At 36.5% G+C, this 72,089-nt stretch overlaps 1 protein-coding gene across 2 annotated transcripts; it reads left to right on the forward strand.

Annotated features, from left to right (window-relative positions):
• The first annotated feature begins 1,834 nt into the window (after window positions 1–1,834).
• Window positions 1,835–55,013, forward strand: LOC145667541 (caspase drICE-like). Of its 2 annotated transcripts, XM_081735015.1 has the most exons (5): window positions 1,835–2,023; window positions 10,129–10,370; window positions 50,895–51,073; window positions 54,062–54,200; window positions 54,728–55,013. In XM_081735015.1, the coding sequence occupies exons 1-5, from the start codon at window positions 1,881–1,883 to the stop codon at window positions 54,946–54,948; spliced, it is 924 nt and encodes a 307-aa protein (XP_081591141.1). In that variant the 5' UTR covers window positions 1,835–1,880; the 3' UTR covers window positions 54,949–55,013. The 2 variants fall into 2 exon arrangements, with proteins under 2 accessions (XP_081591141.1, XP_081591144.1); XM_081735018.1 differs by lacking the exon at window positions 54,062–54,200.
• The last annotated feature ends 17,076 nt before the right edge of the window (window positions 55,014–72,089 follow it).

Raw genomic sequence — 72,089 nt, forward strand, 5'->3', positions numbered from 1 at the left:
AAGGAACCAATAAACAAAATTGTTAGTTTTAAGATGAGAGGATTCAAAATGACGCATTTTTGTTCTGAGAGGATACTCATGTATTTTGAAGGTTGATGCTGTGATATTTCAATTGCTTAAAAACTTGTTCTCTGCTGAAGGGAGCCAAACTTGTTCGATATTTTTAAACTAAGGTATGCGTATTTTCAATATTATGCAAATGTTAATACGTAACTTTGTGCAATACAAAACATATTAATTGAAAAAAAAAATCAGATCTTAACGATTTTATAGAGTTAAAGGGCAAAATTTTCTTGATCGGATCGGATCTTCACATCGGACGCGATTTTTTGCTCTTTCAAGGAGTGAGTTGGTTCCTTCCCCATGCCTACGCCTATTTATGTTATTAATTCTGTTATTTAAGTAAGAAGTGTCATCAAGAAAACAACATGAAATACTTTTAGGCTATAAAACAGTAATGTATCATTTATATTTTAATTGTATTAATTAATACATGCGTTTTACTTTGTTAATTAAAAATGATTTCTATGTTTTTTATAGCAATTATAGATAATCACAAAACAGCGTATACCCTCTGAAAATTTTAGGACTACAGCACCGGATAATGATGATAATAATTTTAGTAATACAAATATAGCTGTTACCGTTGGAATTAGCTACGTTCGTAACATTATTGCAACTAGTTACTGCATCGTCGCAATTTCGTGTGGTGGTGGCGAATTTCAGAACTAAAGCAGGTGAATGAAAAAGACACAATCCCTAAACGGCATGAGACCTAAACGGCACATGACCTAAAAATCATTTCGCGGCACGTCCTAAACGGCACAAGTCCTAAAATTTAGGTCCAGTGCCTATATTTTTAGGTCTTATGCTGTTTAGAACTTATGAATGTTACCCTTCTGAGGACCTGGACCTAATAGATTCCCCTTGGCTACATCTCGTTCATTTCTGCAAGGAAACAATAAATCGTGTCATTGTATTTCCAGCATTTGTATACGAGCACGTAACGTTTCTGTTTTCTTTACATACAACGATAAACATGAAATGGGGTAAGTATTTCCCTAGCAACTGAGAAATTCGTCTTTGACGAAGGAAATTAGTTAACAAGAGTGGGAAAATGCCCCCGTTGATTCGAACCCTGGTTAGTTACTTTCAATGTATGCTACTGAGTAACAAAGTACTCTATTCCAACTGCTGATTGAGCAATGGTCACTAGGGATCTAGAAATATTCTCTCTGGAAGATGTATGATACAATTCATACGAATGGTAAAAGTGTCCATGTGCCCTTGAAACATTCACATCAAAGCTGGGATACAAACAAATACAGACTAAATATCCCAGCTTTCAAGTAATTTTTCTGAAGACCTCATGCACAGATATGTTTAAAAATAATTGCACAGATGCATTAGATTCCAAATCTTGAAATTAGTTAAAAAAAAAAGAAAAAAAGCGTGTGCACTTTTACGATTGGCATAAGTGGCATTTCCTTAATGTGTATTTGCCTAAGACACTTTGTGGGCGTTGAGTGGGAGTTAAAACAAACAACAGTCTGCAGCATTGATTAGTAATATTTAAGAGATAAGATTTTCTTTTCTTTTTTTTCTTTAATTTTTAGAACTGTCTGCAGGAAACCGAATGGGCAAAAATAAACAAAAATCATTTTCCAAAGATTGACAAACTAGTTATCTTAAAACTCCTCAAGATAAGATATAAGACATTATTACCTTTGTGTTGTAGCCTTAACATAAGTGTATAAATTGTTTTTAAAATATCAGTTTATATTTTCATATAGACGACTCAAGAGATGCAACTTACACTGCATAGGCCTATAGTTTAATAGACGTAAGTAGTGGAATATCGCTGAAATTTTTGGTCTAAGATGGATTCTGAACAACCAGGAAAACCATCAGCCAAGTCTCTGACTGATGGCGCCGAGGCTGTTATTGAAGAAGACTTTACAACAGAAAGTCGATGGGGTCGTTGTGAAGTTGATTCTAAGCCCTTTAACACTTCCGGTTTAAGGTAAGAAAACTATCTTCAGATATATTTAGAAAACAATTACAACTATGTCACTATTAGCTTTTGTTTATTTAATCTACTCAAGCATATTAGATAATTGTAATAAATGCAGCAAGCAGGAAAAAATAGACTAAAGTGGAGATTGGTGAACGATCTAAATGGTTTAATATTTTGTGGAGATTCAGTGCTAGATTTTTATTTATGTGTTTGTCCCCTTGCTCTATGTCCGAGCATTTACATATATTTTTCTTCCAACTCAGATAGCAAATTAACAAGCATGCTATTTTCTCTTTCCGATTCCGTGCAATTTCGCACGGTCCAGTTTCACACGGTGCTTATTATCCGAGCAGTGTCGTACTATCTTCCTCATCGGATTAATCATTCTGCAGGTGTAGTGCATTTTCGCACGGTCCACCTGTCAATCATGTGATTCATCCTGAAACCACTTTCACTATAAGGAGTAGGAGGATAGAACAAATGCCAACTATGTAAGAACAGAAACAGAGCGAACACAAGTTAAAATAAATACGAACAATTCAATTCATACTAGCTTCAAGTATTTTTTTTTTTTCAATTGCACACCATACACGCAGATATGGGAACCAAACATGATAAAGACATTGGTTATACCAGTCGCGTATTCATTGATGCCAGATGAAATAATACGAACATACATTTCTTAAAATGTGGTCTGACCAGAACGAATCTCGAGTCCGGGATGTGAATTTTGAGCTTGCTGCAATCAATGCATTGCGTGCGGTGTTTCCTAATTCACTGGTTTCTCGCTGCTATCACCATTTTAACCACAGCTTCTGGCGGATGTTTTTAAAGTCTCGTCGAAGGATACCTCTACAGTGAAGAGGTACGTCATCATTTTCGTATGCATAGTGCCTTAGCATTAATATCATCAAGCAGGATCGATGAAGGTTGGCTCATCGTTATGGAGGACCGTATGTCTGACCAGAAAATCGAATAGTTAAACGATTATTTCATTGAACAATGGATGGACATTTCAAACATTCATAGAAATATAAAACTGCAATGGTTAAAGACACAGAACAAACAATCCAGTGGAGGGTTGGCGCAATACGTTAAATTTCAGCATATTTTAGAGTACACCATGTATCTTAAAGCTTGCGAGTGTACTAAAATCAGAAACCACGCTTAGTTTTCATGTTTTTGCGAGACAGGGCTTAAAAGTTACAATCCGGAGAAGCGTAGAAAATCAACTTACATCCATCTTGACCACAGATTGCAATTAGTCCTGGAGAAACTAGGAAATGGCGTAGACTTTAACCAAATACTTGAGAAGCTTGAGCTTAAGTATGGGCACGAGTCTCGCTAAAACTCTACTCAAATTCAAGTCGAGTTTCGGGTCGAGTCAAAGGTAATTATGTCGGGTCGAGTTTGATAAATAGCTCGCTCGGTCAGCTCGTTCTAACTCGTTTTGAAATTATAACTTGACTAGTGGAAAGAGAAACCATGAGATTTGAAGCAGTAATGTCGAATACTTTCGGAATTGCTCACGAGAAAAGACACTGCTCGCATCTCGACTCGTCGCGATAACGAAACGACTATACATTTTTATAACGAGACAGGCTCAAATGTCGTGAGCACCAATATAAGTATATAGTGTAGTTCTTACCATCAAAGCTGAGACCCCCACGGTCGAATTGATGAGCCCAACCTGGGTCGTGATGTCAAGCGGCTCTGCCCGGTTCAACTCAGAAAACAACTGGAGTCGACTCGGTTGCATCAACCATCGGCTCGGGTCAATTGAGCCGATGGCTTGAGCAGACTGGGTTGAAACGAGTCTATCGGCTCGGTTTGATTTGGCTCAACTGAGCCCATGGTTCGGTTCGGTTCGGTTTTGCTCAGGTAAACCATCGACTGAGTTCGGCTCAAGCTTGGTTGGATGAGTTGTTAGCTCGGCTAACTTTGGGTTCAGCTCGATAGTGAATGAGCTGTGATCCGAGCCGCTCGAGCCGTTGACAACCCTCAACCCGGGCCGAAAGTTTTGAACATGTTTGCCCGGCGCCCTATAACTTTTAGCTCAAGCCCAAATACTTGCTCCTCCCGAAGTCAAACCGAGAACCTCGTGAGAAGTTGTAGCCTATGCCTATGTAGGATACTTGAAAAAAGTATTTGAAACTATACACAGTATTTGGCTCGATTTGGCTCAACTTGACTCGAAACTTGACCTGAATTCGGGTCGAGTTGGAGGAAATTTTTCGAGCCGAGTTCTCGACTCGAGCTCAAATATGTCTGTTTCGAGTCGAGTCTCAAGAAAAAAACCTCCCTCGAACTTCCTCCTGTCCATCTCCAAAAGCTGGAATAATGAATTATGAATTGTACAAAATGGATTGATGATGTACAAAAATATGAAAGTTTCAGCTTAACGATGTGTTGTTCGCTCGGAAAATAACAAGACGACAAGGTTCTTCTTCAAATCACCTTGGAGTATGGAGCTAATGTTTTTTGTTTTACAAATCACAATTTTTTTCTATGCTCTGGGGCGGACACATCTTTTTTTGTTTCGATTTTTGAACTTACTGACTGAATTATCTGATGTGCTGCTTATTTTATTATTTGTTTATTTGAATTTGTGATTTTTCTATCTTCTATTCCTAATGATTACAATATTTGATTGATCCTTTTCTGTTCTTATTTATTTTCATTTGTTATTCTTTTTTGTTTTCACCTATTTTAATTTGCAATAGTTTTTATTATTATTTTTCTTATTTATTTCAATTTCATATTGTTTATGTTATTATTTTCTCTCCTTCTTTACTATAACTTTCGTTTGCTTATCTTTTGTTCTCTCTTGTTCGCAGTTATTTTAATTTCCGGTTATTTTGATTATTCGTTTTGTGATAGTGAATAATCAAAGCTCTCCTCCTCTAGCATTAATTGCAATTGTTCGTATTTATTTTAATTTGTATTTGCTATTATTCTGTTCTTAATTAGTTGACATTTGTTTTGTGTCCTCCCTCCCCCTATAGTGAAAGCGTTTTCAGGATGAATCAAATGAATGACAGATGGACCGTATGAAAGTGCACGACACCTGCAGAATGATTAATCTGATAAACAGGACCGTGTGAAATTGCACCGTGAGAAACTGCACGTCACCCTCTTTCCTATATTGCAGCAAAAATAATAGGTTTCTGTTTGATTACTATAGGTCCACTTATTTGTGAAATACACGTTTTCAAAGAAACTCGAAAATACGTGTTTCTAAGGGAGAAAACGAATAACCAATAAAAACACTCAGGCCTATTACTTGAATGCTATCTTAGGTTGTACAGGGTGGCAAAAAGTATCTTTACACTTGCACTTACTTCATTCATCCCTACATTAACAATACGTATTTGATAATGCACTATCTGATCGACTTGTAGGGTGAACTCCTCGCTGACACACCAACTTCTGCACACGATTCCTTTCGGGTTGGTAGACGACCGAAACGAGGGGCACCCGGAATGTTTCCCAGGCGAAAAACTTACTTCTCAAACGTGATCAAGTCTGACGACTTGATGGCTCCTAATCACCGAAGCGACCAAACAAGGAAAGACTAGACAATGAACTGCCCAACGGGAGACTTTATTTTCTAATCTCCGAGGGCAGTCACGTGGCAGTTGCGCGTCAATCATGTGGCAATTCACGTGGGGAACACTGCTGCCATATCAATGATCAAGATGGAAGGTTCAAAATCTTAGATATCTTAACATCTTACATTCTTACACGCATATAGTTCGGGTTTGAAGAAAATTTCTGGCCACCCTGTAGGGTGTCACTACTATACTATGTAGCATATATAAAATGCATGCAAATTGTTCTTATTTAACTCTGGAATGCATAGAGCAATTTCAACTAAACTTGGCACCCATCTAACTTACAATTTAGAGAAGGCTACTTAGCAGGTAGACGCTCCTAGCACTCCTAGGATAGGAAGGGGGCGACATGTAACAATAATCGAGAACGACCAATGTTACCTCGCAACTCATAGTTTTCGGTATGTTGAGATAATAATGACACTTCCGACGTCGTTTAAAGTCCAAATTCAGTCATTATTGGTATGGGGAAGCAAAAAAAGGTGGAAAAATAAAACGTCCAAAATCCATATTATCTATTGTTTGAGATTACATCACGGGAAAAAGGCTGAGCCGTTTGAGAAGAAATTTTGGAATATGATTAGCTAGATTCTTAAAATGACACTTTGGATAAAAGACGTATCCTAAAGGGGTTCAAATATTTTCCATGAACCTGTTTTATGTGTGTATGCGTGTGTATGCACAGGCGCGGATCCAAGGGGAGGGCTATAGGGGCTATAGCTCCTCTCCCTTAAAGCTCAGGTATACACTGGATAAAATGGGGTTCAATCCTACTTTCCTTACATTGGATAGAACGGCAAAATATGATTTAGCCCCTCCCTTGACCATATTCTGGATTTGCGGCTGTGTCTGCATATTTGAATACCACCAAGAACATAATTTTTTAAAAAAATATATATAACCAAATTCTCGTACACTTATCACTTCGTACGACAGAAAAAGAATAGAGATCTGAAATTATGCCAAGTTTTATTGATATCCGAAAATTGGAAAATTAAATTATTGTAACTTTCGTGCTGAGAGAATAACTTGACAACCGAAATCCTTACGAGGTGATACTGTACAAAACTTGTTCTCAGTATTAAAGCTGCAAATGTGATTATTCCAACTTTCGAATTTCAATAGAGCTTGGCTTCATATCAGATTTTTAAACTGCAAATTTTCCTTTCCATGGGTGTAAAATTAGGGAAACAAGGGGAAATCACGTTTTTATTTATACTGTTTACATAGTCATGTTAAAATGAGATCGATGGGTCTGGATTTTTTATTTTTATACTGAATAATCCACACCAATGTAAAAAATCTATACAAAAATCTGAAAGATAATTATTATTTATTTATACATATTTCTCGCCATTACCAGCATCTATGGCCTTAGGCCCGCCACGTATAGGGATGACGTTCCTTGGCGAACGCAGTGTCAGTAGAAGGGGGAGAAAGGAAGCGGCCTGGGATCTGTGTATTAGATACCATCCCAGCACTTGCATGACGAGAATGAAAAAATTCACGAAAAATCTCACTCAGGATGGCTGGCTTGAGAAAGCTGTTTCACATTTAACACCGAGTGTTCCCGCTGGAAATCGAACGCGGAACTGCCCCAAAAGATAAACAATACGTAAGGCTAATTTTTTACTTTATTATATAAATATTAAAAAAAAAAAGACAATTCTGTATCGAGGAAATGTACAAGATATTGGTTGAGTTAATGCGTGAATGTTTGAGTTAATGCGTGAAGGTATTTACCAATTGTAACTCATATGTACTGATCCAGAGTTTACATAACATTCACAGCCGCTCCATCGTTCTGTCAAACGTCCCATCCTCTACGTACTAAGCAAACGTTTACAACGGAAGTTTTACCTTTGTAAAATTCTTATTCTGATTTATAGCTAAGGGTAAATATAGATAAAAGCACTTAGTCATAAAGACTAAAACATATTTTCAAAGAAAACTATTTCAGATTTAAAGAGCAATTCCCTAAACTTTGAATCAATATTGCACTTCTGATGCTGCTGCTACTGCTTTGAAAGTTTTTTACACACACACAAACAAATGATAATCTCGGAACACCATTCAACAATAAAAATTAGAATAGTTGCAACCTAATGATTATCATTAGTGTTGATATGCAAATTAGACAGTTCTTTATTTGATTTGATTCTACCCTCGCGTATGAGGTTTCGAACAACAACGTCTATATAGTATTGCTAGAGCTACTGCATTTGCTTTAGTGAAATAGTAGTTCTGGGGAATAGTGACACATATGAAAATTTTGATGGGATATATGTCGCGTTATCGGTGTAAATCACATCGAATATTGGTGGCGACATTCACGAAAGCTTGGAAGTGTTATTTCGATTATGAACAAATCTTATTCCAATATCTTACTTGCACCGTTTAGTAAGACTATCCATTGGTTTGGATTGATTATTTTAACAAAAGAAACACTGACCAAAGCTTCAAACCCACTGTATTTTAAACTATAATATGTAACGGTTTCGGATATCTAACATATCCTTCTTCAGACACTATAGAACATAAAGGAAAATACAGACATATATATAGTCTTTGTTGTGACAAAGTTTAAATTCTTTTAACAGACATATATAGTCATTGTTATATTAAAAAAGTTTAATTTCTATTTGCTGAGGCCTCCAGCCAATCCCTTAAGTCTCCATGTTTACTTTCCAACCAATCACGTTCCGCCATTTTTGGTTCTTATACAAAGTTTAGATCAGTCATTTCCAACTAATGTTCTGTTACGTCAGTTTGTTTGTAAGCTTCTTTGTTTGAGTGCAAGAAGTTCGCAGGTTGCCATACATTGATAGAAGTTAGTGATACCAGACAATATAATATACATATCCCATACCCAGTGGCGTATTTAGGGGGATATCGGGCTCAAACCCTCGCGGAATGTTTTTTTTTTCACATTCCACGTACAACAATAATCCTTCCTACCATTTCTAAGAATTTCATTGAATTTCCATTTTCTTATGTTCTTTGTTCAGAAATAATACCTTATTTGTCAAATTTAATTCCACGTAAGAACTGCGTTGTTTTATTCTTTCTTTCGTAGATTCTACTCTTCTGTTTCTTTTTCTTAGTTGTTACTTTCTTTCGTTTCTCCTCTCATATTTTAGAACTTCGTTAGTTGTGATTCAAGTCGGCCGTAGTCAGTAACACCAAAACTAAGAGGAGCTGATAAGGGAAACTGGTGTTCGTGTTCCATACCAACTTGGACCGGTATCAACATAACGGGACTTTAGTTATTATAGCAAAGGAATATTTACATCGTTTAGTTATAAAGAAAGTTAAATGTTTGAATTAAAGAAATCAAAAGAAATAGCCCAGGAAATTAGGTAAGCCAAGAAGATGCTTCCTTTTTCTTCTATGAATAGAATAAAAGTTTAGATTCACTGCTAAAATTTTGTGTGTATCATATCACATAAGATTCACGAGCCTCCATTTCTTAACATTAAAACTGCAAATCATTATATTTCAGCTTCGACTTGTTTCAACATTTTCTTTCAGGTAAAAACTGAATATTTCATTTTTTTCTACAATGAAGTAAGTTAAGTTGAAATGAGATTACAAATATTCAACATGTGTTTGTGGGGTCGCGGTGGCTCAGTGGTAGAGCGTTCACCTCTGCTGCTTGGAGTCTCGGGTTCGATCCCAGCCCCCGCTCAGTTAACTTTGTGGTGGACAAACACCGTGTGCGTGGGTTTCCTCGGGGTTCTCCCGTTTCCTCCCACTTTTTTCATTCCACCATTTAATTCATTACTCACCATCACCGTCTCCTTTAGCCTCACCGGCATAACCGTGGGACCTAAAACACAAAGATTTCATTTCATTTTCAACATGTGTTTGCAGAAACGTCATTTCCGATTTGCCTGAGGGATAGTAAGATACTCCACCGACATACGAGTTTCACTTTTATTTCTAGTATATTAGTAGATAATCGATTAAAAAAATATTTAATTATCAAACTCAGGTGGACAATTACCCCCTGCTTCCCCGTGTTGTGCATAGCCGCGCCGAAACAAAATCCTAAATACGCCACTGCCCATATTCTATACATGTAAGCGGAATTTTGAGTACTGGTTTTTGCATTCGATATTAAAATGCTTTATCCTGACAGAGTTCGTTAATGGAATCAATTCGTCATCATGAGTGGCTATCTATATTCCATAGATGTAAGTTTCGGTTGATCCCTTTCATTGTCTTTACCAGAGTTTATTTTTGCTAATTATTCATACTGTAAAGGCATAACGTAACTAGGAGATCAATTTTTAACGAATTAAATCATTTTGACCTGATTTCATTCTTTGGATTGAAGAAAGGAAACATTAATTTCACATCTCCACTTTTGAATTCATACTACTCCAATTAATATTTTTTTTAAAAAATATCTAGTTGTATAAATTTAGTATTATTTAGTAATATTCCTTTGATTGTGAGTGAATACAATTCAAACATGTTACATTTTAATTTTAGCTCTCCGGATAATGTATTGCCATCGACCTCTATTCCAATGGATGCCGAAAGTTACCCAATGAATCGTAGAAAAAGAGGTCAAGCAATCATCTTCAATCACGAAAACTTTAAGAGGATATCTGCCCGTTCTGGAACGAATGCAGATTGTAATATGTTAGAAGAAACTTTCAAGAAACTTAAATTTGATGTTTCTATTTACAAGGATAAGAAGCGAAGAGAAATGCTTTCTGTTATCAAACAAGGTAAATATATTATAGGTTCCTCGTATTTTTAACCTTTTATGTATGAATGAATAAACTAAGTTCTTATTAACTGTAGCATCAGAGAGAAAGAGAAACAGGATATATATATGAACACTGTTCCAACTATCAAATAAACAAACTGACTACTGTTACTATGTCAACCAGTGCAAACAGTAATTCAGTACCATTTCGTACTTTTTCGTTTTGTCTCCCACTAAATTTTGACAGTTGAACGAAGCATCTCGTACCTTAACACTTCCTGCAGTATCATCTCATACTCTGCATAAATATTGATCCTTCATCGTAATAGTCCTGGCACTAGACAGGAAAACTTCCTTTGTGGTATGGCAAAGGTTTTATGATTAAATTTGATAGTTTACTATGTGTCGATTTCGAAACCGTTTAATGCTACTTTGTTATCATTGGGCAAATTTAAAATTTCAAGATGGCGTCCAATATGGCGGATCAAATATACATATTGTAAATGTAAAGCGATTTCTATAAACAAGGTGTCATTTTCTATGTTCTCTGGATCGAGGAATTCAAAAATGAAGTCTTTTTCTTAAACGAAGCTACAGAAATCTAAATATTCAAGATGGCGTCCAATATGGCAGATCAAATATGGATATTGTAAATGTAAAGTGATTTATGTCATCAAGGTGTCATTTTCTGTGTTTTTAAGGTCTAGAATTAAAAATGAAGTCTATTCAGTGTTAAAATGTAACTTTTATTCTCCAAATATCTCTTAAGTACTTCTTTTTAATGAACAATTTTACGGTAGTCATGCAACAGCAAAGAAAAGTTGTAATTTGTAACTTGAATATTATTTTATTCTTCTATCACATTAGCTATATTTTTAACGTGTCCTGAACAATAACTAATTAATTCTCGATCACTAAATCATCTTCACTATCACTGATCCTTTCTTGTTCTCCCAATGTATGTGAATTACAACAATTATCTTTTGAGGGTAAACAGTGACACACGAAATATTATTTGACCTACAGTTGTATCTCACTGTTGAGCAAGGTTTATTTGGCCGACAGGAACACTTCGTCATGTCAGAAATATCTTGGGGAGCTATAGCAGTGCGTTTTGGAATGGTAATGGGAATCAGCTGCTTGTCTTCTTCGTCTTTAAACCACCCAAAACAAACGGGGTTGATATCTGGCAAAGTCTCGTTATTTCCTGACAGCCACAAACCTACTTGAAAGTGAACCCGTTTAATATTTTCTACGAAACTTTTAGTTGTTGATGGAATATATGAGAAAGCAGGAGGATGAATCTGTGCGCGACTAATTTTTCTCGACTACAGAGCTATTCTGCATTCTGTCATGTCAAGAGATTCAAGTCCATAACAAGCAGTGACAAACTTCATAGCTTCTTTTATTATGTCTGTTAAATCACTATCGATGTAACGAATTTCTGCAGTTCATAGCCAGATTGAAACATTTTAGAACTTCTACTGTGCCATAATAGCTAGCAAAAATGTCACATCCCGAAAGAGCGTGGACTGTAGGTAAACTTAAAATGATATTCTTGTGTTTTTCAACTGTAGTTTGTATGTCAACTACAGTCCTTGCTTCTCTAAATGACAGCATGTAGATTTCATTTAACGTGGAGAGTTCGTAGCAATAATAAAGGAACAGGACAAAGACATCAGTGTCATCTCAAATAACATGGACTGTTTGATTGCCTCTTTCTCTCACTTCTACAATCAGATGTTTCATCATTATATCTGCCTCTTCATGAAAGGTTTGTAAATAAATTTGGTCTGCAATAATACCACATATCTCTGATCATAATCTTGTCTGGCCGAAGTAGATATTCAACTGAAAAATGTAGACAAAAGAAAAGTAGGCAACAAAGTGTTGAATACTGAAAAGTTGAGAAAAACGGGGAATTAAGAAATCTTTTCGTTCAAAAATTCGAGAAAAAAAATCAAACTAGGAAAGAATAGGCGCAGGTAGTAACGCACGGTGGGAACACATTAAACTTTGATTACAGCAGGCTGCAGAAGAAGCAGTAGGTTACCGCGAACGAAAAACGGCTAAGAAACCATGGGTTACAGAGCAGATGTTGCAGAAAATGAGGGAAAGGAAGACGTGGAAACAGGTTGATACAGAAGAGGGCAGAAAGATGTACAGAAAGTTAACGAATTAGGAAGAGAAACAGACAGAGCAAGGGAATAGTTTTACAAAAGAAAATGTGAGGACATGGAAGAATTAGAAAGAGTGGAAATATGAGGAAATGTACAAGGAGGTGAAATCTATGGAATTTCGGAGGAAACAAGAGGGTTTTTACGATGACAGTAGGAAATAAGAATGGGAAGGTAGTCAGCGAGAGAAATGAGGTCATAGGAAGATGGAAAGAACACATTGAAGACTTATATGAGAGTAGGGATAGACCGTGTAGTCTAAATGTTGAAGTAGAAAATGAAGTAGGGAGGATGATAAAGTATTTAGTATTCTTTGGGATGAGTTTGAAAATGCTATATCCGAGATTAGGAATGGAAAGGCAACCAGGATAGATAATATATCAATCGAATTCATTAAAAATATGGGAGATAAGGGGAAGAAAGAATTGTTCTGACAATGCAATGAAATACATGAAACAGGAGAGTACCCAAAAGGCTTCCTGAAGACGATCATGATACCGATAGGTAAAAAATCGAACCCAAAGAGATGTGAGGATTAAAGAACTATTAGTCTCATATCTCATGCAGCTAAAATTTTGCTCCGAATACTGGACAGGTTATATGGAATAACAAATGAAGAAGTTGAGGAAGAGAAGTTCTGGTTCAGAAAAGGTAAAACCACAAGAGATGCTATTGGATTATTAAGGGCGATCGGTGAAAGATTTATAGAAAAAGGGAAAGAGGTGTATGTTGTATTTATTGATCTAGAAAGGGATTTTGACCGCGTGAATTGGGAATTGTTGTTGGGAGTTCTAAAGAAGATAGGGTTGGAATGGAAAGGTGGAAGACTCATAAGAAACTTATACATGAACCAACAACTAAGTCTTAGGATAGGTGAAGAACTGACGGAAGAGAGTGACATTGGAAGGGGAGTTCGATAAGGATGCTGCCTCACGCAATACTATTTAATGTTGTAACACCGGCTAACGAGAAAAGAAATCTTCAATCAGCCTGGGATGAACCCATAGTAAAACATTATATTTCCTCATTAATACAATCAACTCATAAGATCGAAGACAAGACCAGATTCCTCGCTGTCTCGTCCCCGGGAAACGGTGCATGGCTTCAAGCTCTATCGTCATCTTGTAACGGACCGTCTCTACCGATCCGTTTACAGAGTAATGTCATGAATTAATTTCTTAATGTTCATATTTATTTCAGCTTTTCAATGTTGGCTGATTTAATTTTATTTGTTATTTGCCGACATTATATCAATCTGTACGTGTTTCTTAATTAACTTGTGTTTATGTACAATGAAATTCATATTCCGTTTTGTTTATTACGTATCTCGTGATATGCGATAATATTCTTTATCTGCACCTAGAATACTGCACAATGGACTTTCTAGCAGATATAATTTACCTTTGAAAGTTTTGTAACCAAGATTGATACAAAATATACTTTGATACATTGTGTTGTTAAAAAGGGTAATGACAAATTATTCTCAAACTAATCCTGTTTAATATTTTGGCTTAAGAATTTTCATAAAAATGAAGAATCTGTAAAATATATTTATCTCGGAATCCTAAAATTGACATTAGCTGTACAAAACAGATCGGGTGTATTTTTCTTTTGATGTCATTAAACCAAGTAAGTTGTTCATAATATTTATTGTTTATAAGAAAGTGAGTTTTGAAGATAACGTGATCTTATGTTCTTCAAAATTGGGTTTGAGCAGAAGTACTAATCGCAATTAATTGATATTTAGTTTATTGGTCATAATAGAACATCTAACCTGCAATTTTGATTAGTAAAATGGAACTGGAATTTGACTATTACAAACATAGGTGCATGTGTATGTTCTTCGATATTTATTATAAATGTTTTTAATATATTGATATTATATTGAGTTACTACTGCGACAAATAACGGTAGAAGTTATTTTATCGTGCATTTTGAAGTTTTGTCAAATGTCCAATGAGCAAGTAACTGTCAATAATTGCAGAGCTGAGATTACATGGTTTGCAACTCGAAATAAGATATGCATTTGTAATTCATTATTAATTGCATTAATTGCCAGGTCTAATTGAATATTTTAAGGGTGCTATGTATCTACAACTTACTTGAGATAAATGGACGATGAAACTACTATTTACATCTGGAGATTTAAGTTGTTCTTTTATTTGTATTTAGTACAACTTATCTAATTGTACAGTATACATCCGATAATTCACCTTCTTCCGAGGGCTACACCGTCGTGGTTCCGAACTTGCAATCTCGATACAGTCCAGATTTTAAAGGCATTTCGTTTTTCCAAAAGTAGAACAGGACAGAATAATTCAATTAGTTACTCCCTTCGGCCTTCATCTGCGTGAGGAAGAGAAAGGTGTACCACAATCTTCTGTTGGTCTACATCTTAGCAATGAAAGTTTTCGTATAGCTACAGCTCAGCGGTTAAGAGCAAATATTTGCGAACAACATCGTTGCCGTGCTTGTAATGCCCTCATCGATAAGAGAGGCTTACATGGCATATCATGCAAGAGCAGCGCAGGTAGAAAATCACGGCACTCAAGTGTGAACGATATCATTTTGAGAGCTCTCAGATCTGCGGGTGTCCCATCAGTACGAGAACCAAACGGATGCAGCCACTCAGACCGAAAAGACCAGATGGAATGACTTTAGTGCCCTAGAAAAACGGAAAGCCCTAGTTTGAGACTTCACCTGCACAGATACTTATGCTTCTTCCAATCTTCTACATTCACCATCACGCATAGATCTCGTAGCTGCTCGTAAGGAGACCGACAAGAGGAATAAATATATTAATCTCGTTTATAAATAATGGTTTGTTCCAATTCCCATCGAGACAAGTGGTATTTGGGGACAAGAAAGAGCTAATTTTCTCAAGGAAATCAGTCAGCGTATTTCACTTATATCGGAAGATAAACGATCTAAATTTTTCCTTATTCAACGGATCAGTATCGCAGTACAACCTGGGAACGTGTCAGCCATTTTGAGTACGTTACCCACCGGTAAAGAATATGAGATCTTTCTCATATAAGGCAGAAAGTAACGAATTGGTTTCTGAGTACCAACAACACTATTTAATGTCTATCGAGAAGAGATAGTGAAAAAGAGTTTACATGATGACGATGTCATTTCTGTGGGAGGTAGAATGAAGAGATGCCTAAGATTTGCAGACGATGTGGCGCTTGTTGCAGAATCTGAAAAGGAAATCAATAAAATGTTAGAAAACTTGAGGATGGGCTTTCAAGAATACGGGATGAAAATAAATGTTAGAAAGACAAAAGCCATGGTGATTGGAACGAAGAGGTTTGAGTCAAATATAAAAGTGGGAGGGGAGAAAATAAAACAAGTGAATAGTTTTCGATATTTCGGTAGTATTCTTAGTAATGACATGAAGTGCGAACGTGAAATAAATGCAAGAATAGAAGTGGCGAAAGAAGCCTTTAGGAGGAAGAAAAATCTGTTTTGTGAGACCTTGAATAAAGAGTTGAGAAAAAGACTCATAAAATGCTTCGTGTGCAGTGTTGTACTATATGGGGCGGAAACGTGGACATTACGTAAAAGTGATGAAAAACGACTGGAAGCCTTCGAAATGCGGGTGTGGAGAAGAATGAAAAGAATTAGTTGGGTCGAGTGGAAAACGAATGAGAGGGTGTTAGAAATGGCGGGGGAGAAAGGGATAGTTTTACATATTGTTAAGAAGAGCAGGAGAAATTGGTTGGGACAGGACATTGCCTAAGAAGAAATTGTATCATGAGGGACGTCCTTGAGAGTATGGTGGCGGGAAAGAGATTGAGGGAGCGAAGGAGACTACAATTAATGGATTATATAAAAACAGAAACATCATACGTGAAGACGAAAAGGTTAGCGGAGGACCGTGAAGCATGGAAGCTTCTCAGATACTGCAAGTGTCCTTTCAATACGGGCAGAAAACCTATGATGGTGATGACAATACCACAGTTACTTGCATGGATGATGGATTCTGGTTGGTTATGATTAGAGTGTTTACTAGGCACAACTTTGCCACTCTGTCGGCAACATCTGCTTAAAAGTTAAATCAACTGGTTTTTATTGTCAAGATTCCCTTTTGGGTAGGAAGTGGCGTTTCTTCTGTCAAAATAAACCTCCTTTCAGACTACCTCTCTCGAGCAGCACTCGCAAATGATTTAATACTGTATTCTTAATAGCTGTCGAAAATTAAGTTGACGTCTGCTTCTTGCAAATATGCAATGACTTTATCACAGAAGTTTTGCAAGAAAGCTCTGACAATTCCTCTCGCTGGCCAGTTCACAACCCACAGATATGCACAACTACAAATGACAATCAGTGATGGTTTGCTACAAACTCCTGGCTGACATGGGTATGGCTATGTTAACCTTATAATAGACTGTCTTTAGCTTCTCGAATACAACCATCATCTGTAAACATCGATGGATACTGCAGCAAGATCATATTTTAATACGGTACGTGGAGCATGTTTCTTTCTTTGTGTATCTGAGAGGCTACAACACTATTATATAGTAACGTTGTGTCTATTGCAAAAAAAGTTTTAGGTGTGGTATTTTTTTTTTGCCCCTTCCTTGATTTTGATAACGCCTCTATGAAGAAGTGCATACAATCCATAAAGTAAACTCTGCTCAACTTTGGAGACCAGAGATTTTCCTATTTTGTAAGCATTGTCTATATTTGTCTCGCGGGATGCTATTTTTCCGGATACAATATTTTCTAATCCTTCAGGGTGATCTACTGGACTTAAAGGCCCTATGCACATCTCTAACTTCTTTGCCATGCTTTACCTGTCTTCAGAATCACCAATAATCCTTCCTTTGCTCTCTACTTTGTGATACAACATCTCCTTCGGTCTGGCATTATTCTTCAGACTGCATAGAAGGTTCTGTAGTTGGCTTGTTACATGCATAGCAAAGCCTATAATTTCACAGTGCCAAAATTCATTGTTATATGTTTTAAGGAAGTTCCAAATTCACCATGCCTATCTAATAAAAGTGTTTTCAATCATCATGTCTGACCATATACCATTCCATAAGCTACTGGTATGTTTCATAACATGTTCTCCACTCAAGGAATGTTCAAGGCATTCTTTCCATAAACCTAAGATATGTTATAGCATATTGCCAATAGTTCCAGTGACCAGCAGCGGCAATATAAATCAATTTTTCAAATACACACAAATCTGCTTCCCTTCCTGCCTTCACAAATAACATAATCTATAAAACGGGCTTAATAAGGCAGTAAACCCACAAGCGAGTAGTGGGACTTTGCTAATTCTCCTTCTCCAAATTTGACATCATACTTTCGAAATTTGAAACTTCAGCATCATCAATCACTGGACGTAAAATTTCGTCAGTAAGAAGCAGCAAAGCTAGCATGTTTTGAGGAAACTGTTTCCTGTTTAACACGTGCTTCGCACTGCCAAATGCACAGTTCAGAATTTCATAATAAGTAGTATCTTTAATACAATTCGTTGTTTTTAATAAAAGGTAGTTTTGCTCGGCCAAACAATAGTTTATTGTTTTACGCATTTAATTAAACATGGAAAGTTACTCAAAAGAATAACAATTTATTTTGCATCTCTACTTAAAGAGTATTAGTGGACTGTATAGATTGAAATAATAACGTATTACAATAAGGAAAACACAACACACAAACGCTGAAGATCCCGCACATGAGGCTTCTTCACAAGAGCACAACACAACACTGACAAAAACATGCGGAAGCGACCTAACGGTATTTTTGAAAAGAAATGCACGAGACTGCCAGAGTACAGGCTACAAACAGAAACAAAATTGACCTGAAGAGACATCTATACAGCAAAACTGACACTACATAAAATATACATTTTGTTCCAAGTTTTGGGAATGCTGACAGTAGGCTCAAACACTGAAAACATAAGCCTCCTTTCTGTTCTTATTTTTATGAAACAAGTAGAGGGCCGAATGGCCCAAACATAGCCCCCACCTTGAAACGCTTAAGTTTCAAATAACACACACACACACACACACAATGAATGATCGAGATTCATGCAGGAAATACGCTTAAAACGAAAAGTAATAATAATGTATAATATTCCTTGAGAAACAAACAAGACAAAAATATATATCATTCATATTGAATGATAGGACATGCTTGAACGGCAAGGTGCTGGCGTTTCGCATGACTTCACTTCACTTTCAAGGATTGAAAGGCAATGGACACAGTTTAGCAATAGGGCACCTCAAATCCCCGAAGGCAGTATTCACACTAACTGCTCGTACTAAGCCATCAGTTCCTGGATATATGCACTGAACACGCCCTAATCTCCATTGCTGTAGAGGCAGATGGGATTCCTTCAAAATAACCACGTCACCAATCTTGAAATTGTCACGGGTTTTTCGCCACTTTGTTCTTGACTGAAGACTGCTGTAACAACTGCTGCACTAATTGCCACCTTTTCAGATGAGAGAGATTGGACGAAGTGAAATCCTTATCTGGGATATAAATCAATGATTCTCCCACAAGGAAATGAGCTGGCTTAAAAGCGGCCAGATCGTTGGGGTCATCCGAGAGGAGAGTGAGAGGGCAGAAGTTCAGAATTCCTTCAGTTTGAACTAGCGTGGTGTATATTCCTCAAAACTCAACGCCACCTTTCCCATGATACGCTTGAAATGATGCTTTACTCTACGTATAATTGCTTCCCAAATCCCATCAAACTGAGGTGCAGATGAGGAATTAAAATGCCACAATATTCCCGGTTTGCTAAGGTGAGCAGCAGTTTCTTCATTTTTGGCTGTGTGAACACTCACTCTTAGCGACTCCTTAAGCTCTTATAAAGTTCCGCCCGCAATCACTATAAATGTCACTATGTATGCCCCGACGAATCATAAAACGCCTTAGGATGGCGAGGAAGAAAGTAGTACTTGAATCAGATACTAATTCTAGGTGTACAGCCTTAGTTGAAAACACACAAAAAGACAGATGTATGCTTTGAACTTCAAATAGTTGCGCCCCCGGCTGGCTTTGAGTAGTACCAGTCCTGCGTAGTCCACACCCGTGTGAGAAAAGCATCGGCTTGGGTTGACGCGGGATGAAAGCAGAGATCCCATTAATTGCGTCTCTGTTCTTCCCTCAAACCGACATCTTACACACTTCAAAATTATCTTCCTCACTATATTTCTTCCACCCAAAATCCAGAAATTTTGTCGTAGAGTAGATAATACTATTTGAGGGCCACCATGTAAAGTATTTAAATGCTGATGATTGATAAAAAGTTCCGTTAGCTTATGTTTATTGGGCAGCAGTACGGAATGCTTTATATTCACGGATATGTCTGCATTTGGTAATCTCCCCCTCCACACGCAAGATACCGTTTTTGTCAATGAAGGAAGACAAACATAAAAGATTACTCATGTTGGGAATGGCTCTTCATTCACCAAGCACTTAATTTCACTGTGTAATTCTCTTTTCTGTACCTCCTTTACCAAGCACAAAATACTCTCTTCCATTTCTTCAGATGTAAGTGCCCCCTGGCGTTTCTGCATTCGATTCCTGCAGTTGTAAACAAACCTGCGACACTATCCCACTACACGCTTCAATATCATTAGGGAGGAGTAACGGTTCACGATGCCATTTTCAGATTGCACACACATAACTCTGACACATTTTTTCTTCTCTTCCACATCTATAGTTAAGTTCGCGGAGGACATGGAGGCTCTGGCAACGCTGCTTCGCGCAACCGCTCTGGACCGCACCACCAAAGGGCATGCTCTAAGAGCTCGCTGGGCTTTAGTCCCTTGAAACACAACCAGCTACATTATCTTCACTATTGGTATGCGCCCATTGTGACGAAAGCAAAATTCCTTGTATTTTCGATACCCGATTTGCGACGAAAGATTTCCACTTATCAGGTGACTGAGCTAACCAGGCCAATACAACAGTAGAGTCAGTGAAAGCCCTTGTATCTTGCACGTTTACATTGATGGCACTTGCAATTGTTTTTAACAATTTGGTCAGCAACAATGCGGCACACAATCCGACCGGGGCTGGGAAGCTCTTTTGATAGGAGCAACTTTAGTTTTTGCAGCGATGAGTCTCACGTTGACACAGCCGTTTGAACGTTCTGCTCGTAAGTAGGTGACTGCTAATAGGCCCGTTCACTAGCATCAGAAAAGCATATTATTTGACAGCTAAAGGCGTCAGAAGGAACAATGCGTCGTTCGACCTTCACAGAGCAAAAACAACTCATCACAGTACTCTTGCCAGGCTGCACTTGTTTCAAGGGGGAGGGGGTTGTCCCAACCGAAGCTTTCCTTCTAGAATGATTATTACATCATCTTGGCCCTGATGGTTACTGGAGGTAGAAGACCAAGGGGACCGAAAATCTTGGCAATTTCTGACAACACTTTTCGTTTTGTCCATACTGCTAGGGGAGAGGGAAGCACTAGGTTGAACCCAATCTCGTCGCTAACAGGTGACCACTGTACTCCGAGGGTTTTGACGTTGTTATCGCTGTTGAAGTTGAACGGTACGTTGATTTCACGCATGTGGGGAGGACCAGCTTGGAGCACTTCCGGTTTGCTAGAAAGCCACTTTCGAAGATTGAAGCCTCTTTCTCGCAAAAGTTGAATCAGCTGTTGTTGTAACTCAATTGATTCGCTCACTCTAGCAGCACCTCCGAGGAAGTCTTCCATGAAAAAATTTCTTCTTGCCGCCTTCGCTGCTAAAGTATACTTTCCCCTTCCTCTTCGGCTACCTGGAACAACCATCTAGTTGCTAAGAATCGAGCAGATACAGTACTGTACGTCACTGTTAAACGGTAGTCTTCGATTGGTGCACTTGGAATATCTCTCTATACAATTCTTTGGAAGTCGACGTCGTCCTTGTGCAATAACACTGCCCGGTACATTTTTGTGATGTACGCGCATAAGGAAACACGATGTTCACGAAAACGAACAAGAATCGGGAAAATATAGTCCTGGAATTTTGGCCCCACCATGAGCTGATTCAGAGATACATCCGAAGTTGTTCTTGCACTCCCATCAAAGTACGACATTCGTAGTGGACCTGGTGGGCTTCAAAACCACATGATGTGGCAGGTAGCAACTGGTTTCAGGTGGGACATTTCTCTCGCTTGCGGGAATGAGTTACATATGCCCTAACTGAAGGTACTTCCTCATGAAGTCAAGATATTGCTGTTGAAGGGAGAGTTGTTTAGCTAAATTCCGTTTAATATTTAATAGACTCTTCACCACGATTTCACGTGATCTGCCTAAAGTGGCTGTGTTACCCCTGAAAAGTAGTCTCAACACATTACTTCCGTGGTCGTCACAGTAGTATGTAGCTGCAAAATGTTCTTCACAACTCCTTTCTTCCTTTGACAGGTGTTTTGAAAGTGGGAGCTCTTCTAAAACCCAAAACTGGCGAAGAGCTTCATCGATCTTGCACGAAACTCAATGTGACGTCACTATTAGGTTACCACTCGTCGAACTTATATTGCCAGATTGCACCCAGCCGAAACTAGTTTCTTATTCGACACGCGTCCCGGGTGGTCCCATACACTACCACTCAAAATAAGTGATAGAAACACGTCTGCTCCCAACAGAATGTCAATGGCGCTCACTACGTTTAAAGTGGGATTTGCTAATCTTAGGCCCTCTAAATGAGACCAGTTTGTAGCGCTAAGAAACTTTTGTTTGGGTATATCAGAGGTAACTTTCTGAACCACCACAGCACGAGTTTGGAAAGTTTCATTGGTTCCTCCGAATGGCTGAAACTCTAAGTCCGCCATTGTATTCGCTGTATCCACTCCTGCTCCTGTAATCCCGGAAATCACAATACTGGATTTATTTTTCTTGAGACCAAGTTTCTGTACACAGTTCTCGGTGTCGAAACTAGATTCACTCGCGCAATCTAGTATGTCTGAAGGGGTAATACACACCATTAATTCCTCTCACTTTTACGATGGCAGTACATAATAACACCTGTGGTACACTTGCGTCCGCCGCAACATGGGCCGTGATATTTGATTTACGCACTGGTGATTCAGCTTTTTCGTAGTGAAAAAGTGTGATGTTTTCTAGCGCACTTGCGACACATACTAGATACGCACGTATCCTTTCTACACGATTTCCGAAGACAATTAAAACAGTTTTTTCTCTTTCACGAGGGTAACACGCTCAAACACTTTGAGCTTTGTGAACTCCGCACATTTGCAGAGGAGGTGGTTTGCACTGCATACCTAACATAACATTTGACCATGTTCACTGGTGGTAACATGGGAGGAAGTTGTTGGTTTTTTTTGTCACGATTCTTCACTTGTTCACTACTTCCGACGACGCGCGTTTTCCCGCCGGCAGACACTGCGAGCGCACAGGCTTTCTTATCGAGGAAATCTACGAGCTAATCTAATGATGCCTGTTCATTTGCTTTCAATGAAAGTTCCCATTGTCTACGACTTTCACTGTCCAATTTATCCGCGATATGATACACCAAGATAACATCCCAATGTTCAACTGGTTGCTCGAGCACCTTGAGGGACCGCGTGCATTCCATTGTGGTATCAATTAACTTAAGTGAGGCAACTGGCGATTCCTTGCTGTATTACGGATTGGTTAACTAAGCTCTTGATTGTCGCGTTCACTATTTCCCTCTTATTGTGATACCGTGCATTTAAAATATCCTACGCATCTTTGTACTTCCTGTTCGTTGTTTGCATCCCTTGAAGGAGTTGTGCTGGTTCCCCTTTCAAGGATGTTTTTAGGTACGGCAGCTTTTGAGCACCTGACAATTTTTAGTTATAGTGTACTGAGGCCACAAATAAATCATGAAATGATAAGCACCCATGGAGGTTTTCCGAAAACACTGGTAACTGAAACTGCCGTAGTCTTACGTCACTAGCAAGTTGCCTTTCAGACGAAGACGCGGAATGAGCTCTTTTACTTCCCACCAACTGAAAGTCCATCAATTGAACACACATCTGGATTATACATTTGTCCATTTCCGCTAACTCTTCTTCTCTTTCGAAGTCCTCGTCTCCTGCCACCGCCGAAATGTCATCCAGCAGCTTTGAACACTCCTGCTGGAGTTCATTGACCTTAGCTTGATGCACCAAGACGGCTGCCGCTGTGGTAGCGTCCAACCCTGTGATGGCTTTTTCTTCGCGCGTGATTTTTGACTTTAATTTTCTCTTTTTAAATTTTAGCGGCTCCGTCTCTAAAACACTGCACTATGTTCGTGAGGAAAAACACTCAATCACTAGTCTATTGTTCTTCACAGCAACAATTCACATAGACACTACTAAACCGGCCTGGAGGACGATGGTTTTGCTCGACCAAACAATAGTTTATTGTTTTGCGCATTTAATTAAACATGGAAAGTTACTCAAACGAATAACAATTTATTTTGCATCTCTACTTAAAGAGTATTAGTGGACTGTATAGATTGAAATAATAACGTATTACAATAAGGAAAACACAACACACAAACGCTGAAGATCCTGCACATGAGGCTTCTCCACAAGAGCACAACACAACACCGACAAAAGCATACGGGAGGCGGCCTAACGGTATTTTTGAAAAGAAATACAAGAGACCGCCAGAGTAAGAGGCTACAAATATAAATAAAATTAACCTGAAGAGACATCTGTACAGGAAAACTGACACTACATAAAATATACATGTTGTTCCAGGTTTTGGGAATGCTGACCTTAGGCTCAAACACTACAAAACATAAGCCTCCTTTTTATTCTTATTTTTATGAAACAAGTAGAGGGCAGAATGGCCCAAACAAAAGGTATCGTATGATTGTGTATATGACACAGCATATCGCCTATTTGATCTACCATATTGGACGTTATCTTGAACATTTAGATTTCTGTAGCTTTAATTAAGAAATGGAATTCCCCGACCCAGAAAACACAGAAAATGATACCTTGTTTACAGAAATCGCTTTATATTTACAATATTCATATTTGATCCATCATATTGGATGTCTCTTGAATATTTAGATTTATCTGGCCTCGTTTAAGAAATGGGCTTCATCTTTTAATTTCCCGGCCTAGAAAACAGAAAATCACACCTTGTTTGCAGAAATCGCTTTACATTTACAATACGCATATTTGATCCGCCATATTGGACGCCATCTTGAATATTTAAATTTGTCCAATTATGACAAAGTGGCATTAAGCGGTTTCCAAATCCACACATACTAAACTACCTAATTCAATTATAAAACCTTTGCCATACCACAAACAATGGTTACCCGTATTTTGCCCGTTTGGCACCCGGATTATAAAGTACTTATGCTTAGTCGTGCTCCACTAAATGCTGAAAGCCTCTTCATATTACATTTCTTTAGACAGGGTCGGACTAGCTCCTAGTTGGCCCCGGCAGCTGACATATTGTGTTGGTCCCCGAATTCTGAACCCCTAACCACCATTACCCCAACTGTCCATTGTTTTCCCACGATAAAAGCACACTATTTTCTTAGATAAAACACACCCTTCTTTAGTAGCTACACCGTATATTATACCATAAAGATCATAATATAAAATATAGGGGACATGAATCACAACAAAATTTTAATGAAATGCTCAAAGAGCTTGATGTAAGCAGACTGCCGCCGTGATTGTTCACAAGAATATTAGTTGTTGCATACGTTTTCCAAAGTTTTTTCCTTCCTCGTGACCTCCTCTCTTTATTAAAATTTTCATTGGCCACCCGTTCGATTGGCCCTTTTCTGGACGGCGATCGTCGCGTAGCCAACTGAAGCAGTCCAGGCCTGTCTTTAGAGTTGCCAAATACTCTTAACTGAGAATTCCAATCTGTGGTGTGCAGTTCTCTGAGTATAAGAATAATCTGAAAAATGTCCTGCGTCGTATGTTTACTTTTGATGAAAAGTGCATCTATTACTCCAATCATCAACGGTCAGAAGGGCGGTTGGATCTTGATCAAAGTCCATAACGATTTCCAAAATACTTAGAATGTACATGTTTTGCTGGTATGGTGATATATGGTGCGAATGATCTACAGGACTGGATAAACCCATCTGGAGGCCCGGTGCTTTTAAAAAAATGTGGCTCCTGCTGACTTCACCTAATACATTTCTGTGAAAACACAGTAGGAAAGTTAAAGGAATATGTTTCATACTTTTGGTCATATTGTGATGATAGTATCTTCATGATTCTTTTCAGATAGCCGGTTGAGATTTTGATCAGAATGGAGGCTCCTGTTCTCCTGGAGGCCCAAGGCTATAGCTTCCCTAAGCCCCCTTAATCCAGCCCTGGTGATCCATCATGTTTTCCTTTGTTTCCGTCGAGACGAAACTATCACTGCGGATTGTTACAGTGCTGAATTTAGGGATGGTACCGAGACCGAAACATTTCGAGAAGACACCATTCCGCGATCGAAACAGACACTTGTATTTGCAGACGATACCGAGAAGAGATGTCTCGAATATTGGCTAAAAATAAATACTGAAATTATCAAAATTCGTGCATTGTTACTTTACATATAAGATGCTATTTTTCTTGGGTAGCCATAGTAATAGGCGTATACACTGGAGAAAGGGGGACTAGTGCCACACCTGAACACGTGGTATATCGAAAGTTTTTTTGAAAGCCCGCAATTTTGAGTGGGGATTCAGTACATTTTTTCTCTTTTCAGTCATTTTAATTACTAAAATAGCATGTTGCCAACATATTCCGAAACGTAATTTTGTAAAGGAAACATATGAAGTTTCAGTCTCCTGCCTGTATTTTATCACACAGCTCAGGAATTATGCACAGAAGAATATGTTTAAAAATTCTTGTTGTTTTATTACAACTGCATGTAGAAGTAATGATACCAACATTCCTTTAACCCTTTCGTGGTCAATGTAACATACACTCCCCTCCAAAGGACTCTAAATGTTCTTATTTACTCCACTGGGAACTGTTATTTCCATTACAACTGTGAGTCATTTTCACAGGAGAAATGGGAATGGCATTTAAAAAATTTATTATTATTATTTGTTTATTTATTTTATTTTATTTTATTTTATTTTATTTTGAGCATATGTTGCCTAACTTGAAAAAGCTATCGTACTATCACTTCTAGAAAAAAGTACTCCACAAAAGTGTTAAAACACAAATTAAAATATTCAGAAATGCATTTAGAGTGTGTTACAAAGTGTATTAATAAATGAAATGAAATGACGTCTTTAAGTTATACGTCCCACGGTTATAAGTATTTCTAAAAATGATTTTACTAACTCATAAAGAGTGAACATGTTCTTTGCCTGTCTTTCTTTATCTCTACGCGGAGTGTGGTTTGAAATACGATCCCAGTATTTGTTGTGAAATTATGGATTTCTTGTTGCGGAAATACTCAGTACTATTTTGTTTTCTAATGAAACTATCATTGATCTAGAACGCTTTTACTTTCTTCATATTTCAGAGCTGTTAACGCTATTTTCCAGAACTGTTGTAGCATATTCTACTTTCTTTCTTAGCAACTTTTGTTACTACTTAGTCTGAGCTCTACTGAATTGCTCATAAATTTTGACAGGATATGAAGTTTTATAGTAGGACTAGCCGTTGGTTAGCTAGAGACTCCGCCCCTAGACCCCCGCGTTTGCTCGACCTATGGCCTCGCGTCTCTTATGTATCAGCCTTTGCATCACAAGAGTAAATTTCGTGTATTTGCGTTTAACATTTCCTGAATTTTGCCCAGCTGGGAGCTTCGCCCTCTGACCCCCTGTTTACTCGGCTTGCGGCCTCTCACCTCTTAAACCGTCAATTCACCCAATTTCCAGTTTCTTTTCGTATTTCAACTATCTAAAACATAAAATTTTTTACCCCAAGAAAACGCCCATTTAAATAACAGGGGAATTTCTTCATCCCCCTTTAGACCAGTTAAAACCTAAAAATATTCACTTTTGGCAATTTTCCTGTGGATTAGTCCCAAAAGGCTACAATCATGCCAAAGTTCTTCATTCTAATCCTGCCGGAAGTGCCTAAACATTTTGGAGTGTAGAAGATGTCCCATATAAATAACATGAGTAAGATTTTTCAGTTCCCCATAAAATCACTCCAAAGTTGGAAATTTTTACTTTTAGTAATTTCATTAATTAACGCTAACGAAAACGTACAAGCAAACCAAATTTCAAATTTTTATTCCGATTTAAAGTACCTAAAACATGAGTTTATAGGGCGGAAAAGTCCCATTTAAATAACATGGGGAATTTCTTCATCTTCCCTTTAGACCCCCTAAAAATTACAAATATTTACTTTTAGCAATTTTTTATCGGTTAGTCCCTTAAAGCTATAATCATATCAAATTTCAACTTTCCACGTCAACCAGAAGTACTTCTTTAATTTTTGTCAGTTCATGTAGTTTTATACATAGTTAGGATTAGGATTTACTTTCTATAATCGGTGATATATATATATATATATATATATATATATATATATATATATATATATATATATATATATATTTACAAGCCTATCTTAGATATTACAGCAACAGTATTTCTACAGTATACTTGTATTTCTCTTTGCTAAAACAAATTCTGGCCGACCTAAACTACATAAAAATTACTGACCGTGAGTGGGACACCGAGTGTACACAAACACTATTATTACTGTACATGAGGTCGAGGGGATGGGTGTACTCCATCAACAACCTCAAATAATGTAACATTATGGCACAAGATTTTTCTTCTCTATCGACAGAAATCTCAATCTCAGAAAAAACTTCCAATAAAAATTTTGATCCTATCGACCTCACTCTAGCACCAATGTGACTTAATGTTTCTCGTGTCTATCACAGTGTGTATCGTGATCTTTTATGGCCGTATGACAATTAAACTGAGAAATAACACATGATTTTATAGTAGACGTAATTCAATTTTTTCTGCTTTACTTTTGTTGCTATGTTTTCCTTTTTATTGGCGCTTGTTTTATGCAAGGTGAATCTATTCCCATCACGATATTCCAAATGACCCTTCCGAATTTGATTTTGAAATCCAACAGCGCGTACATTTTCATTTAATATTTCTTTTGTTGCACCAAGCATACACATTACGTAATCGAAATGCAAGTCAATAACGATTATGCCATTTATTTCGTATTTGCAAGTGTACTAAATGTCTATGGTATTGCTACTTTCATTTCTCACAAATATTATTTTGATGCACCAAGTATATAGTAATAACATAACATGGAACGTCAAGGACACACAACTATTTCTATCATTATGCTGTAATGCCCCACGTTTCGTGATGGCATTACAAATTCCTATATGGCAGTATGATTACTCAATATGTTTTATTCGTTTACAATAATCATGACTAAATTATGTTTTTAATTTTATTCTGAAGTTTCAACGTAATGTTATCAAAGCTACAATCATTCCAAGTATTGACGAAAAATGTACAATTCTGCACCATAAAATTCTAACATACAAAAAAAGAAGAACGTAACTAAGACCAAAAATATATTCTTTTGTTGAATAATAAACAAACATAAAGATAAAAAAATTGTTATAAGTTCAAATGGGATTGATGTCTGTTGTTTAATGTTGAATTGTAAGACCTAACCTTTAAAACATCGATTTATATGATAGTCAAAGTAAAACATAGAATTGTATTTAGAAGTCGTTTTAAAGTAGGTGTACAGTCAGCGACTTTAGAAAATGGAGGTTGGATACATAAGAAATGATAGCTTTTTCCAGTAGCAGAATAGTTTCACTCGATGTCTGATAGTTGGACAACCAACATGACAGCAAACACGTGCCCGAAAACATAACATGCCAGGATATTCCTCCATTTGGAGGAAAAAGTATTACTATCTGAGAGCATCACTTAGAGAAACAACCACGAGATAAATCTGCAGAAAATCCATTCACTTCCAGATCAAAGAGATAGGAATTAATGCAAAGGAAACGAAAAGAATAATACGCATCATGCAGAGACCGAAAAAGTATGGAAAGCTAAACAAAATGAGAAAAGGAGGAAAGAGGGAAAGGAAAGAGCAAAAGACATGGGAATAAATTAAATTTTAACACTTAAGGATAAACAGTGTCCGTCTTTCCCCTGACCCCATCGTGGGTTTTCTCCCTTCATAGGATAAATCTCTTTCAGTATCAAACGCGAACATCATTTATAGTGTTGAAAAAAATTAACTCAGTCTAGGCCGAGACTCGAACCCCACACCCTTAGAATGACAGTCTTACGCGGTATCCACTTACCTACACAGGCTCTATCGGTAAACCAGCTATTACCCGCGCTGTTATCAAACGTGTTAAATCAGCCATTGTCGGTGAATCACCCCAGTTCCATTTGAAGTTTAAATTTTATTTACCTCACTTAGCCATCTATGGGTAGCAGTCCCCTTGCTTTCATAAAAAACATTTGTTCTGTAGATTAAAATCAAGAATGAATTAATCTGTACTCTTGGGAGCTTACTGGTGCACCAACATATCTATCTATCTATCTATCTATCTATATCTATATGTGTATCTATCTATCTATCTATCTATCTATCTATCTATCTATCTATCTATCTATCTATCTATCTATCTATCTATCTATCTATCTATCTATCTATATATATGTGTGTGTGTGTGTGTGTCGAATTGATTTTGGATTAAAAGAGCGACTTCGTAAATTTACGGAACGCGTGTTAACACGACAGTAAGGACATCTCGTAACGTTGTTAGGTAACACACGCAGTGTAAATAAAGTTTCAAAACCAGAAGTCGGAAGATATGCCGTGGGTAAGTCGGTAAGACATCTGCTTGCTGAGTGCAGAAATTCGGGTTCAACTCTTGGCTGTTACGGTTTTTCTTTTTTTTTTTTTGTTCTGTTGAAAATACATTTCTATATTTTTGCGTTTGAAATTGCTTTCTTTCATTTTTTGTAGATTATCTTAAATTAGTGAAGGCCAAGTAAGGTCAGATTACATATATGTCTGATTTATCTGTGTGTACAGTCCAGAGATGGAGTGAGTCAATTGGGTCAAGATTTGTGAGTAGGTCAGTGGATCGTGGGTCAACAGGACGTGACTCACTGTGACACACCACCCCCCGTGACCTCTCTGACTCACACTGACCCTACATTTTAAATTTTAAGGTCTCCCTCTTTATTCGGCCTCCCTCCTTATTATTAAATTCAATGTATAGATAATTATTGAGTTGAGTTGATTTTGAGTTTAGCGCCCTTTTCAGCAGCGAGGCTATATGAGACGGGACCTACTGATTAACATAGAAACCGAAAAACGTGAGCTCCCGTTGGGAATCAAACCAGGGTCTTCCACGCCACAGGTATATAATAGTGTCTTATATAGCAGTTAATATTCTTGCTATAAAGTATCAAATAACTAAACATTTGATGTAAATAAATGAGAAACCTAAAATATTGCAGATTACTGAAATTGCGATTTAATTCAATTTAAGCATTATACATCCATATGATTGTTAAAGTTGCTTTATAAAGATGCAGATTGTGAATTATAGTAATTTTTTCAATGAAATGAAATGAAATTAAGTTTGACGTCCCATGCTTATGTCGGCTATGTAAAGGAGACGGTGATGATGAGAAGTGAACGAAAATTGTGCAACGATGTAGGTAGGAGGAAACAGGAGAATCCTGAAGAAACGAACGCACACGGTGTTTCTTCACCACAAATCTGACTTTGTGCAAGCTGGGATCGAACCAAGGACCCCATGCACCAGAGGTGAACGTTCTACCACTAAGCCACTTTGGCCCTATGAAAAATACAACCATATTTATTCTCTCTCTCTCCCTCTCCATTTTTATATAGTTATCAGAAGCATGAATAATTTTCATTTTGGGGGGTGCGGTGGCTTAGTGGTAGAGCGTTCACCTCCGGTGCTTCGGGTCCCTAATTCGATCCCAGCTCGCGCCGTTTGGACTTTGTGGTGGACAAACGCCGTGCTGGTGGGTTTTCTCGGGGTTCTCCCGTTTCCTCCCACTTTCTTCATTCCACCATTTCACTCCTTTCTCATTATCACCGTCTCCTTTAGCCTAACCGGCATAACCATGGGACGTTAAACATAAAGATTTTATTTTATTTCAATTTTTGCTTTGAACGTATGGTTTCAAGTTGGTATTGAACTCTTATCTTAATGAGTTGAGTTGATTTGGAGTTTAACGTCTCTTTCAACAGCAAGACCATATATGACGTGGACATATTGATTAACGTAAAACCCGAACCATGTAAACTCCCGCCGTGTGGTGGTGATTGTGATTTTGAGTTTAACTGCCCGGTCAGCTGCGTGGCTATAGGAGACGTGGACCTACTGATTAACATGGAATACGAAACACATGAGCTCCCACCGGGAATCGAACCCGGGTCTCCCAGGATAAAGTCGTGCGTACGCTAACTCCCACCGGGAATTGAAATCTGTTCTCATTGTAAGAATGTTAACGTTCCTTATTTTACCGGTTTCTGTATAACTTCATGGACCAAATTTCACAGAAGTAAATCCCCATGGTAAGCAGGTTTGCATATCCAGACTCCTAAGTATGAAAACATTTACGCTCACTTCAACCTCAAACAATTCATGAATTGAAGAATAAAGGATAATATTCCCGATAAAGTATATGGTTTGAAAAATACCATATAGGAGAGGGACATATCAGTCCTTTCTGCTCATGGAGTTATTAAAACAGGATCATCGGGCAGTGGTCTTTACCATTGAAAGATATTGCTTCTAAAATATTTCCAAGTAACTTCCAATTTTCTTGTTCTTGTTGTGGGGCTCAATGGTAAACCGCTTACGCTGGTGCGTGTGGTCTTTATTGTTTCGATCCCCGGGCAAGTAAGTTTGCGTTGGACAAGATCGTATCCGTAGGTTTTCTCAGGGTACTCCCGCTTTTTGCCACTTTTCATTCAACCAATTCTTCTATCATCATTGACTTGCTTTAAACATTGGAGAGGTCTTGGTCCCTTGAGCATTGCGGTGATGTAATAATTCAGATTCGGTCCCAAGCATTTGGGTTGTGATGTAAACCTTTGCTGTGGTTCAGTCTCAGTATTTTATTACGCGAGGTAAAACCATCCATACAGCTATAAATGTTGTTTTATCTTACGCAACCAGGTATTGATATTGAGCCAATGCGGAACCTCATTTTTGGCGCTTTGAGGCCAGGAACTGACTTCGGACATTACGCTGTTTTCAAACGACTAGGATCTTTCCAATGTTACCATCCGCGTCCAACAACCCCATGTTTAAAAGGGGAATAGAAAGAGCCCGTGTCTAAAAGTTCCGGACCCAGTTTCTTGACGTTCAAGTTTAGGGATCGACTTCTGACATCACAATTGTGCTCAACGGATCAAAACCTTTTAAATGCCGCCAACGCCGTCCAACAACTTCATCTTTAATAGGTGAATAGAAGGGACCCGAATCCATAACGTCAGGACCCCATTCCTTGAGTTGCGTGGCCTGGGCCAGACTTCTGACATTACTACTGCACTCAGGGGACCCGGGCCTTTCCAACGCTACCACTCGCGTCCAGCAACTCCATGTCTAACATGGTCGTCCTGACGTAGGAGAATCGACTCCATGCTTTTTTCATAATTATTCTCCAAATGGATTTGTATACAAGGTAGTTTGGCAAGTTTAGCAGCAGGTCTAAAATAAGCCTCTTGAGAGTGGCTCTTATTTGTTAAAGAATACATAACGATCGTTTTTGGCTGTTGCAATGGTCTGTCTAAGCGGCTTGATAAAAAAGAAAGAACAGCGTAGCATAACAACAAAAAGGTGTTTCTCTTATATGTTAAAAATAAAAGCACAGAAAGAAAAAGTCAAAGTTTGGTAAGGTGAGTGTCGGGGGACGCCGAATTCTACTTCGCCCCGGGCAACGAAATTTCTAGCTACGGCTCTGAACTCCAACACTTATCGGTCACTCAGAGTCTCATCCCTTACCTACAACAGCGTAGTTTGATTAACCTGTTATACCAAAACGTTTGGAAAGAACCTTTGAGTGTGACTTATTGATAGCTATGCAATATGTTGACAGAGTGCTAGTCTTCAGTTTAGCAACGAAGGTGCCCTTAGGCGAAATTTCACGTTGCTCTCTACTTTTGTCTGTGCCTTGTAAACCGTAACATTATGTTTAAAGGCAAGCAGAAACAACGTCAGTTGTTTAGTACTTCTTTGCAGAGCCACTGATAAGGCGTTTGTGTCTTTTACACAAATAATTTTTGCCTGATTGCTGTTTGAAGCCTTTTTGTATTATACACTATAAAACAACATATCCAGATTCAGAGAAATACACAGAAAGTTTAAAGAAGGGGGGTTAAAAATATCGTCATTATTCAGATGCTTTATTATTATTATTATTATTATTATTATTATTATTATTATTATTATTATTATTATTATTATTATTATTATTATTATTTTCTTGAGTACAGAGATACAAAGAACAAGGACTCCGTCACCATTAACATGGAAGCGAAAATGACTTCGAATTGGAAATAATAGATCAATGCATTTAATTTCGAGGAGAGGCTATAGGGCAGACACGGATCCAGGGAGCGATCGGGGCAATCGCCCCCCTCCCACGGAAGAGGAAGCTTTCTTATTTTATATATAAATAAAACCCATCCCAAAATTTGGAGCTCTTAAAACTAGCTAAGTAGCAGTATTACAATCCACGCCCCCCCCCAGAAGTCCGTTCTGGATCCGCCCCTGCTACAGGGGTACTTTAGAGTTCACTGCTTTTCTTTGCAATCCACGCTCATTGCTGGATAAATATTATATTTTATTATATTATTTGTCAAATTGAGCGAAATAGTTTTACCACAGCGGCAAATTCAACAATTAGGTTTAGGAAAAACAACTCATTGGTTTAAACACACACAGAAAGAGAGAGTCCATTTGTTCGGGATGTTTTTTGAGGTTCGCGGCGTCTCCCAAGAAGAAATCTTGCTAAAACATATGTTGTTTTTAACAAGGAACGTAAATGGGTATCAGGTATATCAGTACTTCAAATGGAAAGCAAAAAGAAAAGAGAGATAAAGATGAGTAATTTCCTATACTGTATTTTTGGCATTGAAGAATACCGTTACTGTTTTATTGATCTACTGTACGCACTTCTGCGTTTTACTAACCAACCCACAATCATGCTATATATACCATATATCGGCTAGGTCCAATCTGCTGCCAATGCGCCTTTTCTTCAAGGAACATTTTTTTTATTATTACACGCTCAGAAACAAGGATAATCACCCGAAACCTGAGAAGATCTGGAGAATGACCCAGTAACAATAAACTGACAAAGGGAAGGAAATACAAAAGTGGAAAACTATTGTAATTCAAAGTCGAGGCATTTTTTCTTGCAATAACCGACCCTTCAAGTCGGGGGAAGTTTCTTGAAATAATAGTAATATATTTTTAACTTGCTCCTTATTTTAGCTTATGTAGTAACTAGCAGCGTTCACCCCGCTTCGCTGCGGTCACCCCGGAACGCAATAAACTTTGTTACTTAGATAATTTTTACTTTTTCGCTTTCAAGTGATATGATAAAAACCATAGAAGATTGCAGTAAATGTTAACATTATATCGCCTGTCATTTATGTTAACCCGCCCCGCTTCGCTGCGGTCACCCCCGAACGCAATAAACTTTGTTACTTAGATAATTTTTACTTTTTCGCTTTCAAGTGATATGATAAAAACCATTATAACGCCTGTCATTTATGTTAACCCGCCGAGTGACACGGTCATGCGGGTTGCATATAAATACGTTTATTTTTATACCTATGATGAACTAACAAAGGATTTGTACGTAATGGACACCTGAATGGTCAATTATCTCAAGACACTGGTAATTGAAAATTAAAGTGATATGATAAAAACCATCTAGGGTCCAAATCCTAATAACCCCCCAAAAATAAAAGAAATTGGTTCAGCCGTATTAGCGTGATGAGCGGACAAAGGATTTGTACGTTCTCTTTTATATATATAGATTTAAGACACAAAGATGTATCGCAATTTGCAATACATTTTTCAATTTGCAGTGCAAACATGTAAATGCAATGTTGCATTTCCATGTTTGCGCTGCATTGCATTCCCATTTGCACTGCAAACTGCGATGCGATACTCCATTTAAAAAATGCAAGGATATTCCTGACCAGTTGTTCTTTCAGAAAAAATGTTCAGGGTGAGGGGAGCACTGCTGGTACTATTCTATTTATTATTGTATTATAGACGTAATATTTTGGTCTCCTCCGGGGGCACTCTCAGAGCTCCGGGAGGGGGGCAGTGACCCAAAAACATATCTGGAAGAAATACTGTTCCTGACACCAAGATAAGACAAAAGGTAATAACAAACCTGGGCGCACAAATGCTTAATTTCGGAGTTATAGGCTGCCAAAAACATGAAGAAATGAACTTTAAAGGTCCATAGCTCCAAAACTAGACGACCTACCGTAGTACGGTCAAGACCTTATTTAGGAACTAGTACGTGCGCTGTCCAAATATCCATATTTTAGAATTCTAACATACTTCTGCAACAATTTTTATGCAGGTATTTGGTGAGTACTTCAAATTATATGCACATAGCCAAAGTTCCTCTCTAAAAATTGTCGCATGTGTACTCTAGATTCTGAAACATTGTATTTTTGGATAGCGCACATATTAGTTTCTAAGTGAAGTCTTAACCCGACTACGAGGTCCCATAGTTTTACAGCTATGAACCCTTAAAGCCCCGGATCCAGGATATGATCAAGGGAGTGACTAAATCACTGTTTGCCGCTTTATCCAGTGTAAAGCAGGATTGAAGCCTATTTTATCCAGTGTATACCTGAGTGTCAAGAGGGCTGTAGCTCCCCTTCGATCCGCACCTGTATAATATATATATATATATATATATATATATATATATATATATATATATATATATATATAGATATAGATATATATATAACTGTTTCTGAGTGATTAGTTTCTTCAAAACTATTGTTAAAAATATGTGAAGAGTTTTGAGACATTCGAGTCGAATCAAGATTTTTACGAGCAGTCTCGATTCGACTCGAATTTTACAAATTGTGTCTCGACTCGTGCACATCCGGTTCGGTTCTCGGTTCGGTTCGATATTGAATAAGCTGTGAGCCAAGCCGCACAAGTCGTTGACAACCGTAGACCCAGGCAGAACAGTTTTAAACATGTTTTCCTGGCACGCTATAACTTTTAACAAATTTTGGCCCAAGCACGAATACTTGATCCTCCGGAACTCAAACCCAGAACCTCGTGAACGATGTCCTTGTGTCCTAGATTTCACGACTACCGAAATCGGCAGTTAACTAGTTTTTAGTATTCAGATGGAAACCGCCTATCTTTCAAGCTTAATTACAGAATTTAATAATAATAATAATAATAATAATAATAATAAGCTGTAGTGGAAGTAGCAACATTGATAATAATTATATTGTTTATGCAGAATAAGTGAAAAAGGAACTTGAAACTACACACAAGATTTGGCTCGATTTGGCTCGACTCGACTCGAAACTCGATCCAAATTCGAGTCCAGTTTCGAGTGGAGTCAGAAGAAATTTTTCGAGTCGAGTTCCCGAGTCGAGCTAAAAGATGTCTGTTTCGAGTCGAATCAAGTTTAAAAAAAAACACTCGAACTCGCTCGTGCCCATCCCTAACCACTGCCCCTGAGTGCAGTAGTAATGTCAGAAATCAGGCTCAGACCACGAAGCTCAAGGAATGGGGTCCTGACGTTATGGGCTCAGGTCCCTTCTATTCACCTGTTAAAGATGAAGTTATTGGACGGCGTTGGCGACATTTCAAAGGTTTTGATCCGTTGAGCACAATGGTGATATCAGAAATCGATCCCTACTCTTGAACCTCAAGAAACTGGGTCCGGAAGTTTTAGACACGAGTCCTTTCTATTTCCCTTTTAAACATGGGGTTGTTGGACGCGGATGGTAACATTGAAAAGATCCTAGTAGTTTGAGGACAGCGTAATGTCCGAAATCGGTTTCTGGCCTCAAAGCGCCAAAAATGTGGTTCCGAATTGGCTCAAAATCAATACCTCCTTGCACAAGATAGAACAACATTTATAGCTGTATGGATGGCTTTATCTCGCGTAATAAAATAATGAGACTGAACCACAGCAAAGGTTTACATCACAACCCAAATGCTTGGGATCGAATCTGATTTCTTACATCACCGCAATCCTCAAGGGACCAAGGCATCTCCAATGATTAAAGCAAGTCAATGATGATAGAAGAATTGGTTGAATGAAATGTGGGAGGAAGCGAGAGTACCTGGGAAGACCCACGAATACGACCTTGTCCACCACAAACTTACTAGGCCGGGAATCGAAACAATAAGGACCCCATGCACCAGAGATAGAGCTCTACCACTGCGCTATCGCGCCCAACGATTAAAGTGTCAATGCTAATAGAGAAGTTGGTGGAATGGAAAGTGTGAAGAAGCGGGAGTACCCTGAGAAAAAACACGAAGACGATCTTGTCAACAACAAACTTACTTGACTGGAGATCGAAACAATAAGGACCCCACGCACCAGAGGAAGCGCTCTACCACTGAGCCACCGCGCGCAATTATTAAAGCCAGTCAATAATAATAGAGGAATTTGTGGAATGAAAAGTGGGAAGAAGTAGGAGTACCCTGAGAAAAACCACGGATATGATATTGTCCACTACAAATTTCCTTGGGTGGTGATCAAAACAATAGGACCCCACGCAAAAGAGGAAGCGCTCTACCACTGAGCTGCCGTGTCGAATGATTAAAGCAAGTCAATGATAATAGAAGAATTGATGGAGTGAAAAGTGGCAAGAAGCGGGAGTACCCTGAGAGAAGCTACGGATACGATCTTGTCCACCGCAAACTTATTTGGCCGGGGATCGAAACAATAAGGACCCCACGCGCCAAAGTAAGCGGTCTACCATTAGCCACCGCGCTCAACAAGAACAAGAAAATTGGAAGTTACTAGGAAACATTTTAAGAAGCAATATCTTTCAATGGTAAAGACCACTGCCCGATGATCGTCTTTTAATAACTCCATGAGGAGAAAGCATTGATAAGTCTCTCTCCTATATTGTATTTTTCAAACCACATACTTTATCCGGATACTATCCTTTATTCGTCATCCGGATGTAATCAGTTATCCGAATGTTCTATTATCCAGATATTATCCGTTATCTTAATTTTATAAATTATCCGGATAAATCCATTATCCGGATCTTATCCGACATCCGGATAACATCCGTTATCCGGATCTTATCCGTCATCCGTTATCCATCATGCGGATAGTATCCGTTACCTCTATATTATCCGTCATTCGCTATCCGGATATTATCAGTCATCCATTATCCTGATATTATCCGTTATCCGTCATCCGTTTTGTTGTCCGTCAACCGGATATTGCAAATCCGGATAAGTTTCTATCCGATATCAGTATAAAAATTATCCAGATGTTACAATCCTTAATCACCATCGCAGGAGCTAAATATCTTCAAAGTCTGCTACACAAGAGCGGGGGCGGATCCAGTGGGCGATCATGGCGATAGCCTCCCAGAAAGGGAATATTTGTGTTTTTATATAGAAATAAAACCCATTCCAGAGTTTGGAGCTCTTAAAAGTAGCTCTAAATAGGAGTATTACCAACCACCGAGCCCCCAGAAGTCCATCGTAGATCCACCTCTGGACAAGAGAATGGGAAACACTTATTATTCACATTCAGTTTGCGCATCTCAACAAATGAACAATATTTTCTTTCACTTCTGCATTCTACTACTGCATCCTAGTGAACTGTAATGCCTTTTATGTTTAAAAATAATTATTCATTTTTCAATAATTTTCAATGTTTATAAGTTCAGTAATTCACCATGAATAGAGTCAACTAGAAGTGTTTTTGTAACGAAGAAATAACAACATGAACTGTGAAATATCTTCTTACAAACTGTCGAGAGTTGAGAGTCGACAAACTTTGCTCTTTCGTTTACCGATTACCTCGAAACCGCGGTAGCCAGAATTAGCCCAGGATAGGGGACTTATATTAAGAAAATGAAAATCTTAGGAAAATGCAGAAGTCTTTTAGTCTGAGAGAAAAAAGGAATGAAATCTTTAATTTCTAGTTCTGTTAGTCTTGTAGCTCTTAGTCCGTACCAAAGTACTGATAGAAATATGGCCAATGAATTATGACTATTTTGTAGAATATTCCACTTTAATATTACAGGAAATTCATCTTCCGGCTTGCTTGGTTGTGAAAAGTTATAGAGTGTATTGGTATTGGTATACTATGTAAAGTATGTGTACTGTCGCTGATTTGTGTTAACAATCAGAAACAGAAGTAAAAGGTAAATTGCAGTAATAGTTTTCTGTTAATTTTTATATTCAAGGGGAGAAAGAAAACCTACTTTTATCTTAACATTTGTTTTTCTTAAAATTTCTATTCGGGTTCACACTCTTCCCCCTCAACATTGAATAGGGAAATGGAGAACTTATTTAGAATTTGATTGTTGATTCCAGTATATTTCAAGCATCACTTCTCGGACCTGGGCCTGTGATATGTCGATAAATCGCTTTCGTCGATATATATATATATATATATATATATATATATTATCATATATCAACATTCGATATCGCGAATATATGGACATGAATATATCATTCGAAATTTTCGATATCGATATTCGGGGGGCGGCGAGGTATAAGGGGCCCCTAAGACTGGCGATGGATGAAGAAATTAAACTTACTTATTACAATATTGTTTTCTAATCATAACATCTTTATTACCACAAATTGCAATGTAAATACATCCACTTGCAAATTTGCAATATTATATGGTATAATTTCTTAGGCGCCAGAACTTTTCTGTTCCCTGAAAAAAGAAACAAAATATCACGTGCAAAAGCAAGTGCTTCGAACTTTGAACTAGAATTTACCAAAAAAAAACTTTTTTTATTTCTCTCTCTTGGAGATTGATTGATTGATTTTGAGTTTTACGCCCCGTTCAGCAGCGAGGCTATATGAGACGTGGACCTACTGATTAAGGTGGAATCCGAACCACATGAACTCCCTCCGGGAATCGAACCCGGGTCTCGTTACAAATCGGAGGATAATAATGGGAAAACATACTTTATATTTTGTTTTCAGCTATGGATTTTAGATTTGCAATTGATATATTGTTCCGTCTTAGCCGAATTTGAAACAAAAGAAGTTTCCAATGAGTTATTCAAAGAAATGTTTCCCGCCTCCAAATGAAAATAGGAAGACACTTAGAGAAACTTATTATCGGGTTTTAAAACACAAACATATGATTGATAGAGTATCGACCTAAACCACTCGACCATTTAGCATGCTTTTGCAGGCTTTCTTTTAACCTTTGTGAAAGCAGTTTACTGTTCCATACTCGCTTTTGTTTATTGCGATACGACTATGAGTTCTCAGTGAATATTTAGACGTCACAGCTCTTGCAATGTATAAAAGTGTTTGTAGAATAAATCACATTCAATTTTACGTCCTAATAACATATGTAAATCAGGTTGAATTCATGAAATGATTGAGGTTGGAGTGAACGTAAATGTTTTCACACTTACAAGGAAGGGTCACGCAGTGGCTCCGCTGAGATCGGAACGAGACCATTGTGTTTGCATTTTATATGTTATAACTAGATGGATCCCAAAGTTATACGTGCCACCGGGCGGAATATCGTGAGTTACAACATATTTTGTAATGTAAGAACTACAAAAAATTACCATGCAGAATAGTTTGAACCGTCATTTGTTCGGAAATGGTTGAGTAAATGAAAAACTCTGCCAGCACTTATCCCACCATTTTCAACGAGAAACTTTTTGTGGTAAGAAAAAAATGCCCCAGGGTCCCCCGCGGGGTCCCAGATGGGGTCCAACTCAAAATTTTCAAATGGCAAGGGGGGTTAAGTGGCATATCATTTGAAATCTGTTGTAAAATGAAAGAAAACGCAGCAAGTCTCGACTCTCTACAACAACCGTGTGCAAAAGGGCGACGGGTCAAAGTGTAAACAAAATCTTATTTGGAAAGTCCATGACTACCCCTATAAATCGGAAACGGTAAAACAAATGTGGAAACAGGAAAGAAAGCGTGGCATTATTTTCAAAGCACAACGTGAAAATGTCGTGTTCCAGGGTCCCCACATGGTCCCAGGTGGAGTCCAACTAAAAAGTTTCAAATGGCAAGAGAGGTAGAACATCGTTTGAAAGCTCTTGTTAAGTGAAAGAAGATGGAGCACGTCTCGACTTTCTCCGACAATCCTGTCCAAAATTGCGGCGGGTAAAAATATAAGCAAAAGCTTAATTGAAAATCTATGGCCACCTTGAATCCAAGAGACAGCTTAAAACCTATATCGAAAGGATAGGCATACCAAACTGCTGAAGCTAGGAAAACCAAATTTGGCATGAATGTTGATCAGTGGATGACGAAAAGATGCGAAATGTTCAAAAAACGAAACGTCTTGAGTTCAAAATGCCATAGTATGTATCGAACGCATGTCCAGCTCAAACCACTGGTGTTGGAGGTAATCCAATATGGCTGCCAGCGTGAAAAATGAGTTTGTATATAAATATGTTATTTCTTGGAATACCGTAATTAAACCAACAAAGTTTGGCGCAACTCGAAAAACTGAAATGACTTACACATGGTTTGGTACTACTCGCCAATCTTGCAAATGATTTTTTTTTGTATATTTGGTATTGCTTGGAGTATTGTGATCAAACCAACGAATGACATACAAATGTAACCGCCACGAATGCGCAGTTACGAATTACAATAGAGCCACCCACCTACTGGTGCATCAAGTCCTTTATGCATGAACTACGTATGACAAAATTAGAGGAAGTCAGAGTTATGTGTTCATCGCATATTCGTTATATTAAAGTAAATGATGGCGAGGGAACCAAACAAAACATATATGTGTTGTTACCGAATGAAATTATAGTTGAGGTGAATCGAAATTCAATTGTTCTTTAATCTTCCAATTGTTTCTAAATATATAATAGAGAAAAATAGAGATTTAAATTTGTACTGTTATGAACGACATAAGTTTTAACCGGCCATCTTGGATTCGAGGTGGCCATAGTTTATCAAATAAGCTTTTGATTACTTTTTGACCCGCCGCAATTTTGGACAGAGTTGTCGTAGAGAGTAGAGACTTGCTCCATCTACTTTCATTTAAGAAGATCTTGCAAACGATGAGCTACTTAACCCCTCTTGCCATTTGAAACTTTTTAGTTGGACCCCACCTGGGACCATGTGGGGACCCTGGAACAAGACGTTTTACCTTAAATTGTTGTACTTTGAAAATAATGCCACACTTCCTTTCCTATTTTCACATTTTTCACCGTTTCCGATTTATAGGGGTGACCATTGACTTTTCAATTAAGTATCTGTTTACATTTTGACCCTCCGCCATTTTGCACAGGGTTGTCGTAGAGAGTCGAGGCTTGCTGCATCTTCTTTCATTTTGCAACAGCTTTCAAACGATGTGCTACTTAATCCCTCTTGTCATTTGAAAATTTTGAGTTGGACCCCATGTGGGACCCTGCGAGGATCCTGGGCAAACTTTTTTATCCGAAAAGGTGTGTTCTTGAAAATGACGGGTTACATATTATCCGAGTTTTCCATTTACCCAACCGTTTCCGAACAAATGATTCGGTCAAAATATTCTGCCAGCTTTGTAGTTCTTACATTACAAAATATATTGTAACTCACGATATTCCGCTCGGTTGCACGTATAACTTTGGGATCTATCTAGTTATAATATATCAAATGAAAACACATTTGTCTCGTTCGGATCTCAGCGGAGCCACTGCGTGACCCTTCCTTGTTAGGAGTCTGGATATGTAAACCCGCTTAACGTAGGGATTTATGTCTGTGAAATTTGGGACATGGCGAATAAAAACCAGTGAGCTTGGAAATGTGAAAGTTCATCTGAATTTGTTTTACAATCACTTCAAAATACAACTTTATATATACTTTTAAAAAGCCATCCCTATTTTGAAAAAAAAAATACTATACTTTGGCTCGAACCGCCACCCTGCGGTTCTAGAACTTTAACAGCGCTATTAAGCACGCTTGACCACAGAGGCAACTCACGAAAATGCGTTGTGATATAGCTAATAGAATCGCTCCAAGCGCAGGTTTACACTTGGAATTTTAAATAGCCAGTTTCTGTCTTTTTCAGTAATTCCAAATGAAGATATTGACTGATTTCCCATATTGGAACTTTGCGTGAAGTGTGAATTGTATGCTCATTTCAAAAATGCACTATTTTCTGTTCTTTCAATTTTACGTATTTGCGAGTGTTCCTAAGACCTGTTGTGTGCAGCGATTTTCACACAGTTAAGCGTTTTACTAACCCCCGGAGGCATAATATGTTAAACGTAGGCAGCATTCTGTTGTTATCATAGTAGTCACTTGTAAAGGCACACCTAGTATTAGTTTTTCATTTTTGTTCTTGTGTTGACCTTGAAGGACCAACAAATGCCTTTCGTGAAGCTACAAGTTTTCTTTAACTTTATACTTTATAGCAAGAATATTAACTGCTATATAAAACACAATTATATACTGTGGCGTGGGAGACCCTGGTTTGATTCCAACGGGAGCTCATGTGTTTCGGATTACATGTTAATCAGTAGATCCCGTCTCATATAGCCTCGCTGCTGAAAAGGGCGCTAAACTCAAAATCAACTCAACTCAATAATTATCTATACATTGAATTTAATAATAAGGAGGGAGGCCGAATAAAGAGGGAGACCTTAAAATTTAAAATGTAGGGTCAGTGTGAGTCAGAGAGGTCACGGGGGGTGGTGTGTCACAGTGAGTCACGTCCTGTTGACCCACGATCCACTGACCTACTCACAAATCTTGACCCAATTGACTCACTCCATCTCTGGACTGTACACACAGATAAATCAGACATATATGTAATCTGACCTTACTTGGCCTTCACTAATTTAAGATAATCTACAAAAAATGAAAGAAAGCAATTTCAAACGCAAAAATATAGAAATGTATTTTCAACAGAACAAAAAAAAAAAAAAAAGAAAAACCGTAACAGCCAAGAGTTGAACCCGAATTTCTGCACTCAGCAAGCAGACGTCTTACCGACTTGCCCACGGCATATCTTCCGACTTCTGGTTTTGAAACTTTATTTACACTGCGTGTGTTACCTAACAACGTTACGAGATGTCCTTACTGTCGTGTTAGCACGCGTTCCGTAAATTTACGAAGTCGCTCTTTTAATCCAAAATCAATTCGACACACACACACACATATATATATATATATATATATATATATATATATATATATATATATATATATATATATATATATATATATATATAGATAGATAGATAGATAGATAGATAGATAGATAGATAGATAGATACACATATAGATATAGATAGATAGATAGATAGATATGTTGGTGCACCAGTAAGCTCCCAAGAGTACAGATTAATTCATTCTTGATTTTAATCTACAGAACAAATGTTTTTTATGAAAGCAAGGGGACTGCTACCCATAGATGGCTAAGTGAGGTAAATAAAATTTAAACTTCAAATGGAACTGGGGTGATTCACCGACAATGGCTGATTTAACACGTTTGATAACAGCGCGGGTAATAGCTGGTTTATAGATAGAGCCTGTGTAGGTAAGTGGGTACCGCGTGAGACTGTCATTCTAAGGGTGTGGGGTTCGAGTCTCGGCCTAGACTGAGTTATTTTTTTTCAACAGTATAAATGATGTTCGCGTTTGATACTGAAAGAGATTTATCCTATGAAGGGAGAAAACCCATGATGGGGTCAGGGGGAAAGACGGACACTGTTTATCCTCAAGTGTTAAAATTTAATTTATTCCCATGTCTTTTGCTCTTTCCTTTCCCTCTTTCCTTCTTTTCTCATTTTGTTTAGCTTTCCATACTTTTTCGGTCTCTGCATGATGCGTATTATTCTTTTCGTTCCCTTTGCATTAATTCCTATCTCTTTGATCTTAAAGTGAATGGATTTTCTGCAGATTTATCTCGTGGTTGTTTCTCTAAGTGATGCTCTCAGATAGTAATACTTTTTCCTCCAAATGGAGGAATATCCTGGCATGTTATGTTTTCGGGCACGTATTTGCTGTCATGTTGGTTGTCCAACTATCAGACATCGAGTGAAACTATTCTCCTACTGGAAAAAGCTATCATTTCTTATGTATCCAACCTCCAGTTTCTACTGTCGCTGACTGTACATGGAAAATGTTAACTGAAATTATGAATCATTAACCGGTGAACCCACTCCGGGTTCCCATAGACAATAATTTGATGTCCTTTAATCTGGTATAAATTTTATTTGAGCTTCATCTAAATTATAAGTGAATTATAACCCATTATCTGTGCACGGTTTTGCAAGTACTAGGATATAATTCTCGCTGAAGACATAAGAAGTATCCACACTTAAAAGGTTATTGATGATGATGGCAGTGTCTGAAGTTTAATACGGTATGGATCGGATTATGTTACCTATATCACCTTATTGGGAATTTGTGCTAGAACTCTCGACTGCTTATTGCTTGGTGCTTGTTTTTGAGGTATGTTTAATTATAAAAAATAAACAATCGACAAAAATGAAAGAAATAAAGTATAATTTAGTAATGTTATTAAACATAATGATACAAAGTTGAAGAAAATGTTGAATGCTAATTAATAATATTGAAGTCATAAAAGGAAATATGAATATGTCTGAGAAATAAAATATATATAAACAATCTTGTGCACTAAAGCAATATACATCATCTGTTATATTCATATAGCGCTATTCCCAGTAAATATTATACAAATAAAACTAACTGCAATAATACTGCAAGCAATTTAACGACTGCTATCATATACCTAGGTACGTTTATCTGTAAATACCTACAAAGCTATATATAATAAAATTATAAAATATTGCCATCTGTAAAAAAATCGTATTAAACAGTTATGTACAGATAATGTGATTTATCAAAACTGTCATCGATTTGTTTACTGATTTATGTTTGTATATCTATATGTATATGCATGTATTATGTTACCTAGTTTCATTACAAGCGCTATTAATTCAATAATACCATGAATCTTAATCACATTTTTGATATTTTTGATTTTCTGTTATATCTAATAGTAAATTCATTTTTAAATATGTTCGATTCCTTGGGGTACGGGCTCCCTACATTAAGAACTTGGATCCATTACTGTTGCTTGGAGCTATGCTCTAAGCTGGCGACTCGGGTCATTCGAAGTCGTCTAGCACGGTTTTCTTTGGATTGTGCGTTGGACGATTTTAATCCTAAAAATCTATTTTTCGTTGCGCGTTACATCAGAAGGAAGAGCAGGACAATGCACAGAACCGAAGAAAGAGAGATGCTCTACTAAAATCCTCAAAATACGTAATAAAGAAGCACAGGAGTTACTTTCACTTTGACCTAGCAATACAACATCAGATAACACTGAATTCTTAGCAACTATGGTTCCTATAACCGCGTTCTAGTTAGAAGTATTCCAATTATTTCCGCTTGCGCCAACCAGTGCATCCATTTCTTTTTTTATAAATATCGATGGTATTACCTACAACTACAATTGCGTGAGAAATTTGAGTTAACCCACATTCTTTAACAAATTTTGCAGTTAGTTGCGGATCTACTGCCAATTTTCTCAAAACAAACATTGTTTACTTAGTCATCATTCGTACCCTGAAATTGGTGGTCAAAACTGCTACTAACGGAAGTGTATTCACTTCTATTTAAATGCATAACTGTAGCTTCTCTATCTAGTTCTTGGGCACTGACACTTTCATAGAAAATTAATTCAATAGCAAGGATACTTTCTACACATCTTACATCTAATAGTTCAAGAACCTGCACATAGCATTCATATACTCTTTCAAAGTTAGTTTCAACTGATTTACTTTCAATCTGTCTAACTATTACAGACAGTTTTTGAACCGAGCACTCACTGGAATCAACTGCACATTTTTCTTTGCACTCGTTTTCTTTCAAACTTTCCTGAGCATATGATTTAGCAATATACGAAAAGAATAAATTAACGTATCCTATTTTCCATTCAATACTACATATGAGACGCTTAGTATCAAAATCCACCAAATCTTTCTTTTTTTTTTTTTTTACCGAAATTTATATCTCTTGTTTTATATCTCTTGTTATATGTTTGATCTAAAGGAATTCCATGAAAACAGAATTTTGCTTAAAAGCTTAATATTTCATACTAAAAAACTAGTTCCAATTGCGAATTTTTGGGGTTATCTTTTCCACTACTTACATTGTCATCTTTACACTCTCATTTTAATTTTTTCTCTCAGTGCATAACATATTGATATGCTTGCCGCGTGCATGTTCTTTTAATCTTTCATATCTATCGCTGTTCCTTATAGCATGTACTTTTAGGGTGACTTCTCCTTCGACATTTTTTCTTTATTTACAATTATGCTGCCACCATATTTTTGCTATTGTTTGCTTAACAACTTTTCTAATTTTAATGTGTTCTCTATTTGTGTCTAAAATAATTAGTTTATTACGTTCTCTATTTGTGTCTAAAATGATGTTTAATCCTGACAACTTAAAACGTACAGTACCTACGTAAGAAAATTAGTATTTGTTCACAATTGCATCATATTTGACTAGTAAGATCCATTATTCTCCAATCTAACATGATGGCAAACTTACACTTTTACAACTAAAATTAAACACAAGGCACCAGACAATCATTGTTGGAGCACTGATACAGCCATTCGTTCATTTATTTGCTTGTCACTCGTCCATGGAGGGAACGCCGAATTTGACGATACCGGGCTTCGAGTCCATACTTTGCTTCCAAGCGCAGCTTTGGAACACACAGTTTTATGATTAGAACGTGACTGGCACCGACTGATTCAATTAGTAAGCAAAATGTCTCATGAGTGAACCCGAAGTTTATTTTAATGTCTCAACAGCCCCACTCCTATAATTACTTAGACCTGGAAAGATCTAGATTTGTTTCACAGCTATGTCTCCTCTAGCCAAGTGACAAATTTATAAATATATTGAAAGTATAGGATCTCGAAGTCCGGTGACCAATGTTCGGGTGGTAACTAGCTCAGCAAGGTGATCAACGGTATCAATTCTTAAACAGAGCAAGCATCGAACTGGACATACATCCAAACCATTTCTTGCCTTGAATACCCGTACCATTTAATCATATAATCTTACAATAACATGCACATGTTAACAACATATTTAGCACTCACTTAGAACTAAAATATTTAGTGAAAGAAATACTAGGAGAGCTAAACAGTTCCAAATAAATGAAAAATAATTTAAATTGTGCTATGAAATATTTTCCAAAAAAACTTTTTAAAATATTTTTATTACTGAATCTAAAGCATTATAATTTTTATTGCATAAAACTTGTAAGGTATTATTAATTTCACATGTTACTATTATTTATGAATTTCAGATAATTATGAATCTATATTTGCTAGCTTTTTCCTTGCAAAAATACCGCTGTGTGAAATATTCGTGCGTGACGTAGACAAACTACATTAAGTTGGCTTAAAGGAAATAACATCACATATTACAGTATCATACGTAACTCTGTATTCTTATGAAGGAATATTCTTTTTAATTTTTACAATGCACACAAATTGTCATAAATATCACAATTACTAGTATAGCAAAGTCACTATAAAAATTATATTCGCTAATTCTTGGTTCCTTCTTGTTCCATTCAACTCATAGCGTTGACTACTCTCTCTCCAACTGCAAGGTGGATATCCAAGTTTGAATGTCAGTGTGTGTGACTTGTGTGATCCTCTGAACGTGAACCAGAGAGATAAATACTTTTGATTTATACCAGAAAATATGTAATTGCACTGTTATTTTAGTTTGTATGGGAATATATTGTAATATCCCACGTGATGTAAACAAACAATTCCACATGTCAGTGTTTACAAATACTACCACGTGGTTCGGCAAGAAGACTTCACACCAGATGGATCTACAATCACTTGCAGACGACGGCTTCTAGCCCCTCCCACCGAGCAGAAGACGACATCGGAGCAGCAGTGCCACCGCCACCCAAGGAACGCTATAAATTGGATGGACAAAGGCAATTTAGTACCAGTTTTCTGGTGACCCTCCTCTAGTCTGTTACGGGACTTTAGGAGTAACCTAACCCCAGGCCTCTAGTCTGCTACGGAACTACGCAAGACAACCTATAACTAACCCTGTATATTAGAGAAATTATTAGTGTAGTATTTTGTAAAAAATACTTTTATAGTGGAGAAGTTTTATAATAAAACAGGCAGTGGGAGATCGATTCCGGACACTCTTTTTATTAATGCTCTACCGATACCTATATAGGACAAAACTTTACAATATACATATTTTAATTTTACTAGTTATTGAATAACCTCATACTTTTATTTTCCACAAAAAACTTTTTTGCATAAGAAATCCATATCTTTTCTCAAGACCGTTGAATGACTTTCGGGACTGTCCCGACGAGTTCCTTGAGTTTAAACTTACAGGTGAGGTGAACTTTGTATATATGAAATAACTACATAAATAACTTTGAAGGATCACATACACTCCTTATAAGAAACACAATTTTGTCTCCGGAGCATTACCAAAGAGAAGAACGCAACAGTGGGGCGTTCAATTAACCAAAAAAAAAAAAACATATAACAATTCCCCTATCATTACAAAACGTGGAAGGAAGCGGGATCACTTCGAGAACACCTACGAACACAATGTACACCACAAACTTAATTGGTCGGGGAACGAGAGGTAAGCGCTGTACAACCGAGCCACCGTTTTCTAAGACCAGCCGGTCATTCCTCATTTACCTGATTACCCGAGTTTCCTTGTATTTGATTTTAACCCTTATCACAATAAACAGTGACATAAACAGAAACATATCCAGAACAGTTAAAATTCCGGCCATGCTTTACAGAAAGATTCTAATCGGCAATGGATTGTTCCTCATGATCTTAAGCTGAACACCCGAGACCACTTGGCTATTGCCACTAGCAAACTATGGGTCCCTTTGGATAAAATCGAGGGAAGTAATTCTTTAATTCAGTTAAAATGTATGTCGTTCATTGCTAATGGGGTGTAGTTGATAGTTTTCATCATGCTGTTTAAGTTCTATGTTATTCATTTATGTAATGTTTAAGATAAACATAAACAGTTGTATAGAAAATTGTATTTATTGTTATTTGATTTCTCTTAACAGTAAAGCTCATACTACTTGTAATAATAACAATAATAATCTTCTAAACGTTAACAACCACTTTTTTTTTTTTTATCAAATCATACTTCTTGTTTCAGTTGCTAGTACAGATCACACGGACGCCGATTGTTTAGTGGTGGCAATTTTATCTCACGGCAAACAAGGTGGTTTCGTTTATGCATATGATGGAAAGCTTCCAATAGACGAACTGTGGCAACCTTTTGCCGGTGATCAGTGCCCTTCTCTTGCTGGGAAGCCAAAATTGTTTTTCATTCAGGTAAGAATGAAAATTAGATTCGTAGTACAGGATTAGCCTAAAAGATTAATCGGGTTTCAAAGCACTGTTTAATGACAAGTATAGGACGTACAAAGACGAGTGATATATGAAAAGATAGGTACACTCACCAAGTTGAAAAAGCGCACCTCCTGGCTCGCTTACATGCTAGATGGCAAGCATGTGACGGCACTCTACAAGGTGACGGCAATTCAGGAGAAGAGTTTTTGTATGTTAGAATATTCGACATGTTCGTTGGTTGTCCCATCGAGGGGTCGAAATTTGTTGTAATTTTGGTAGGTAGACACAAAATACTATGGTATGAACTAGTTACGTATTACACTCTATATAACCAATATACTGTAGTTAACATGTTTCTCTTGACCAACGTTGCATATTAATGTATATTTAGCCAGTATTTAAAATAATCTATTTTGATACAAGAAGTAAATAGGGGGAATTTTAATATTAATATGAATACTGCATTGCAAAATGGATTTCTTTCCATATTCTTGGAGGAAACCTTTATCCATATTATCCTATAGGTCCTGATTTATTTTTAAAATATTTTTAATATTAATAAAATATGTCGTCTTCGAAAATCATTGGTTGAGGTGGGATGTGAATCATTATTCGAGTTTTATCCAGAGCTTGATATACCCACTGAGAATTGAACCTGCGAACACACATAAGGCCTACACGAGCGTTAACCACTTAGTTATGAATAGGTGCTAGCTGACAATAGTTCCCTAGTCAAGAATGAAGCCGAGAAATAAAAAGAGCATTGACAGCCCATAAGATGACATTACTTACAAATTTTTAATTTGACACAACTTATTTAAAGACGAGACCGAGACGAGCATATAAGCATATATAGGTCGAGATAAGACCGAGATCGAAACGACAATTTCCGATTCGAGACGAAACCGAGACCGCTCTTTGTCAAACAGAGACCAGATCAAGACTGTATACAATCTAATATCGATTCCATCCCTAGTTGATGCACATTAGAAGAAAGCGAAAGCAGAATCTAATGATATACCAAGCCATAACTCCCGATGCCAGATCGGTTGTGACGATGCAACATACAGGCGTCGCCCAACCTTTCCAAGCACCGCCACCCATGAGTGTGTTCATCCTAATGTTGCAGGCAGAAACACATTTCGTCCAGAAAGAGAATTGACTCTACATGCACAACGTTTACTGTACCGTTACAGTCGCACATGCCCAGCCTGAGCAATTGAAGATATCTACAACGATAAAAGCTGCAAACATGTCGCACCTCACCAGGGATGTCGAGCTGTACGTGAGGATAGTGGTCATTCCCCTACAACCCCGACCTCCTGTCCTACTGCTAAGTAACTGTCCGATCCGCCATAGCCATACGTAAGAGAAAATTATCCTCTCAGTTCATTGTATGGCGTGACTGTTTTGATCCTCCACTGTTAAGGATTTACCTGGTCGAACTCTAAAGACTATAATTAGAAACTGATTAAATTTATTTGGGACCACCGCGGAAACATAGTTTTCAAACCATAAATCAATCTTCAAAATCGGTGCGTCTATGTAGAAATTATGCATGAACATATTACGGAATTAAAACAATCAACAATCATGAGTTTCATAGTCTAGCTCTAAAAACTATAATCAAATCCTGGTTAAATTTAGACTAAACCACGGCAAAAGCATGCTCTTCAAACAGAAATAGAATAATCGCAATCGGTACATTTATATCGAAATTATGCATCAAAACACACAGAATAATTATGTTATTAACACTGTCAATTGTTCCAAAGATTATCATCAGAACAACCGTGAAAGTACAATTTTTCAAACACAGAAGACTCATCAAAATTGATGCATTTATGTTGAAATTATGCGTGGACAAACAATTACGGCATTGACGCTAGTAGTATCATTTCAGATTTTCTTAGGAGAGGTGAAGGATTACACTCTTATATAAGAGTTTAACTTTCTTAGTATGCAATTGATTAAAAGTATATATTTTTCAAATTCAGTGAGAACAGTTGCCCTCTGCCTTCCCTAAATGATTCATTCCTCTGATTAATACAGGCTTTGAAGAGTGAGATAGTCTAACTCCGAAGAGTATTATCAGATACTTCCGCAATTTGCATGGGACTACAGCGGTGGGACGTAAAACTTAAAGATTTCATTTTTCTAACTTCCTCTTAAATAAAAGTTAGGAATTTTTAGAGAAACCAAACATTATTCAGAAAAAAACCCTCCCAAATATTTTTCTAAATCCGATACTGATTATTTCTATCAAATGGTATTCAAGGTTGTGTCCGGAAGATTATTGTTAAATCATTGCACAGCTACAGTATAACGGAAATGTGACAGTATGCCCTGATAGATATATTGAAAAACGTACGCTCTGATGGATATATTGAAAAACATAAGTTTAATTATGTGCTAGAAGCTAGAGTACTAAGCTCTAAGAAGTGAAACACGGATGACTAAAAAGAAATGATCTAGAGAAGAAAAATTTCGATAATTCAGAAGTTAAAATAAAGTTAAGTTGCTTCTAAAATTGCCCTCAAATACTACGTACTTTATATTCACTTTAATTCATAAACCATGTGCTCCACCCATCATGATGGTGAATTACAGAGCGAAATATGGCATTTAGGTCATGAAATATTATTTAACTTTAGAGTATAGTATAAGAAAGCTATTTAAACAGAAGAATCATAAAAATGAAAAAAGCCAAAATTTCCAAAATTCTCGTTTTTTCCCAAAACGCCAGCTTTTTATGTGCAAAAAACCATCGATTCAAAAAAGCCGGCTTTTTTTAGCATCTCTACTTGCAAGACTCTTGGAAGCAAGACCAAGACCAAGACCAAGACTACACGGGTCTTGGTCTTGGTCTTGCATTTGCTCATCACTATTAAGAACTTCGGAATAAATTTAAACTACATACTTTTCTTGCGAAAAGAGAATACTGTATTACCTTTTTTTCTTCTTATTTAGGCTTGTCGTGGACAGAAACGTGAATCTGCAGTAAAGGTATCCAGTATTTGTGTGAGTTCTCCTGATGTCCCTGATGCACCGTCCACTTACCAGATACCTACTCTCGCTGACTTCCTTCTAGTATACAGCACTGTACCAGGTACAATATCATTATTAAAAGTTTCTTGGTTGATAGGTTGAATAGGGATCTAAGGGCTATTTATCTGTCCTAATAATGACGGTCAGTGGAAAGGAGATTTTAAAACTATAAAAAGTCATACAGATGACTCTCCCCTATTCGTACTTGCCCTTTTCAAACAACTTACCTGCTGTATCTACGTAATGGTTTCAACAGTGTCACCATCACTGGAAGCCGTCCTGTAACATCTTGTGGAATGCACCGAAGTCCCCTCTCATGTTCTTGTGGATATCTTAGATTGTGTCAAACTGTTTCTTTTGATGTGGATTTCAGCATAGTTAAAAGTCACATAGAGCAAATAAAAACTTTCGAATTGTTCTAGATTTGATGACGAGCTCCAAACCACACCGTGTCCTATTTCATAATCTTTACAGAGTCTGGACACACTCTGTTCAAAATCAGTTTTTTTTTTTTTTTTTTTTTTTTTGTTAACATATGAGTCCCATAGAAGTTCAAATATATTATTAACATTATTTCCTATCTTTCAGGTTATGTGTCGTGGCGAAACCCGAGTACAGGATCACCATTCATCTTTTTCTTATGTGACGAGTTGATAAAAAGCGCAGCATCCAAAGATATATTAAGCCTCATGACCAGAGTGTCCCGCCATGTGGCAATAGAATTTAAAACTAGGGAGAGAGGAAGAGTCAGAAAACAAATGCCATCTTTATTTTCGACATTAACTAGGGATTTGTATTTCCCTGATTAAACAAAAATATGATCTCTGTGTAAAGTTTCCTTACTTGTGTTTAGTAAATCATTCTTTTCAGTTAGCATATGTTTTGGTCTATTTGCTTTGTACCTGCCTACTCGATAGAAAGTATTCCACAAGAAGGGATAGACACCGTACCTGGGAAGGGCGAGGGTCCGTTTCCCTTCTAAATTTACTTCGGTCGATGCATTTGTATTAAAACCTTCAATGATATCTCTTAGAACATATCTGACAAGTCTCGATGCTTGTCCTCCCCGAAAGAAAAAAACTTACACAGAAATCGGCACCACTGCCACGAAGGTATACCAACCCAGTCCATGTAATATCAATTGATGTTGAATATCTATAGCATCTTTATTCTGTTAGCCCATTGATTTATATGATAAATTATTTTCCTGTTCTCTTTAACACGATCTGGAATTTTGATGTTCTTGGTATTATTGATTTCTACTTGAAATCTATTTGAATATTCCTTACTTTGAGAAATTTAAATTTTGTGATACATCATTTTAATGTTTAATAACACTGGCTTACAGTGGTTTTGGTGCCGGGTGTTTCTTAGCTGATTTGAAGTAGAATTGGGACGCTGAATCCAAATATGGCGTTAGTTTTCCCCTAACAGCTTTAGTTTTTGAGATATAGGAATTGCAAGACTGACCTGCTACAACGTTGAAAATTGCATAGGTGCTGTTTTACTGTAAGTGAAAAGAAAACTATGACATTTAAATCTGTTATTTGGAACACTTTGAAAATAATGAAAACCATATAAACACAAACATCAAGTACATAATAACTCTGTAACTACATTTTATAATAGTTTTTATGAATAAAAAATCAAATAATTTGTTCAAAACGATCTATTCAACACTTCGGACGCTTCGTTTTCGTGACATCCTTGAATGTTTCTTTGCACAGTCTCTTTTTAGGTTCCAGCAGTAATCTGCCATCATATGGGCATCCCATCTTCCTTGGTAGCGGTCCTCCATTGTTTTAATATCTTGGTGAAATCTTTCACCTTGTTCTTCACTCAGACTGCCTACGTTGTCTGGGAAACGGTCCAAATGGCTGTGCAGGTAATGAATTTTGATACTCATATTACATCCAAGTTTTTGGAATGCATTAAGCATCTGGTTCACTAGCTCAACATAGTTATCAGCTTTATTATTGCCAAGGAAATTCTTGATAACTTCTACAAATGAGGTCCAAGCTCTACGTTCAGTCTCATTCATGGACTCCACGAAAGCCGGATCTTTCATGAGTTGTCTTATTTGGGGACCATCAAATATTCCAGCTTTTAATTTTTCTGTGCTGATCTGAGGTAGCTTGTTTCCCATGTAAGCAAAGCACGGCCCGTCCTTATTTAGCGCCTTTACAAACTGCTTCATCAAACCGAGCTTTCATCAACAGTCATCAACATGGTTTGTCACACTCAACAATAGGCATGTTAATAATATTTTTCTTACCAACAACCATGTCGTCTCTCTGCGGCCACTCTTTTTTGACCAATGGTTTGCTTTGTCTCTGCTATCCCACAGACATAGAAACCAAGGATATTTTGTGTAGCCACTTTACTGTCCAAGAAGAAAGTTCACCATCTTTAAATCCACACAAATCACCCACTGATGGTCCTGATATTTAATTTTTTCCATAACCAAAGCAATTGCTTCATATTCTTCTTTCAGTCGTGTTGAATGAGCGATTGGAATTGAGCCATATTTATTGCCATTGTGTAGAAGGACGCATTTTAAACTTCGCTTGGAGCTATCAATAAACAGGCGCCAATCATCTGGATTGTATTCTGGAAGACCCATGTGTTCTAGGAGACCTCTAACATCGTGACAGAATACGAGATTTGTGTCTTCAGTGAAAAATGGTAAAAACTCCTTTTCCCTTGTTCGGTAGAATGTGATTTTAGTTCCTTGTTCTAGTACGTTTTTCTCCTTCAATCTGGAAGCAAGTAATTCAGACGATTCTTTTGAAAGATTAAGGTCCCTAACTAGATCATTTAGCTCATCTTGATTAAACTGTTGAGGAATTGTTGACATTCCCTCATAATCACTGTCACTTCCATCATCCATGTCACAAGAATGTTCACTACGTTCGTTTTCAGTCTCACAAAGCTCTGGCAAGTGGTGAAACGTTGGGATTGGTATTTCATCGGAATGAACAACTGGACGTCTTGCTGAAGGCATATCAGGATATGTCCACTTGTTCCGGTTATTTCTATTCATACCCGTAACATTTACCAGGCAGAAATAACAGTCATCAACATGGTTTGTGGGTTCCCTCCAAACCATTGGAACACCAAACTTAAGACTTTTTCTTTTTCCAGTTGTCCACTGTCGCAAGTGTTCAGTACACATTTTACACACAATATGTGGAGCCCACGTTTTATATTGGTCCCCTAGGCGTACACCAAAATATGCATGATATGCTTTTTTTTACAAAGTCACTGATATGTTTTCTATTGTCTTTAAATGTGTACTCACCACATATGTAGCAAAACACATCAGGATGGTTAACACAACTTCTTCGACTTGAACTCATTTTATGTTCAGGCCACTAACACGGATGTTAAATATAAAGCCTTAGTATACGCGATACAAGTTATGATTTCAGAACAAAACTCACATGTTCCAACATGTCACTCCACCTGCAAGACAACAACTACGATCCACTAGCCAAGTAGAATACCAATGCAATCTAGTGGACGTTCCTGGAACTACTATATGACTAGTTTCCGTTTAGTACCGACAGATAGCAGCACTAATGAGAAAAGAGCGTCGTTCTTCCAAATAGAAATCTCTATAGAGCACAGTAGGATTTATTTGAGTTGCAGAGTTTATAAGATCATATTCAAACTTGTTATTACGAGAATATTTGTATTTCTTTTGCTTATTTTGTATACTATTGCAAGAAGCATGCAGAAATAGTTTTTACATCATTTATAATTTACATATTTATTTTGGATTGTAATATTTCTTCCACATACATTGTAACCTAAATAACACTACTGGTACAGTAGCCTGTATCTACCAAAGTAGAGCTGATAGAAAAAAACTGCTTACATTATTGGATTCAGCGCCCCACACATAGTTAAAATCAGCTCTAAAATTTTAGGCACCAAGAAAAATTTTTTTTTCTGTAGGCCTGTGTAATAAAACAATTTAACAAGCGGTAAGAAGTGATAAGCGGCAACAATCATAAACTAGTATACAGAAAGGTGAATCGTCGCTTTCAAGGCATGAGGGAATATATTGCATTTTTTTTTCAGAAAATATGATCTAATAGAAATTCATTTTGAAAAATCAAGGGACATTCACCTGACTTGAACAAGAAATCAATAAAAATAATATACTTTGTTAACTAATTGATCGCCACATCTCTTGTAAATTTTACTTTGAGCGCCTAATTGATATTTAGGACAGCCTCCAGCTGCAAAACCAATACATATAAAAAAGTTCTAAATATCTCTTACAGTTTACGATTTATTACATAATTAGTGGCGGTAAAATAGAACGTTCGCTGTGTATCAGCAACGATACACGAGGCGTTGTTGGAACACACTATGTGTATCACCTGTGATACACATTATGATCAATGCGTTAAAATTATGTTTCACTTAAAAAACAGAGGAAAATAATTTCCCCATATAAATTAATGGACCACAAAATCAAGGTGGAACAATTAACGTTGCAGTTCATCATTTGAAACCGTGGTTTGAAGCCCCGTTCCCAAACCAGAATAATGGAGTATGTATTATGTACCTGTACCATTAGGCCTGATTTTTGAATCTCTGTATGTTACAAGAAGAACAGTATATTTACGCGACAGAGGAGAGGCTATCCAAACTATAAATTACGAGAGGCATCACAATAACCGTTATATTAATTAAAATTTCCATTTCAAGCACTAAATTACCATCTGCTATATGGAGTGGCTATACTTAAACACACGTAAAGAGTGAACACTAGCAGTAATATTTAGTATGAATTTAAATAAACCACAGTGAAATGATTAACGACACTATATCATTTTGAAATAGAAGCTTCAGATATTATGTGGTCATCATTTGAAACCTTTGCGAGCTGGGAAGCATTTATTTCTTTATCTAGCAAAGGGAGAAAATCAGTGCATATTTCCATAGTTCATAAAGATGGACGATGTTTCTTGTCTTGTCTTATCCTCTTTCGAGCAGTTTAGATTTAAAGCACAGATCTTATCTTACCCCAGTTTGACTATGTCCTGCTATTTTGATTAATGATTCCTGATATAAAGCCTTGAGTTGAAAACTTTTTGGTCGAACACTGGATTGTTCTTGTAACTGAAATTGAAAATAACAAACACAAGATGAAACGTAAAGATTATGTAGGATAACTTTCTTTTTGACAAATTTTGAAGTCCAGTATACTTTGTAATCTGCCATCAAGCTGTTTGAAAAATATATTATTACTTAATGGTATACTAGACTGAATTCGAAACCTCAAAACTCAAATTACCATAAACAGCGCATCAGAATAATATCAAACGGTATTACAGCACAGGAAAAAAATTGCCACAATCTCACTCAAAAATTCCAAAAATGTTGTCAGGGATAACCAAAAATTGCAGTCAGGAATATGTTCTCTTTTTCGTTTCAAAATAATACTAGTAATAACACCACTAACAATAGAAATTACTAAAATAAAATGTCCAGATTCTAGATCTACATGTTCCTGACTAAAGGAGGCCATATAATACTTCGTACAAGTTAAAATAGTAAAAGGAAAACAAAGGGATATTTAAAATTAACAAAAGAACAATTTTAATTCATCTCAGTCACGAATCTCAATGTTAATTAAAACACATTCTAAAAAGTATATATTCGCTACAGCATAGAGAACGAAAATGCTGATACATCATACTCAAGTTTGCACCTGAATACAGATAGCAAGACGAGCTGAAACTTCCAGATCAAAGTACGACACTGACCTAAGATAATGTTTACTAGAGTAAACGAACTCCATTCATTTCACAAAAACTTCGCAAGAGAATGCAAAAGAAGAAACTAATACGAGAGAGAATATTTTTTTCCTTTTTCTCTTTAAAAAAAACAAACACGTCCAAAATTGCACTGAATATTAGAATCCTAAATAAAATAACACAAAACTCTATCAAACTAGAAATATCGAAGTTAATTAAATAAATATCACTAACTTTGAAAAAATAAGAATATATTAATAATTGGAATATATACGAGAGACATCAAAAAATAGTCACATAAATTTCTTAAAATGTTACCGAAACTACTCAAGAATTAAATGTTATCAACGATAATAAAAAAGACAAACTGAGCTTCCTCATAACTAATAATAAGTAAATCCAAATAATCAAAATAATCCTATATACAAAACATACAATCGAACTGATAACGTCATAATCGAAATCTACAGACAAGGGCGGTTGGGAGGGGGTTTCATTAAAGTAAAACTTAACAAAATTCTAGAGGTGGGAGGCAACATTCTAAACCAAGTTAGATAAACATACTTCAGCAAGAAAAAATTTAGATACGTATAAACGTCCAAAACTATTTCCAGACGGGCTGGTGGGCGAGGAAAATGTCCACTGCCCATAAAGGCGGGAGGAAAAACAATTCGCAGCAGCGAGAGAACCACAGAGATACCAAAAATCACGGCGCAATCCACCATGTTCCGACACCACTTAACTGTCGGAATAGAAACGAGAGGCACCTAAAAGGTGCGGGATAACAATACCAAATTCATAGCAATAAAGCACATGCTAAATGGGGGCGACTCCACCACTAGTCTTAGGCGACTAGAACCACGAGCAAAATTAGACAAGGTAATGAATATGAATTTAGTGTTAAAATAATTTGAAAATAACCAATGCATTTTTCATTGAAAATTGGTAACAAAAAGGGCGTTAAGGAATAGATGGTAGAGCAAAGCAATAGCAACTAATTTAGAACAGTCTCACCCTAATTGGAAGTAGTTCCAATCTCCTCCCTCTTACTCATATGTGATGTTTAGGCGCTGTCCTCGAAGTTCCAGTGACTTGCAGATTGGGTTGTCTTGATTAAGTCCATGATGAAAAAACTTGTCCGACAATCAAACGGCATTGAATGCCGGACCCAAAAGGCAAGGAGACTCCGATCTGTCTCGTGTCGTGGTTGAGATCCAAAGCCCCAGATCGTGCTCTCTCAATTGCTTTTGACCTGACTGTCCCTCTGACATCAGAATGAGATCATGGTGACATCACAGAGTTTCCTGAGCGTCGTCGATTACCCAAAACTGACATTGACCAAGTCCATATTTCTACATGTCGTCAATTAAACACAAAGTTCTCAAACTTGCTCTGAGATTGCTAAGTTCTCAGGGAAACGAACCAAAAGGAGACTCACCTGAGTCAAAGTATATATTCATATTTATATATTATACTTTATATATTCATTACTTCCTTGTTGTAACATCGTGTCGTGGGTAAACGAACGAAATGGACAATGTCTTGCAGTAGCCTGACTATGAGGCGCCAATGAGGTCGAACCAATTGAGAGAAGCAATTGATCTTAAAAAAAAAGCAAATTAAAAGCGTCGCGTGTGAGACTGTTACAGGGTGAAGGTTCTGAAGGACGCTACCACTTTTTTACAAATTACAAGTACAAAGACTTCCTCAAAAACAGCAAAGCAATAGTTAATTTATCTTTCGACGTAAAGTCAGCTAGCGACGTACAACAGAATATTGGTGTTAATAACATTAGGCAGTGAACTCTTGAAGGCTGGTTGGCTTCCATTGATGACTGGCTAAATTTCCACATGAAATAAAGATGACCTAGCTTTGTCCTTACTTCATATCTCGTGACACTAGTATTAGTACATCTCAAAGAGCAATATTCTTGGAATTGCAATGGCTAAACAATGTTATATACAAATATATGAATTACACAGGCGTAACCACTGACATAGATGTAAACACTAAGAGCAGTACGACTGTACTATTGATGATGTGAAAAATTTCAGCAATACCAGGAACCAAAGTACCAAAATCTCATACACGAACGAAACAGTCTAAACTGAGAATGCTCACTACAAATTAATTAATGGTATCACAACCCTGATAAATAAACAGAATAGATCACAACTTTGATAAGTAAACAGATTGTAAGATGGTTAGTAAAATACTTGGAATATGGTTATTAATATAATTATAATCTTGTCCTCTGATTTTCATTACTTACATATTTGAAGACAATACTAATATTAATAGTATTTATTAACCATCTCCTTTAAAAATATATATAAACATTTATTCAAGGTTCACTAGTATATTGATTGTTATTCAATCATTGTCTTAGGAAGACTATCTTTTATATGTACAATATTTACATGTTTTCCTCCTTCTTATTAAGAACTGTCCAGTATTTTACAGTGTACACCATTCATTTTCGACAGCTATAACGCAACAATCAGTTGTTATCAGTTGGAATAAAAATATTAATAAAAGTAGTCACTTCATCGAAATCTACCCACCCAATCCTGTTCAGAAGAAGAAGAAGAAATGTTCCACTGCACAGCACTGCCCACTAAACTTTTAAACAGTTATATCAGCTTTACGATGTCAAACACCATAAGCATTGAAGCATGGTTCTATCAACATACACTTTATAATTTTAAGCACTTTGAGTTCTACTTATGAACAATATTTTCAAGTTCATACCTTTTAAAGTCCTTTTCTAAGAATATTTTTTATCAGTTCTTTAATAAATTCGTAATTTTCAATCGCTTTTTCGTATATATTAAAAATTGCTGTAGTTTTGTGAACGTTTATCGTGCGATTTTTGAAACTGGCGTAAAATATCGTCTTGGATTTCTATATCAGTGATTACGTTTATTACATTTGCTTTTAAATTGTCCATATGAATCACCATACAATCATGTCTTACACTTTGTTTATAATTTTCTGAACAGCCAAGGCATAGTAACAAACTTCTTCTCTTAGGCTGCCACAAATGGAACGTTTTTATTAAACATTGAATGTTTATTTCATTTTCATTGCAATGGCAAATGTATACTGTATGATCGGACATTTTCTATTCACCAGTGCGTGGAAAAAGGCAGAAACGGAAGTAGAAAGAGTTTTTTTGTTTTCAAAATAGAGTCCTTTTAAAATGATGATTTTTTTCTTTTCTTTTTATTTTTATTTACATGTATATACACGAAAACGAAGACGAAAAAGAAATTACAGGGTATAACTAATGAATTATTCTTTCAATGACTAGAAACGACAAATAAAGCAAAGAGAAATTCGACTAGAATAGAGACACAATTTTCATCCTTAACAGCAGTATTTATATACATTGGCATAACCTCATTACAGCATTGAGCAAATTTTACCGACACCTTTATATGAAACGCCCACTTAAAAACAGGTTTTTTCTGCAACCAATAGATTTCATCTTTTTTATGCACAGTTTTAAAATGTAATCTTACCTTTCATTTTATGAATTTATTTTGTTTTTCTAAAATCTGAAACACCCCGCATTAAAAATTGTTATTCATCTGGTTAATAATATGTATTTCAGCACTATGTGAATTTTATTTCAGTTTGCCAAGCCTTATAGGATTGGTATAATTCAAGATTTAATTTTCTTTTTCTTTCTATGTTCACACTAGTACTACAAATAAAATTGGTATCCTTTAAAAATGACTAATGGAAACTGTAATAAAGTGGAAACCATAATGAAAATGTTACCAAGAAATCTTTTAATAAGCATGCTTAAATTACGAGACTTATTTTTTAATTACTATTGACGTTCCCAATTGTGAAGAAAATACAATTATGTATAGTTGATTTTACATAATTTTTCATATAACAACAGAATAACTAACTCTATTGATCCCGGAAGTTCATTGCTACCTTTACAACAAAAAAGACTTATACTTTGATGATTTTCACCAAATCTTTCTTATAACAGAATAACTAACTCTATGGCTCCCGGAAGTTCATTGCTGCCTTTACAAGAAAGAAAAAAGAATTATACTTTGATGATTTTCACCAAAGTTTTCTTATAACAACAGAATAACTAATTCTATGGGTCCCGGAAGTTCATTGCTGCTTTTACAAGAAAGAAAAAATAGCTTGCACCTAGTTTATACTATATATTCCTACTTCTGCAAGATTCGTCTTATCTCTGATCTTCCTAATGCTCTAATGTCTCATTTACCGGTTAAAATTTTGGAAGCGTTTCTACTTTGCCATCTTGAGTACATAATTTAACCTACTGACTTTCCTAGTTTGAAATCCCATCCCTGTTTGAAGCATAATATCATTATAAAATTTCAGTCATTCATCTTTCATCCGTCTTATGAGTCTATGTTCTTCTTGTTTCAAAGTAAACAGCTAATGTTTCACAAGCATATACAAACAGACATGATTATCAATTTTTATATATTTAAAGCTTCAAAATTTTGAAAATTTACGACATCATTATATTCCGAACTGGCTTGCTTTAAGTTTTCATTTAATTTTTCGTGAATCAATTTTAAGTTTTCCTAATAGTCATTTTTCTTACTTTCAGTATAGCTAACTCTTTTTTAGTATTCATTTTTCTAGTTTTAACTATTACACATTTTAAGAAATATAATAATAATAATGTATGCTGGTATGTCTTAGTCGAGTTTTATGGATTTACTGTATATGATGATACTGATCATAGATTCACACCAACTATTTATGGCTTTGCTAAAACCATCTGTTAGGTTCAAATCATTTACAGTTGATAAATTTCCAATATTGTCTAACCTTTATTCAAAACTTATTTCATCATTATATCAGCATACCTAATATATAATTAAATGCAACGAATCCAGAATTAATTCCGGATAGAGTCAGTTTATGAAAAACAGAAAAGTGAACTTTTCCTATCTTCTTTTATCTTGATTGTTAGTGCCTATACTTCTGATTTACACATTATGACTGGTCTTGTACTTTCTGTATTTCTAGATACGTATTTCAGCTTGAGTAAGTTTGTTAATGAGTGTTAGCATTTGTTTCTTGTTCTTATTTTTGTTTTTATTTCTGTTTTGAATTTTTGAATTCCTGTACTCTTTTTTTTACAATTTTCATTATAATTACTATGGTGTGATTCAGATATAAATTACTAAAGTATTTGTACGCTCATTATAAAGAAGACCATTTTTTCAACGTAAAAAAATCATTACAGAATATATATTTTAGTGACAAAGATGCTTTACATGTTATATTACACTGTTTCCTTTTCGTGATCATATGAAATTAATAAAAGAAAAAATCAGACCATATATTTTCCACATAAATTTAACAATCGATACAAGATTTAAAAAATCTATAAAGGTTAAAGACACATTGTGCTACATCGCTTAACTCTGTTGCGTGTGGCCTTGGTGCGTTCCGTGCCCAGTGATATCGTATGTGTGGGATTTCTCTGGGTTCATCGTAATATCAACTTTTTAAAAGTGATGTAATAAAATAGTAAAACAGGTTTTACCGTTAATGTTAAACTGAAAGATTAGTAAGAAAAAAGAGCGTGCATATTGTTGCCAAATTGGTAAGAAGAGAACATGTATACTATACATTCGATGGCGACATACTTGTGAATATTTCCACGTAATTGTTTTACTATGTATTAAATTGCATGCTGTTATATATTAGGGCTTACTGCATACAAGTATCGTGCCTGTACAGAAGATAGTTACCTTACCGATGATGCAAAGATATTTTAATTGTATTATTTAAAAAAAATAGTAGTATTGAGTAAAATCAAGATTTGGACATTTTCAATGAGAGCATAATTTAAGTCTCGAAAAGGGTCCCTGCAGTGGGAACTAGAGGTTTGCTATAATCAACATCAATGCTTTTTACTACCATGTTTTCTTCAACAGAATACAGAGTAGTCTAAAAGTTTATAAAGAGTTTTTTTTAACTTTGCTTTGTTCTCACTCATTTCTCATATTCTTTATACTAGATAAAATGTTTTTATTAAACATTTAATTCTCTTTGCCTCTTCAGGATGCATATTTGAATCTACCTAAACCGAACTTCTAATTGTATTCAAAAATGTATTTCATACAATGTCTTTGTGAAAATTCCAAAAATGTTGGTAAACCAAATTTCATTTTTCCGAAATTTGTTTCAAACTGTTCACTGGTTTTCCGTTATACTGTAAGAGATGATGTATTTTCTATTATTTTTAATTTCTTTCGATTATCAAAACCCCCATGTATTACCAGGCTTATAGATGAAACGTAGCAGTACTTAAAAACTCAAGTTGATTACATGTTATATCTTCTACTTACTTTTTACAGCTCTAATCAAACTCTCTTACGCGATGCTGCTTTATATAATATGTACTAAGTTTTCAAGAATATAACTTACTATTTCTGTTTGATGGTGCCTTCAGTTGTTTTTATCAGATTTCTTAAGTTGACTATTTATTTTTAAGAGTCCTTAGTCTTTTCTTAATATTTATATATGTATTTAGCAAAAATAGAAGCTTTTAAGAGAAAGGAAATACAATTTTCTGGGACTTTGAATAAAGAGTTGAGAAAGCGAATTTTTCATATAAAGTATAGTACATGCATTGGGACTCAAACATTAATATTACGAAAAAAGACTGGAAATGTGATTATGAGGAAGAATTGGAAAACAATGATGAGCTGATACACATGGTGCACAAAAAAGAGCAATTTTTACATATTATTGAATCAACTAAGAAAACTGACTGGGTAGAAAGGAGTTGTATTATGATGGAGGATCAAAAAGAGAGGAAGGTGTAGGATACAATTATTCAATGGTATTAAAACCCTGTGCCATGGAAATTTTCAGTTGTCTGTAAATAATAATGGAAGAATACCTATAATGATCGCTATATACTTGTATATTCCATGTTTACAACGTTTTACTAATATAAATATATATGGTCTCGCGAAGATGTTTTTTTAGCACCAAAATCTTAACTGAAGTCTGCACAAATTTAGGTATGATTTATTTAAATCTATATACAAGCAGACGTTCCTCTCTATTACTCTAATGATTAGAGCGTTTGAGTTTAATGTCAGTGGAAATTTATGTGGTTCAAATTGTTTTCTCGCGAACGGTGTTAATGTGAGAATTTAGAAGAAAATAGCCTCGGTTCTGAAAAGGGACCTTAAATGAATATAATCAACAAGTTGTCATTGAAGATTTCTATTTTAAACTATACATCTTTGTAACTATACGGGTGGTGACTCAGTGGTAAAGTACTCACCTCTTGCTTGGAATAATATTCATTTGTCATCATTGTCCAACAGTCTTAGCTTAAAGATCATAATCATACGATGATCGTGCAAAAATAGTTTAACTCCATCAAAGTTCTTTCATATCTAAGCGACTAGCGTATGGGCTTTAAGCATAAAAACCCGTTCCAGTTTCCCCGAAAAAGCTTAGATCCTACTTTAGGTCCGCATTTCACATAGCCTAGCTGCTAAAAGTATGAAAATCAAGTCATCTTTTTTTTTAAAGAAACAAAATTAATCTATTAACACCCAGGTCCTTAGTGTGGTAACACAATTATAACGGTTCATATCTTACATTAAGCTGTAGGTCATCGTGTCACATAGCCTTGTTGCTGAACACAATCATCAACACTACCATTGAGTATCTTAACTGAAGCAGTCCTACTACGCAGATGCTATGTCAAATAAATTTTCAGTATGTAGTTTAGTCTAGTATATCAAATAAAATAAGATTGTTTTCAGCTTATGTACAACAGGTCATGAGCTCAAAAACCATCCCAAGTTTTCGTCATTTAAATGTTGCAATGGTACTTAGCAATGTTATAGCATCCTTCCCTTTTCCATGAATACATATTTCAAACTATTTCTTTAACTATAGTTAATCTTAGATGGTATGGGATCCCAGGTTCAATCACTGGGCAAATAGGATTGTTGTGGACATCATGTCTGCATAAGATTTTACCGATTTTCCCCTTACCCTCTCCTCACAATTTCTTCATATAACTTTAACTTTAATATATCTCAGTGCATAATCGTGGGATAATAAACTAAATATTTCATTTCAATATACAACCAACGGTAATCGAATCCAATACTTCAAAGCCGTAAAAGATAGCTAATTGTTCAATCAGCTAATGAAGAACCTGATCTCAAATTTAAATGTTAATGCAGTGGTGGTTGAGTGGTAGTTTTCCCGGTGCTGGGGGTCCTTGATTCGATACCAGCTCGCACCGAATGAACTTTTTGTGGACAAAGTCTGTTTGCATGAGTTTCCACCCACTTTCTTATAGATATAAAACGAAACAACATAACATTATTCATTTCTCATAATCACTGTCTCCTTTAGCCTAACCAGGACGTAAAATTCAGATTTCATTTCACTTTGCCACCACCAATAAACAACTAGCATTAAGTGAAATTCATATCATTACTTGAAAACTCTGATAAATACTACTTCAATTCTATTTTTTTCAATTGCTTTGAAAACTTCAAAGTTTGTACACTTTAGTGTGAGAGAATACAAGATATGACCTTCAATTTATTAAAAATCATACTTTATTTTCTACTGCTCAATCGTGTAAGACCTGTACAAGCAAAATAAAAAATATTTACCAAGTTCTTTCATGGCTAAGTGGTTAGTGCACCACCTTTGCTATGGGAGACCGTTGGTTGGATTTCCCGTGGAAGTTCATTTGGTTCAGACTCCATGTTAATAACTAAAGTGATGTCTCGTGTAGCCTCGATACTAAACAGAATAATAAAAGTACAAATATATCCGTCCATCAAACATATCATAATTTTTCAAGTAAGAGTACACTTTTCAGTCGATGAAAGAAAACTATATGTCTCATCACAATATTATCAAAATACATCGGCACTATTAGGTAACTCAATCAAAGTAATAAAACCTGAATAATGATATTACTTTCTGTTTTAAAAAGAGGTATAAAATTCAAAGAAAGAAAAACACAGATTAACTCTTGCCCAACACCAACACATTTATTTGCAATTTTATTTACACATTTTTTTCATTTTCTATAAACCCAAAATTTATTCGCCCTCCTCTTCCTCTTCCTGCAGCATTTCTCTCTCCTCCTCCTTTTCTTCCACCACTCTTTTATTCTCCGTACACCCTCCCCTCCAAGTCCCATGGCAGTCCTAAAATATACTTCACTCTCATCTCCTCTTTTTTCACTTCTTTCCATATCATGCTCGCTAATATTGTGTTTACACAACTGTCGCACACTTGCCATTTGTCCTTGTTATCTGTTATTTCGACATTCGTCCAAAAATACGGTGTTAATTTAAAGTTTTTAAATGTCCGTTGATCGTAATAAAAATCGGTTGCTGTATAATCAATAAATTCCGTGATTGATTCTCCTTCTTCTTCTTCTTCTTCTTCTTCTTGAAATTTGTACCGGTGCCTTTCTTCTTGCTCCATCTTTTCTGCAAATAAAAAAGTGTTATTAGTAAAACATATTTGCCACATGATAGTAGAAGTTATAATTATTGTTTTTTTAATATGCACAATATGGTACTAATACCAAAAATACTTCTGTTCTTCTAACCATGTACGAAATTAAAATATTAATTTCTTTAGCTTGCAATACCTATATACAGCTCTGCCATATTAAATTGCCATAAAAATTATTACTAGTATGTTGGACCTTGGTTTGATTGTGTGTTGAAGCTCTTGTGGTTCGGATTCCACCTTAATCTGTGGATCCACGTCTCAAATAGCCTTACTGGTAAACTCAAAATCAATCAACAATATTCTTAACACAATTCATACTTCTCCATTGGTAGGCAATTAGTGTACATGTCTTTGCTCTCGGAGTTCCAAGTTCGTTTTCCAATAGCAGTTTATATGTTCCAAGTATCACGTGAATAGGTTCATGTCTAATATACCCTCGCTGCTAAACGGAACGTTATACTGAAATCAAAGCTAATAGATGTCGGTCCTGCAACTTGCATACCTGCCGCTAATAAATGTTACAACGTTGGAAATTGTTACGTTTTATAGTTTTTAATAACTGCATAAAATATGAAGTCTAGTCAACTAATTCGTGGGTAAGCGGTTATCATATGCTCCTTTTACGTTAAAGACGCGACTTCAATTCCCAGCTGGCGTTCAATTGGATCGGATTTTGCGCTAATCAGTAGGTAATGTCTTATATAGCCTTGTTGCTAAACATTACGTCATATTAAAATAACTTATATTACTGCTACCACCATGTTATATATAGCCTTCCTGTTGAACTGAAAACAAGTTCTAAGGCAATGTTAGCTAAACTTATATTACTACTACCATCATGTTGTATATAGCCTTGCTGTTAAAGCTTACATTAAACTCAAAATTAGCTTGGAAGGTCGCGGTGGCTCAGTGGTAGTGTTCACCTGTGGTGCGGGGAGTACCTGGTTTGATTCCTTGCCACATAAGTTTATGGTGGATAACGTCGTATTTATGAATGTTCTTGTAGTATTCCCGTTTCGCATTTACATCCTCATGCACTTCCCTCAATCATCCATCTTCCTTAGCCTAGCCGGCATACACGTGGGACGTAAAACTTAAAGATTTCATTTCATTTTCAAATTACCTTACGCCTTAAAACTTTCCCGGTTGTAAAACACCTAAAATTCAAAATTATTTCCGTCATAAATATTCGAATACTTTGTGTGAACCGATAAAAAAAGTTCAGCGTTAACTCTTTCATTGAATAAGCAGCTAGCATTCAACCCTTTCACGTAAGACTGTCAGGTTCAATTCCCAGCGGAACTTCCTCCGATTTAAAATATGAGAATTTACAAGAAAATAAAATTACTGCTAAACAAACAATAAACTTAATTCAAACAAAAGTCGTACGTAAACCCGTGTGTTTATAACACTGATTAATACAAAATTACCTAATAACAACCGGTGTACTAATAAAACATTAACTTCATATAATTAATGTTCTTAATATAGTATGTTTCGGATTTCTGTAATTTACTGTGCTCAACCATCATATGTGTAATTTTCCCACTCATATACTTTTTCAATACCATTCAAAAGAGCAAAACCAATGCAGTTTTCATTGCTGTGATTGGGAGGGACGCAAAAATTAAAAATTTTATTTTTCTTTATCATTACATACTTTCATCTTTTGCAAGTTCGCTTCATCTTATCCTTTTCCTGAATCGTTTTTTGTTCTTGTTCACGTTTCGCTTACCCTTGTAAAATAATAATAACAAAATTAATTAATTATCGTGTTTTGCCGAAACCACTGATACCCAGCGCACACTGGTGGCGGATTTTGGAACTAGGCATTTTAGTGTTAAGTGTGTCAGGTGTTGGATATGGTAGGAAACATTCTCCTGCTCTGTACAGGTATGTAACTCAGTCTATGACATGAATTTATAATAAATTAATAAATGGCAGTTTAAAACAATTATCCATATATAATAATCAGTGGGACTTGCGTTCATTACGGGTGAGGTATCCCTAACGTTAACAATAATATAAATTTGTTTCCGCCTTTTAGCATGCAGACGTTACTCTTTTAATATATATATATATATATATCTTTACCTTAAAAAGACCCGAGTTCAAAACCTAAATTAAGTCTCATATAGTGCCACAGTTAGCACTTGCATGTACACCTTTGGTGTAAGGTTGTCCAGTTTCAAATCTTTGTGCTCCCTTCCCCTGGCTATGTACAACAACTCTTCTAAAAAATAAAACAGCTAAAAGTTGGGTAGTACAAAAATATAGGAGTATGTCTCATACAGTCGCGGTGTTTACACTTGTGCTGCACGAGCCCAGTGAGAAGACTTGAAGTCTGAACCAATTACTCTGTTTTGGATTCCACCTTAAACTATAGGTTCACGTCTGCATTTATTTTCTCAAGCATTGCAAAATATCTCATCATCTTTTCACAGAAAACAAGACTATAAAATAATTTTCAACAAGCTGGGGTACTACTGTGTGCCGTAAATTTTCTCGGGGTTCTCCCATGTAGTCCCATCCCACTATTTTTTCAACAAAAATGCATTATTACCAAGTAATTTTTTTAGGACTCGATAAATATAAGTTTCTCTAATTAGTTTTATAATGTAGATTATGTTTGTTAC

The sequence above is a fragment of the Thermobia domestica genome, chromosome 1, assembly GCF_964235325.1.
Source record: "Thermobia domestica chromosome 1, izTheDome1.hap1.1, whole genome shotgun sequence".
Taxonomy (NCBI): domain Eukaryota; kingdom Metazoa; phylum Arthropoda; class Insecta; order Zygentoma; family Lepismatidae; genus Thermobia; species Thermobia domestica.

Bases quoted from the DNA above. Each gene is read 5' to 3' on its own strand.
- LOC145667541 (XM_081735015.1), top strand. From the start codon at position 1,881: ATGGATTCTGAACAACCAGGAAAACCATCAGCCAAGTCTCTGACTGAT. The intron at 51,074-54,061 runs GTAAGAATGAAA...CTTCTTATTTAG, and splicing joins CAAAATTGTTTTTCATTCAG to GCTTGTCGTGGACAGAAACG. The intron at 54,201-54,727 runs GTACAATATCAT...CCTATCTTTCAG, and splicing joins AGTATACAGCACTGTACCAG to GTTATGTGTCGTGGCGAAAC.